This window comes from Protopterus annectens, chromosome 16.part0 (genome assembly GCF_019279795.1).
Source record: "Protopterus annectens isolate FY-2018-M chromosome 16.part0, PAN1.0, whole genome shotgun sequence".
NCBI classification, from domain to species: domain Eukaryota; kingdom Metazoa; phylum Chordata; order Ceratodontiformes; family Protopteridae; genus Protopterus; species Protopterus annectens.
The window spans coordinates 479438746-479510834 of record NC_056750.1 but is presented as its reverse complement, the minus strand read 5'-3'; positions in this window follow the sequence as shown (position 1 = coordinate 479510834).

Here is a 72089-nt window from a genome sequence, read left to right as displayed (position 1 = left end):
AAACAAGCTAAGATAAATTGCTTAAAGAATTAGTGCACAGGTTATGAACCACACATGATAGACTGGCATTCTGTTTAGTTTACAGGTAAAGCCTGCAAATGACTGAAGTCTCCAACAAATGTAATGAGCTTCTGAAAATACTGTAATCCAGTCCTTTATTACAAATATTGTCATATGAGATTTTTAACTGAAAACCCATGCCTAGTACTAATGTATTACCTGCTAGTTTAGTTTATGTTAGTGTTAGTTTCTGTAACTGAAATTGTTAGTTTTCTGTAATCTAAATTGTATTTTTCCTGTACTTTTTGTATTTTTTCTGTAATACTTGTATGTGGAGCTTTTCTCCCTGAGCCTCCACTGAAAATGGGCTCTCGTAGGCCCAGTGAACTTTCCCGGTAAACAAATGCAATAAATAAATAAATAAATAAACATGCATTTCAATACTTAAGGCTTATACGCTATCTAGTTATGTAAATATTCTCTGCATGGCAACAACAAAAAGGCCGTCAATGTTGGTAATTCTTTAACAGTATGCTTATTAAAGCTTACTTGTATCTTACAGTCTCAGACAAGGTTACCTGATGGTCATTAAAGCATCTTAAACACAGAGCAACAGGCACTGCAATGACATGCATTTTCTTAAGAAGCATAAATCAACAGTATAAAAATATGAGAGAAAACTAGAATATTCTGCAAAATCAAGGACAGATGAAAAGCCACTGTAGTACTTGTGTCTAGTTTGGATGGGGGATACTCTGCACACTTACACTGCATAACAGCTCCTTGCCTTGCTTGGACACATCCAGAGTCACTAAGTGGGGGAGTGGGGTGCAACAAGTATGTCAAAATTAAATGTCTCTGGCGGACGGTGATGGCCCTGATACATTTGTCATTTCTCTCAGCCTCGGAGCAAGAAATCTGGACAAAGCCATAAACAGAAGTGGTACAAAGGCCCAAAAATGATGACAATTTTTAAATACTGCTCTTATAAACTTAGGAAGATAATAGAATAGTAGGTCTTGCATTAGTATGAATTTTCTGAAGGGCATGAAATCTGAAACTCAAATGTCTGCCATTATTTTCTAACTTCAATCTTTAATGAGTTGCCACTAATTTACCAGAAAACGACAATTTTATGAAAAACTGACCAGAAATATGATGCAAAAATATGCACAATACAGCTGGGAACCTGTCAAAAAAGGGTCACTTTTTTAATATTAGTACTGTTAAGTTGAGCAGCTTACAAAATAAGAGAATCTATATGCATTTCTGAAATTAAAAGTAATCTATAACTGATCATTACAATTATTTATTAATTGTAAACCCTCCACGTTTTCTTCCAAATTTGCCATTTTGCAGAGGGATTATTAGGGGGAGAACAACATTTTGAGCCAAAATCAGGGACAATTGAGAGGTTTGGATGTACCTAATTCTATAAATTGATTTATTTCTGTGTACCTTGGCACAGGAAATTTGGACAAGGCCACATATATTGGGGGAACACATGAACAGTACTAAAAGTTGCTCCTGTATAAACATAGTCAGTTGACAGAACAACAGGTCTTGCTTTAGCATGCATTTTTCTGAAGAGTATGAATTCTGAAACTCAATGTTTGTCAATATTCAGTGACTTCATTCCTAAATGACTTGCCAAAAAAATCACAAATTTTATGAGGAACAAACCAAAAATAAGAAGCAAAAATCTATTCATTCTGCAAAAATCTGGACAGTTAAGAGGTATAGTTCAGGTGGGGCTGTTTGAGTTTGCCACCCTTCCCCTCCTCACAAAATCATAGTGGAATAGGGCCTCCCCCTTGCAGCTATTCCAATGTACCATGACTTGGCTATTTTACCCCATTTACCATAAACACTGTAATGTGCATACTGCTTTACTTCTACAATGATTTGGATTTCATTTAAAAGTTGTATTTTACATTTTACAGCACAAACACTAATAGAAATCTGCTAAACAAAGTAATGCAGTCTCACAATGAAAACAGACTTAGCATTAAAACTTCTCTGTCCTTGAAACTCGCATTCATTGAAACAGCATTGAAACCCACATTCAAAGAAAATATATCCGTCCAGTGGCAGATAAAGATTAACTTTGGGCTGTTTTCAAATCATAGGCCCCTCGCACAGGAAACATACATGTGTTCTTTGATACACCTTCCTGATTGTATTAAATTATATTCCTCGTATAATACAGTACAGCTGTTGGAGGGCATTTTAAATTTATTGTTTTGAACATTTTTCCAGTAAACAAGAAAACAAAATGCATGCACTAATAATGACAAAACTGACCAGTTCAGAACATTTCCATCATAAAACTTACATTTAAATTAAAATCAGGTTTCTTTTTTGGCAATCACGTTTATTTAAGTACTGTTTCATTGATCTATTTTGATCAAACTTTTCTTCAGTCTTTGGGGAATTTAGTGAATGATACATAAATGCCCATTTCAGATGTTAAATTTCTAGTTTTACTGTGTAGCAATACTGATCAGTTCTTGAATTTTTCCAGACTTTCTCTGCAATATGGTTATAGGTGCAATAACTTCCACTTCCTGTCACTGTGATGCCTTATTGACATCTCTCACTTTTGTTTCAAAATATCCTATTATCTTGTATAACTCTATTTTCTGTTAAATAATATCAGAACAATCCATGAATTTAAATCCTGGCCACAGTTCTTAGAATATTAAAATACACTCTTTAGCATTAAAAATTGTATATATTTTGCTAGCTAGTGCATCAATGACTGACAAATCTCTCAGGTGCTATGATTTAAGTATAGCACTATGATTTGCTACCTTAGATTTTGCCTCGCTTCTCCTAGATTTATCTACTTTCTTCAGATGTCATAAAGACAGACCTGTTCAGGGGTATGTACAGTATTAAATAACTAAAATAAGCCTATACAAAGATTCCTATCACTAAGTATATGTGATGTAGACTAGCTACTTTAACAGGCCATTTTAAGCCTAGCCAATTTCCCCTTCAAAAGTGAGAATCAAACCCTGTGCCTTGTGTCTGTGAGGTAAACACCTCAACTATTTTGCTATGATTTGTAAAGGACAGTATGATTTTTAATGATGAGGATGAGATGTACATTCACTTACTCCAATCTAATGCTGCATATGTCTTACTGTGGGTTAATTGGTGGCTGGATTGATCGGTCCTGTGGTACATCTGAAGAGAAAGGTAAATCTGTCTAAAATTAAAGTGCAATGTTTCCAGATCTCTTATTCTGACCACGGCACATGGCAATACAATATTTATTTACAGAATGAGTCTAACATCATCTATTGAGACACGGTGCAGATTTCATTTTTTACTACTGCGTTCAAGTACTGCAAAAAAAAATTACATTGATATCTGTTCTGTACAGAGAGGAGTCCGGCACCTACCTCAGTTTAATAACTTTTTTTACTTCACTTGTAGTGACTGTCCATCTTGAGCATCTTCTTTCTTTTCTCTCTCTCTCTCTCTCTCTCTCTCTCTGTGACTCTGAGCTGCTCATAAGCAAGCCAGCACAGCAAAGTCTTCGCACCCCATACCCCCCACTGTGGGGGGAGGTGCCCCCCACATCCCCCATAATTATATATTCTAACTCCAGGGTTGCACTAGAGTTGGGAAGGGGACATATTCCATTTACTTGCCTTACAGTGCTCTGGAGACTGCCAATAATACTTGTCGAAGTGTCAGTCAAATGAAATTTCTGTCATTTGGTCTCAGTCAATTGGAAGTTAGGGCAAATGAAGCAGACCTGACTGCGGACGTGGCAGTTCAAACCCCCTTCTACTTACTGTGCAGTTAAAAACCTCAGACATCTGGGCATCACCCTGATGCCTTCTCTCATATCCAGACCGCCTGTAAAGCAGTGTAGAGACTTACAGAAATGGTCGTTCTCTAAATAAAATAAATAAATGGAACTGGTCGAGCATGCACAGTTCGAGTTCTGGGACTTTGCAAGTCAGTCGGACTCAACAAACAAAATATTTTACGTGTTTTATTTTTTTTTTTTTCAAATACAAATGTGAATCTTTTTGCTGGGAGGGCTGCAGTCCGGCAGTCCAATGGCACGAGCTACCACTGGTCAAGGTGCATGAAGCCAAAGGACTGGTGTATGCCAACTTGACTAAAGAGGAAATTATTTCAGCCTCAGTTGCAGCTACAACACAGACCAGCAACCAGGAGGATAACCAGTCTGGTGATGTGAATTTGTAGCCCTCAGAAACAGGACAGTTCACCTTTTCCTCAGAGGGCTTAAAAATCCATCTGGAGTTAGAGAGACTTGAACTGGAGACCAAATGTATGGAATTAAAATCAGCAGAGAGACTGCACTGTTTGGAGGCTGAAAAAAATGACAAGCAGCATGAACATGAGAGGGAGATGCTGACTCTTCCGCAGTGTCATGGAGGTAATGGGGAAGGGAATAATTGAATCCCAAAAGCAATAAAGGCCAGTACATTTTTCCAGAATTTACAGCGGGTGATAATTTTGATAGTTTTATTCACATATTTGAAAGAGTATGTAAACAGTATAATGTTAACCAAGGGCTACAAGAATGGTTCCTGACCCCCTTACTCCATGGTAAGGCTGTAAGTGCAGTTTCTAAATTGTCTGATATTGATTAAACTATGAAAATGTCAATAAATATTTACTTGAATGTTGTAAATTAACACCTGAAGCTTACAGAAAAAGTTTAATGAGCATAGACGCAAGGCAGATTAATGTGTGAGATTATACTGCTGAGTTAAACACTTATTTCATAGGTGGTGAGTGTGTGTCAGGTCAACCCTTTTGAAGGGCTGGTAGACCTTTTGATTAGGGAACAAGCCCTTAGCACTTTCCCTGAAGACATGAGACTCTGGTTGGCAGACCAAGACTGTACCTCTGGAGATGAGCTGGGGAAGAAAGGGGATCTCAACTTAGCAAGCAGAACATCACTCCACAGGAAAGGGATACCTAGTGCTGTAAATGGATATAAGGGAACCCATGATGGGCAGCCTAAACCACCCCAAGAGAGTCCACCAGTAACAGGGGAAGACACTAGTTCAGGTACACAGCCAGGATCAAGGGTTAAATGTTTTAAATGCAACCAGTGTGGCCATGTAGCATATAGATGTGTAGAGAGGCATGGTGGGGAAGAAAAGGTGGGGGAGGTCAGCAAGTGGGAACAACAGTATGCCAGTGGTAAGCAGTCTGGAGACAACAAAGATACCAAACTATCACAAGAGGTTATATCCTATCTTAGTAGATGGAAAACAGGCCACTGCTAAGAGAGACATAGCCTCTGACATAACCATTGTGAAGCCTGCAGTGGCTAAAGAGGAACAGCACTTGCTTGGGCAGTCAGTCCACTCCGGTCAGAGCTTTAGGAGAGATGCCATTCCAAATGCCTTTGGCCAGGGGTCACCTTGACCGGGAGAGTGGAAAAGGAAGCAAGAAAATAGGTGTGTTTAAGGACATCCCTTGATAGGGAATGATTCTGATAATGCAGTACCTTGTGTGCATGCAGTTACAGGGAGACACATGTGGGTCTGCTAGCCTGAGGGAGACCCAGACAGACCTTATACCTGAAACCAGGGCTGGTGACGTGGCTATTTCAGGCAGGGAGCTACCCTGTAGCAGTGGTGGTAGGTACCAATGTTCCCTTGGACAGAGTGACTGCTAGGGCAGAGGAGAGTGGTAGTACTCAGGCTGATAGTGAGGCAACACTGTCAGATGACACTATACTTCCTATGGAAGAGGAGCTGGGAAGAGTCACAAAAGTAGACCTGAGATAGGCTCAGCTCTCAGAATCTACACTAAGAGGCTTGAGGGAGGTAGCTAGGGAGGCACTTGATTCTCAAAGAAAAGGAAACTCTGTATACTGGAATAAAGGTTTACTGTACGGACAATGGACCCCGAGGGAGGGCTAGAGGATGAGGTAATACAGCACTGGGTAATGTCTAGAGTCTACCATCTGGCACTTCTAGCCGTAGCCCCTGACATTCCTTTTGCAGGTCATATGGGCATAAAGCATACCAAGAGACATATTATGCAGAACTTTTATTGGCCTGGGATTGCAAGGAATGTAACAAGGTACAGCAGGACCTTTAAGCAGTGTCAAAAGTAGGCAAGACAGTTGACAGGGTCAAAAGCTCCTTTGATGCCTTTACCTGTGATTGAGGAGCCATTTCAGAAGGTAGCTATGGATATTGTGGGCCACTGGTTACCCGAAGCTCCACAGGGAAGATGTATGTCCTGGTGGTAGTAAATTATGCTATTAGATACCCTGAGGCAGTGACTCTGTCCTCAGTTGAGGCAGAGAAGGTGGAAAATGCTTTGTTAGAGATTTTCAGTGGGGTAGGTTTCCCAAAAGAAATACTGACTGACAGAGGTGCCAATTTCATGTCAGACCTGCTGGCCTGTCTATGGAAGCACTGTGGGCTGAAGCACCTAAAGACCACCCTACCATCCCCAGACTAATGGTCTGTGGAGAGGTTAAACTCTACACTAAAGACCATGCTATGGGCATTTGCAGACCAGTTTGAGAGTGGGACAAATATTTCCCCATCTGCTGTTTGCTTACAGAGAGGTACCCTAGGAATCCACATGCTTTTCACCCTTTGAGATGCTGTATGGGCATAGGGTGAGGGGACCTTTAGATTTAATTTTTGATGAGTGGGAGGCTGAGTGTGAATCTTACAATGTGTCTGTTGTGACATATGTCCTAAGCCTCAGGATAAGGCTTAGGGAGCTCATGGGCTTGGCTCAGGAGAACCTGGCAGGAGCCAAACAGCAGAAAAAATGTCTGGTATGAAAGGAATGCTTGAGCCATTGAGCATGTTGTGGGGCAGCAGGTGATAGTTCCCATCTCTGACAGACGCAATAAGCTGCAGGCAGCTTGGGAGGGACCCTTCAAAGTGGTAAGGAAGGTCAGTGATGTTAATGACATTGTAGAACTGCTAGAAAGGAGGCAGGAGCCCAAATTGTGCCATGTTAACACAATGAAACCTTACAAAGATAGGGAGGTACTGGTGCTAAGTATTTGCAGAGGAGGCAGGAGTTTGAGGGATATCAGTACCTAAAGGGAGCCAGCCAGCAAAATCCCAAGTTACTACGGTGCAGCCTAGGGTTGCAGGTATATGATATGACAGTGCATCACTGTAGTGGGGTTAGCTATGCCAAGACAGATGGAATCACAAGACAGGGTATGGGGTAATGTATTCCCAGATCGGCTCATTCTTCTCAAGCAATGTTTCACAAGGGTCATTTGAAAAACTAGCTTGAATCTTCAAAGGGGGAGAGATGTGACAATAGGAGGTACTGCCAGCCATGCCAAGAAAAGAAGGGCAGTGGATGTGCAACTTATACCAGCACAGCTAGCTGGAATTTTGTAAATAATTATGTCATTTGTATCTCAAACTTATTTGTTCAGATGCTTGTGCTGAAAATGTATTTGTGAGATTTGCTTGTATTAAAATGTATCAACAGTGTGCCCTTCTTCTTTCAGCTTTTCCCGGTTAGGGGTCGCCACAGCGGATCACCTGTCCTGCTGGAAGGAAAATAAATGTATATGCACTATTGCAACTGAATTCAATGTATACATTGCAACAGCATATACTGGAAGGGAAGAAGTTAATCCACCCGACTTTAAAATATATCTGAAAGTTCTGAAACTAAATTACTTTATGGGTTAAGCCATAAAAATGGTATCCCACAGTTTTGAATGGAGCCAGAGATGCACTGTCTGTACTAGACAATAGGTCATTACTCCTGTAGAACGAGTGGAATGGTTTTATGAATTCCAGCAGTTGCACCACATCTGAACAATGCTCTTTTTGTGTGTATGGTGACACATAGGTTGTAAACCCTGACAGCTTCTGGAAGTGGGAGTTGCTTGGCAAGCAGAAGTCAGATGACCAGATGTATGTGACGTCATTCTGTACAGAAATAATGTTTTAATATTAGGGGAGACTGAAGTCTCAGCAGCATTCAGTATTCTGTCTTGGATAAGATAACAAGGACCACCTACCCATCTTTCCTTGCTCTATTCAGCAAGTAGGAACAGTAATTTTTTTAGTCAATCAGGAATATGTAGTGAGACTAGCTAAATACTGTTTTTCTATAAATGTGTGAAACTTTCCATTGGTGTTAATTTTAATACTTCCTGTGACTGAAACTCTGGTATTTACTGTAAAATGATACTTAGCATTTTCACTTTTTTTATCATTATTAAACATATTAACTATTCATTGTGGCTGGTCCTTTTTAGAAAATATTTCCGTTTTGAGGGTATGTGCACATATTTATTTGGTGATAAATCTGGCCCCTCCTGAAAGCCTGGCTGTTTGGCCAACATTACCATGTTTCCCTCAGTATGATTGAATACACTTTTAAGAGACTTACAGTAACTGATTGGTGGCAGTGAAACTACTTATAGTCTGGACAGAAGGTGGCATAGCTATTAAATCTGTGCCATCCTTTCCAAGGTGTATGTATGTGTGTAAATTAAATCTCAAGGAGTGTATGTGTCAGCTACTTGGAGCAGAGACATGAAGCACTGGTTTCACAGAGAGAGTGCTGGAGGACTTGTCTTGGACACTTGGCTGAGGACTTAACCCTACAGTTGTGCCAGTGGGGAATCATACTGAGAACCTGTAGGGAGACAGATAGAGACAACCAGACCCCAGCCTGAGTGTGTTCCCCGTGTGCTCTTAAGGAAAATTGTGCATGATGCAGAGAGGTCTGCATCTGGAAATACTTAGAGTATCATTAGTATTCCAAGTGAACACCTCGCTCCAGTATCAGTCGTGAGGATTCATGCTCCTTGAATACTGGCACAGAATGGGGATGTCACAGGGTACAAGAGCATTTCTTAAGAAATGTAGGGTTTGTATAGGATCCATATCACTTAATCAAACTTACTTATCATCAAATACCTATTTGTTGATCCCTTTTTGTTGAAGTCACAAATCAGCAAATGAACTTTTAATCTAAGTTTTTCCTAGGGCAAACCAAAGGTAGGCCACCATCTGGAATTTGCTCTTTTCCCCACTGTAGTGTGATCTTGGAGTTGGTATATTTAAGGGTCTGGGGGATGCAGCCCCCCACATTGTGGGGTGTAGGTGGGTGAAGCCCCCCATCTGGGTAGGTTTTAAGTTTTATGATTTTTTTTTTTACTAGGGTGGTCTACTGTTGGTTTACATTAGGAAAAAGTTCAATTACAAGTCCTTTCGCTGATTTGTGACTTTGACAAAAAGGGGTTGATAGATTGACAGACGAGGTCAGACAGGTGTCACTGTGGACTATGATGTTTGCAGATGACATTGTGATCTGTAATGACAGTAGGGAACAGGTGGAGGAGACCCTGGAGAGAGAAGAGAAATGAAGGTCAGCAGGACTAAGACAGAATATATGTGTGTGAATGAGATGGAGGATAGAGGAATGGTGAGGATTCAAGGAGTAGAGGTGGTGAAGGTGGATGAGTTTAAATACTTGGTCTCAACAGTTCAGAGTAATGCTGAGTGTGGAAGAGAGTTGAAGGAGAGAGTACAGGCAGGATGGAGTGGGTGGAGAAGAGTGTCAGGAGTGATTTGTGACAGACTAGTACAAGTAAGAGTGAAAGGGAAGCTCTACAAGAGGGTATTGAGATCAGCTATGTTATATGGGTTGGAGACAGTGGCATTGACAAAAAGGCATGAGTCAAAGCTGGATGTGGCAGCGTTAAAGATGTTAAAATTTGCACTGGGTGTTATGAGGGTGGACAGGATTAGGAATAAGTATATTAGAGGGTCAGCACAGGTTGGAAGGTTTGGAGACAAAGGCGGAGAGGGAAGATTATGTTGGTTTGGACATGTTTCTGAGGAGGGATGCAGAGCATATTGGGAAAAAGATGCTACGGATGAAGCTGCCAGGTAAAGGGAAAAGAGGAAGACCTAAGATAAGGTTTATGGATGTGGTGAGAGAGGACATGCAGGTGGTTGGTGTGACAGAGCAAGATGCAGAGGTCAGGAAGAAATGGAAACAGATTATCCACTGTGGTGACCCCTAACGGGAGCAGCCAAAAGAAGGAGACAAAAAGCGGTTGATGAATAGGTATTCAATGATTGGTAAGTCTGATTAGGTGATATAGGCCATTTATATAACCTGACATATTTAGTAATTTGAGGTACAAGGTTTAAAACCAGATAAAAATGTATTTATGGAGTTTTGAGGTCTGGACTGTTCTCCAGATGTATAAACATTACTGTGGGTATGGAATGTGGTTAAGTCTTTTTTCAGTTGTGCATGTATGTATATTTCATGCTTGACAGTTATTTTTTTATTTTCACATAGTTTCAGCTTTCTGTCTAGTTCATTATGATCCTGACATTCATAGAATAAGAGAATTATTGCCTAGTGTATGGATTTTACACCTTTAACAAAATCATTTAAGAGCAATATCACTCAATCTATTGTATCTCTTGTTATATGTAAGCAGATCTGTCTTAATTGTAGGCAGTTCTAAGTGCTTCAGCTATTCTGTCCATGTTTTCTGCTAAGAAATAAATGTTTTACATTGAAAAAATAATACACATTTTTGTGCTATGAAGACATTTGTGTCTAATGAATAAATATACCTAACAGGTTAATAATTTATACCGATATCGTTAGCGATTCTTTGATTATGTTAAGAATATTAGGTATAATGCCTGTTTAAAGTACAGAATATGTTTTGGACATTGATGAATGTAAACATGACTGGATGCTTCATCAAGTGTTATGGATGAGCATGAGTTTATAATGTCAAACTGAATGATCCAGTTGTTTAGGATAATCACTAAATATGAAATGATGCAACCATATTGGACTGTTAAAAAAACAGGGTGAACAGGGACACTGAAAACTCTGGTTACCAGAATGCCATCTGGTGGCAATCTCATCCCTGTGATGCCTTTGGTATGATGGGCATGTGTTGCAATAATAAAGTGTCTTTTCACTCTCCACTTACCAGTAAAGTTCCTAGTGTAAAGATGAAAGATGTCCAGAAAAAGCCATCATCCAGACAGCCCAAGGGATCTGAGAGTCTTTGCTGACATACAGTGATGAGAGCAATTAAACGCTGCTGTTAAGTCCCAAATTCCACTTCTGGTGGCAACAGTTTCATCATTCATTCTGTTCCACCCTCTCCGTGTATGCAAGTGCTAAATAATATCATCTTTCTGGATATAACATAATACATTCATAGAAATTTAGAAGTCAATACATATTATCAAACTTTTATTTTGAATATTTTAAGAAACACTATTGCAAGATCTGCAAGGAAAAGTATACTTGTGGGTGATAAAAAGTTATCTGCAACAGTGGATAGAAAGATAGAAAGATGCTGAATTGATTTCAAAGGACTTGCAAGATAGAAGAAATGGTATAGGATTATGGTGTTTTAAATTAACCACAGTAAAAATAGTTTTCACAGGTAAGATAAGGCATGTGGACATTTTATATAGAGGAATTTCAGATCTTAAGATAGCAGTGATGAGGAGAAAAGCAAATGGAATAAAAGAGAAAGGGAAATATGGCAATTTTATGCAGGAGTTTACTGCTGTATACATACAAACCATCTAAGGCTACATTGCATATCTTAAGGGAATCCATAAACCATGTTGTGCACAACAAATTTGTATTTGTTTTTTTACTCAAAGCCATGCTTTCTGTTATATGTAACTAGCTTTTATTATTTCAACATCGCATTATTAATGAGCTTTTCTTACAAGCTTCATGAATAGTGAAATAGTACAAGCAGAAAATAATGAACTTCTGCCAAGCATCTCTGTCCCAATAATAAATACTCCCATGAAATAAATCAGTCTTTACACATGCACGAAATTCTATACACCGTGCTAAGTTTCTGACACGTCACATTACCTGAAATATGTGGAGTTTCCATTCATACTTTTGAAATAGCACATTGTATTTCTTAATCTTATATTTAGAATTAAGCAATTTCTGACTGGATTTGGATTATCAGGAGCAACCTTAACACATAGAAAGCATAGCTTTACTAATTTTCAAGTTGTATCAGTGTTGTGTCACAGTCTGTCCCAGTGTTTGGTTTAAATACCACTCTTTATTTATATTGAGCATCTCTGGTGAGACATGAGTGATCTGATCCCACTTTTGCAGATGGTGTGTGTCATTCCTGACCAAGTGAAAACTGCATGTTGCTCAACATATAGAAAGCCATTATCATGGGTCTGTCAGTTTGTGTCCCTTTTTGGTTCTAAATGTATTTCAGTTACTTGATACACTTTAGCAGATTGCTTTTGCAACAAAAATATATCATTTTTTCAGACATATAACCACAGCACTTGCAAACTATCAACAACCCATTTTTTATGACTCCCATGGGTCATTTGCAATACATTTTACTTCTTTTGTTCTGAAACTATATGCTCCTTTACACATTTCTATTTACTTGGATATCTTTTATCGTTAGGACAATGCATTTTTACTCAATATACAAACATCACGTGTCACCATACGCACAATGTGATATTTATCATATACCAGAATCTGCCTTACCTTTAAGCATTCTGTATAATCCACTGCATTGTTGTCTTAATACCTCATGTATCTACACCAAAACTCATGGGGCAGTATTGAGATGCATAGACACCAGATGTACTTATGCACACTGGTTTGAAGCAGCCTGAGGTGTTAGGCAAATTAAGGTATGGGATGCAACTTCCCATTACACCTATGTGCAACTGAGCTAGGATTCATAAACACCAGATGTACTCATGCGCATAGGTTTTGAGTAGCCTCACATCTTAGACAAATGGAGATCTAATGAGATGCAACTTCCCATTACACCCAAGTGCAACAAGTAGGACTCAGACACCAGCTGTGCTTATGTGCACAGGTTTTAAGTTGGCCGAGATCTTGGGCAAATGAAGATATAAATGAGTATGTGGGAAATCTGCAACTATTTTATGCTCATTAAGATATTTTCTTGACTTTATGTGACTCATAGTCACTTTTTTATGTACTTCTGCATCCGCACCTTATGTAGAAGGAATAGAAAAATGTAGCAATGCCTTTGCGATCTACAAGTTTGCTGCTAGCTTACCTGTTTCTTACACTTAACATTTAAGATGGCTGAGATACAGGCAACGCTTGTCACATCTGCAGGTTTCCAATATATCATCAATAGAAATTCTTCTTGCAAGAGTGCCATTGGTCAACATGTGTCAGTGTTGAGGGGAAAGTGACAAATGCTAGTTATTCTGGAAGGATTTCAATGCGGAGAAGCAGAAGGTGTATTTCCATTAAGACAACTGGTTTTGTTTTGTTTTTTTCTTTTTCCTTCTCTGGCATTCTCTGCTATGCTTTCTCCATGCTCCAGAAGGAATTGCTGTAGTAGCATTATTTGTGACTGACTGATTTGCAAGCAATCCCCTCCTCTTACTGATTTTGAAAGGTGCCATACTCAACCCCCTGTACTTTTCAGTGACATCAGTACTATCAGCCAGTAACTGATTCAAAGATTAAACTTTCTCTGCTTGTTTTGTTTCCCATTCCTGAGATGTTTCCCATATGTCATAACAACATCCAAAAGGATGTGATTCATGCCCCATGACTGAAGCTGTCTCTGATGTTCCATTATGCTATAAAGTTTAATCAAACATAGTGACAAACTGGCACCTGCCATTTTTCTATGGACAATGAATGGCTCTGTATTAGACATATATCTCTGACGTGCTTTTCCATGTTCTGATCCTACTGCCTGAGTCATACTAACATCTGCTGCAGTAGCTAGGCATGCATATGTTTGCTTTGAGTGTGTGATACTAAGTAGGGTAATGCATTTCATTCATTATTTGAACTCACCTGCTCCTTTACCCTTTCAGTTTTAAGCATAAAGCACCACATAACATTTACTCAGCAGTACAGTATTTTACTTCAGTTATGCAATTCATAACTAAGTCCAGAAAAAGTATTAAAATGCATGCCTTAAGCAGTAACAAAGATACTGCTCAACAGCTGGCAAAGAATTATCAGGATTCATGCCTTTTCTGACTTATTTCTCCTTGTCCTCATTATTGAAAACCAGTTTCACTTCTGTGCTGCTTTATATGGTCGATCAGCACCTAATACAGGTAAGAAGATCTCCGTATGGAGGGTTGAGGTCATGTGAGTTGGGCCTTTACAAAGTTCTTATGTAGATTAAGGCAGGTACACACTTGTGTCATAGTGTGATTCTTGAAGTGCGGTGGCTGAACCTACAGACACAAGTGCAGTGGGCACAACACACACAGATACAACTTCTGCCACATATGACTAAACTCACTGGAACCCAGCTTATGACAATTAGTCAGCTGGTCTGCTGTGGGCATTTCTGTTCAGTCACACACTACCATAATCAGCACTGATAGCATAGAAGCATAGCACCATCGTACATCATTTACCCTTGCACTTCTGTGAACACTGGGACTATATATACCACCTGTTGTCTTTAGATTTTTTTAAGTGGAATAAACATAAATAATTTCCAGAAAATCTTTTGCCTTGCTGAAAAATAAACGACACAAAGATTGATAATTGAGGCTTACAGTAGCTTTGATCACTGCAAGACTCCCGCCTCCTCCTCAAAATACAGCTGTATTATAAACTTTAAGTGCTTCTTCCCCTGCATCATGCAGAAACATGACAAAATTAAACTTCACATTCTCTGGATATTCCTTTGATAGCTAAAATAAACTGAATTTATGGCTCCATAGTCTCATTCTCAGAAAATCTCCCTGTAGAGAAAGACTTCCTAGTGGCTCCAACTATACAATTTCTCAAAAAATAACCTTGTACTGTTTCATTTCTTACATCATGTCACATTCAGTACTCAAAATATGAAAACATGATAACCATGACATTGTGAACTGCCGGCCCTGCCAGCTTTACACTGACTGCACAGTAGTGTACAGGAAGCCAGGCCATGTGATTCACAAACAGTACTGTGAACTAGGCCAAGACCACTTATTTATTAAAGAAACATACTAATGTTGCAAGTACTTAGATAAGTGAAGGAACACAACAACTTTCTGACCTTGTTAGGTTTAAAGGTGAGTACGTATCTGCTGAGTCACTTACACTGATTTAATTTATGGATCGGATCATACTAACATTGTTCAATACTCATGCAAGTTCAAGAACAGACAATAGCATGCTAATATGGAATTCATAGACATTTTATTACGGAAATCAAAAGGGTAAAACATGCAATAATCAAAAGTATAGTAGAGGATGGGTATAAATTAAAGGGTGAGAAAATTATCTGGTCTATATTCGTTCTGTAACAGCAGATCTGATGTAGTTTATGAAAACAATAAAATATGATCTATCACAGGCATAGTCTGTCTTTCATTCTATGACCCTATCTGTATATCTACAGGAATCAGCTATGTATTGAGAAGAAATAAACTTAAGAGCTCATGAATGGATAAATGGCATTCAAGTGCATTTCCTATACAGAATTTATTAAAAAAGAAAACTGGGAAAAGAAAAAAATTGAATAGATTTTTAATGTTGTTCTGCTGTTTTCCAAAACTTGCTGTGAGGCTACAAAAGATACATGCTTATTTGCAACTGTTTTCTACACTGCTGATTAACTGAACTAATATTTTCTGCATATCTGTTCAAACTGTGCAACTGTTTTTTAGGCTTAGTGAATTGAATTCTTACCTCTATTCTGATCTTTGTCTCCTTTTTGTTTCTCTGCTTGTCCTGTTCATTTTACTTTTTGCTGTACTTAAAAACTACTAGCATAGAGCTGAATCTAGTACTGTTTGTGACCTTTGGAGTTTGTAGTACAGTTTGGTCTGATCTAGCTAGAGTTACTGCTACAGGGATCTGTTTAGGTTTTTTGATTGGATAATTTGAACTTTGGCTGGTTCCTGTTTCTCTGCCTTAAATAGCCATTGATTAAACCAGTTTGTCCTTGTTTGCTCAAAGCTGCAGTGAGTTAGGCCTTCTGCCCTTGCTCGGCTGTTTTCCAAAAGCCTGATGTGAGACTACAAAAGAGAAGTGCTTATTTTCAACTGTTTTCTGCACTTCTGATAAACTAAAACAATATTTTCTGCATATCTGTTTAAACTGTGCAACTGTATTTTAGGCTTAGTGAATTGAATAATTTCCTCTATTCTGCTCTTGTATCCCCACGCACCTGCCAAACTGTTGTTGTCTTAATGCTTGGTGGCATTTGAGTTGCCCACCTCTACTATAAATTTGCTGTTGGACACTCCTCCCAGTCCCATTGCATCAGCTCATTCTACTGGAGTACAGTGACATCAGTTGTGAATACCCACCCATTGCATCAGCTCATTCTACTGAGTTTACTGTGATCACTTGTGAAGGCCTACCCCATTTAACTTCTTAACCTTAAAATATATTCTGTTTCCTCACTTTCTACTAAAAAAAAAACAAAAAAAATGTGTGCCTCTTCCTACTTCATTTTGCTTGTGCTTAGGTGTTCAACTGCATTTAGTTTGCCGAATTTATTACTGCTCATGAATGGCCTGATTAAATTGATGACAGTATTCTACTGAATTGCTGCTTTATTTGACCTGTTTTTACTGTTGTTATTGTGAGCTAATTTGTCACATTTGCACTGTTTTAAAGCAATTTCTGATTAAGTGCATTTCATTACTGTTTAACTGTATTTCATTGCTATTTATTGCAAATCATTACTGTTTATCTGCATTTTACTGCATTTTATTAATGTTTAACAGTATATTTTCATACAGTGAGTTCTTTTTTTGTCTGTAAGTGGTTAATATGTGCTTTTTGTGAGTTTTACAGGGTTCTTAACACTTAAATTGAGTAGCATAGTCTGGATACGGTTTGCTGCATCCAAGGCTGTTTTTTTTTTGCCTTTTGTGTTTCTGCCAGCCATCTTGTGCTTGCCTTCTATGTTTCTGGCAGCCATCTTGTGCTGGTAGGGCCCTATCTTCTTTGCTAGTGAGAGTAGCAGGGCTGCCTGGACCTTGTCTGGTACAGGCTGATTGGTAAAGAAAGCAGGGGCTAGTAGGATTGGCTAGATTTCTGTTTTACTAGAATCTTCTATTTTTTGTGGTATTTAAACCCCCAGTTTGGGCTCATTTCCCCATCACGCACCACAGCTGCACTGTTTTTAACCCATTGCAAGGTACTCCAGCTACAAATTTTCCCTTGGTAGCAGTTGTGTGATCACCTAGTAGTACTCCTCTTAGACGTTTCACCCTTTATCCCTTGGCTCTCTCTGGCCTCTCTCCCTCAGATTCTGACAAATATGACTGGACAATTTCCTATGGTTTCTCCTGCCAGTCTGGTTGACATGGGCATCCTGAGACAGTGCAGCAACTACCTCATGTACATGGACAACCCTCTACACTACTACCACCTAGGAACACAATTTGTGAGAGCCTATGCTCTCTCCCTCACAAGCCAGTATATCTGGCACTGAGAAGGTTGTGAACACAAACACCACACCTCAAACACCACAGACACCTACACAACACACACCCAAATATGTTGAGGTCCTCATCAAAAATATACCCAAACAAGAGAGACCTCCGAAGCAAACACAAAAACTCCACTGCCTACCACATCACACATAGTCCACACACTTGTGTCTCAGATCCACTAAGGCCTAAACATAAACCCAATATATCAGTCATAGGAGACTCCATTGTGAGATACACAGATGTGCACCTCACCAGGCTGGATAAGGAGAAAGTCATGGTTAGTCATTTGTCAGGTGCCAGAATCTGCCACATCACCCATGCACTCAAGTGTCTCAAGGGCAGGTACTGTTATGACTCTGTCATAGTCCATGTTGGCATGAATGACTTGAGACATACCCCCTGGACTATATGAAGACAGACATGACCAAGCTCGCTGAATGTGCATACCATCACCCAGAATGATGCCTCAATACAAACAGAAAATGATTGACTAACAATTGGATTAGTTTCTGATGTCATTCCAAGGGGATCCGGTACCGGACAGCCTGGGAAAACATGATCGACAAACCATGATGCTTTGCCAGTAATGGCTTGCATCTATCACCCTTGGGCCTCAGGCTTCTAGCAAAGGTTCTTGCCTCCCCATAGTGCCTTTTTTAGGCAATGTCATGAGATCAAAACTACCAACATGAAAATTTCATCAAAATGCAAATTAAAGGTCATGCTGCTAAATGCTAGAAGTCTAAACATGAAACTACACTTGTTGCAAACGCTCTTAACCCTGGAAGATGCTGACATTTGTGCAGTCACAGAAACCTGGTTCAAAGCTGCAGAGAGCACCCCAAGCATACCAGATTACTCATCCAATCATACATTCAGACTCCAAAATGTGGGTAGCAAAGCAAAAGGAGGTGGAGTTGCAATATACGTTAAAGACATACACACCACCAGGCTGGTCAAACAGTATGATGCACAGGAGACACTCCATGTGCAGTTAACTATTGAAACCACCCCTACTCAAATCATAGCTAGCTACAGGCCCCCAACTTTGACTCAAGATGCCCACTCCACCTATCTGGACCTCTTTGAATCTATGAAGATTCAACCCTTTACCCTGATCCTGGGGAACTTTAAGTATCCAGCCACAGGTGCTAAAACACACATGTCCAAAGATTCCTTGATTTTGTCAATGCAAATGCCTTGGACCAGCTAGTCGACACCCCCACAAGAGGTGATAATATCATGAACTTGGTAGTAACCAACATGGGTAACCACTGCGGCATTCCTACAGTGTCATCCTCCCTGGTAAGAGCCGACCACAAAGCGGTCACTTTGGAAGTCACCATCTCCCCCAACCCCCCCAGCTGGGGTCAAACAAAAAACTTCCCCAAAGCTGATTACAACCTCCTGAGGGAAGGTATAAACAGCTTCACAGCCCCCTCTCCTCCACAGGAACTGGCACACATGTCCAAACCTACACCGAATCACTATATGGGCATTTATATAGCTGCATGCAATCAGGGATACCCAAATGGACAAAATCATCCTCAAGGAAGAGTAAACCTGTCTGGTAGATATCTGCAATAAATAAACTCTATAATAAAAGGAATAAAAAATGTTGTCCAAGACCAAGAAGGAACAGGTGCCTAATTGGAAGCAGTCTCTCCTTAGCCTGAACAAGCAAATAAGATCAATAGTGCAATCCTCCAAAGCAAAATTTTAGCTCAAACTGGCCACATGTACTAAAGACAATCATAAGGCCTTCTTCACATATGTCCATAATGTCAAAGGAAGCACTTAGATCTGTTCAGAATTGGTGGTCAAGGGCACCACATACACAAATGCTGTAGATCTAGCCAACCTGCTGTCAGACAGGTTCAGTGAAAACTTCACCTTCTGTCACCCCAATCAGTAAATCAGGACATCCCCAGCACCTGCAACCCTTCCCCTTATTTCTAGGAAGCAAGTCATCACTGCTCTCTCAAAGGCAAAAAAATACAGCCTCCATGAGACCAGAAAACATCCCAGGCTGCAACCTACATAAACTCAGGCAGAAACTTAGAGAACCATTAGGCACCCTATTCAACCAAATCTTGAGTACTGGCTTTGTCCCAGCTGAGTGGAAGATGGCCACAGTCATCTGCTTGCACAAAGGTGGACCATCCACTGATCCAGGAAATTATAGAACAATCAGCTTAACTAGCCTGATCTGCAAGGCCATGGAACAGCTTTTCATGCACCTCATTAACAAGGACATTGGCAACCTCCAAACACTTGATCCCACACAATTTGGTTTCATCAAGTGGAGGTCATGCCTGTTAAATTTGGTCAACTTCATTGAGACTGTCACCAAAGCCATGGACGAGGGAAAGATTATGCACACCTCCTACCATGACCTGGCCAAAGCCTTCATTACTATTTTCCACTAGAGTATAAAAGATAAAATCTCTCAACTAGGCATCAATCCATATCCTACCAGATGGTAGGCAAACTGGCTCACTGATAGAACCCAGCTAGTCAAACTAGTGGAAGTCACCTCAAGAAGTAAATCTGTAATGAGCGATGTAGACCCATAATAAGTGGTGTACCCTAGGGATTGGTCTTGGGGCCTTTGTTGTCTGGGATATACTTTTCTGAGGTGCAGGCCCAAACCAATGGGCTATGGCTGGCCAAGTTTGCAGATGACTGCAAGCGCTGGGCACTGTCATCAATTCCCTTAGTGATGTGGACATTTTCCAAGAGGGTCTCCCCCAAACAAATGACAGAAACATGGCCTCAAACTGAATGCCAAAACATGCATCTCCTTTGGGGAGAGAGATGTCCCTACACATTATCACATTAATAGCAAGGTCCTAAGCACGCAATCAGTCATGAGGGACTTGTCACCCATGTTGACAGCAAACTGACTTTTGACCACCATGTTGCGTCCATTGTACAGAAAGCTTTCTACGTGGCACTCCTCATTAGTAAGGGTATCTCATCCAGGGAAAAGGAGGTTATAACATCCCTGTAATCTTCACTTATAAGACCCATTATTGAGTACAATGCCCCTTTTGGAATGTACCTCACAAAGCACATGCTTTGTCTGGCATATAAAACAATCTCTGACACCACCTTGACTGGACTGCTGCATATCCTCCAGTCAAGCTCCACTCAAGTAAGCCACATGCGTGACCTCAACCTAGTCTGTGACATCAATGAGATTTGTTAGCGGGACAGATTTGTATCCCAGAGACTTCCCCTTCTGTGGAATAGACTCCCTCTCCATGTCAAGCAGAGTACGTCACTAACACTTTTTAAGCACATTCCTGATAACTGCATGGGGAAGAGGAAATACACTCCTGGGATTCCATCAGTGTCCCTGCTGGACAGGGGCATTGGGTGCTGACTGGTGAGAACAGGGGTTACATTTTTGACTAGGCTTGTAAAGAACTCAGGACCAATAGCCTAGTAACTTTCTATGATCTATTGTGATTATCAATTTCTGTATTGCAAAGAGAAAGCATAATGTATTTTGTTAAATGGATAGTAGGTGCAAATTTGAGCAATGGCAGTATATTAAATATCACGTTGTGAGTTTATCATTACCTAATGGAAAAACAACTTTGCTGAAATAATGACCTCTGCTAATGCAGAAAAAGTGTAAATATTTTTTGTTCTCTGAAATGAGGCAGCGTGAAAGGGGTGAGCTGGCCTAATGTCAAGGAGATATGTTATTTGTTGTGCTGATTGCATGAGTCTGATTAATGGCTTTTGCAAATGGAGGGAGCAATGAGTTGCTGATGCACATTTCCTTTCCTGTTGGGGTGCTCTAAAAGATTTTAATTTTTTCTGGGGCTTATCTCTTAAGGTTGGCTTTCAACTATGAGCTACTTCAAGATGACCTATCAGGGTCATATGACAAGCATTATGCATGCTTACACCCTGCATTGTTGAACTGATATTAAATGCTTGCATCTGGTATTACAAGACAGGGCACAAAATAGCAGGGGTACAAGAGCATGGCCTTCATTTGGGGTACACTGATGGCTTAGCTCCAGTGGGAAAATGTAATGTGTGCTGTTAAATTTCATAATATGTACCCCATCAGGTAGATAGTAATCTCTCCTTTGACAATCATATTGCCACAGTAGTTAGGAAATCCTTCTATGTGGCCCATCTAATTACTAAAGGGTTCACATCTAGAAATAAAGAGGCTATAGTGCCCCTTTACTCATCACTCATCAGACCCATCATATTGTACAATGCCCCATTTGGGATGCACCTCACAAGACACTTCCAACAGCTGGAGAGACCACAAAAGTACCTCACCAAGAGGATTAATGGCCTCAAACATATGTCCTATGCAGCCTGACTGAAAAATCTCCAGCTGTACTCAGTGGCATATTGCTTACTCAGAGGTGATCTCTGCCTGACTTACAAAGCCATGTCCAGCTCAGAATTAATGGACATGCTCCACCTAAAGAAATCCAAGTCACTTCGAGCCACGCACTCTAGTGAGCTAAACCTCGCCACAATAATAAATAGAACATGCTGGAGGGATAGATTCCTGTCACAGAGACTCCCCATGCTTTGGAACAAAATTCCAAACCACATTAGGCAGAGCCCTTCGCTAACACTCTTCAAGAGAAACCTTGACAAGTGGATGAGTAACAGAAAATACACCCCCTGGGATCACTTCATTGACTCTGTTTGACAGAGGATCAGTTAATTAATCATTGGGGCGGCAAAAGCCGACACACTCTGGCTAGGCTTATAAATGCCCTCGAGCAGATAGCCTAGTACCTACCTATGAACCTCTCAAAAGTTTCAACAGTGTCAAAACATTTGACTATTGTTACCTTCACCAGTGCAACTAAATCCAGAAATAAAAAATAGATGTTTTTACTTATTCTTATATGCAGCTGTATTATATTATATAGAATTTAAATGCTCTCAAGTTGTATTTTATTTACTAAATTTTCTTTTTCAGCTTTGATGATTTTCAAATACATAGTCCCTTGCATGCTTTACAGCAATTGTTTCGGTCTACTACATGAAAGTAAAGCTCTAATGTAATAACTTCTCATTTTAAAAACTGCATTAATTTAAAAAAAAGTCTCAAAAAACTTGCTTTCAAGTGCCCAAAATAGAGCATCCTGATATGGTTTCAGTAACATTACTCATGGCATGCGATTATGACATGAGTGTGTTAAGGCATGCCAAAGAGACGCACACAAAATCACTAGAGCCACGCAAACCATCAAAGCTTCAAGCAGATCTAAATCTATTCTTGGACCTTTATTAAGTTTCATTATTTTATTGTTGAACACACATCATGTCTTTTGTTCCCTTTAAATCTACCACATGGTCAGCATTTGACAAATTCTTATTTTTAAATGAAAAATTATAAAACTTAACTGATGAAAATCTATCATGACCAGCAGTGGGGATAGCTCTTGCTATACAGAGCAGTTAAAGTCTATGAAATATTTGCCCCTAGGTATATTAAAAGTTGATTACTATTTTAAAATTAGCATTGTTTCCATACATGATTTAATATCAAGTACAGCAATTTTGTTTGTAATTAATTTACATCACAAGAGTGCTCTATATAATAGCTTCATCTAGGGAGATACAACTTAGACATTTTAAATAAATTAGTAAACCTGCTTTATAAGTGATGCATTTGTACTATCGCTTGTAATTAATGATGCTTATGCTATGTGTGTGTTTGATGTATTGCAGAGCCATTGAGGAAAGGGACAATAAACTAAAGCATTATGAAAGCCTGTCATTTTGCTCATATTAATTGAATTGTATCACCTCCTGAAGAATGGAATGTAAAGCTTTATTTTTTTTAATAAACTTGCGGCAGAAATCATATGAATGTAGGGTATTGTGCCAAAGTTTCCATGACCCACTCAAAAGCAGTTTTCTTACATGGAGTCATAACATTAAAGCTGGTTGATGGAACTTATATGCACGTACACAGAAGCAGTCACATTATTTTCTCACTATAAACTTGAGGCAATCACTTAAGTGATATCTCCACTTTCTACTGATTGATGATGTAATAAAATTATTTCTAGTTGTTTAGCTGATGTAAAGGTATGCAATCAGCAGAGATGTTAATCTATGATTTTGTTTAATGGAAACTTCATAAAATCTACGTGCACATTTATGAAGGCATTTATTTATGCATGCATTTATTAGGCAAGTGGACTGATCTACTGGACATCTTTTCAATTCTGACTTATACTGTAGGGATAGTTAAAAAATAAAAAATTTACAAAGTGACTCAAAGCAGATAGGGCAAAAAGAGCATAACACAAAATATAAAAAGGGTTCCTATTAGAACATCAAAAACTCAAAATAGAGAATAACCTAAAGGTCGGAAATGCCGAATCTCAGTGTGCCTTTTTGTGAGATCACAGTACAGTGAAGATTGGAATATTTGCCCTTTCCTCACTGTAGTGCAGTCTCGGAGTTGGTATATATATTTAGCAAGGGGTGTGGGTGGGAGAAGCCCCCCACAATTGTGAGTTTGAGGTCCTGCATTTTCGACATTTTGGAATTTCGTTGTTCGGATATAGACCCTATAAAAATGTGGGTCAGTGTGCAAACTGCAAGCTTTCAGGATAAACATATGAGGTATAAACAAACAAAGTCAGCCTACTTAGGTTATTTAACACAAATGTGAGATACAGAACAGAAAATAATGAGAAGATGTGATATGTTTATGAACAGGAGTGTTATGTAAATTCCATTTTTAGTAAATGTGCACAAGTAGCATGCTGTAGCCACTACAAACTCAGCAACAAAATGTTCCACAACTGATGAGGACAAGAGAGGAATAATGCAGGAAGAAGCACAGAGCAATAATCTAATTTAGTACTGTAGCACTCTGCAGCAGAGGATGAGGACGAAATACTCTTGGCAATGCTGGTAGTAAGTGAGATGTAGCAGGAGGACAGTTCATCCTGTAGCACAGGGTTACTGCAACTCAGAACGAGTCTTAACACTAGTCCTCTTGGTTCTCTCATTAACAGATGTCCCTATGCCTACTGGGTATTTCCTAGATAGTGAATGATTAACATGTAATGCAGAATGGTTGAAATGAACCAGAACAATAAAGATATGAAGGTATTAAAGCACTCCATTTTCTGATTTATTAAAGTCATTTGGGAGATTGATAAAAGATCCTTTTCTACCATGGCCTAGGCCAATACCCGAATTAAGATACACAACAGATAAGTGATGCAAGTACACACACACACACATTTTTATATTCATTTCTGGATACTATTTTCTCCATATTCTTTAGTAACTTGTTTTTATGCAGTAACACACAATGCATTATTAGCAGTTAATGTGATATCGGTTTTCAGCAGCATGTTTAGACTGTGCTAATATCAAAGCTTCATTTATTTTTCATTGTGCACAAGTTCACCACTTTGGTGCTTTTCCCCTGTAGTGCTTGGTTAGTGAACATTTGCTCTCATAAATGTGAGGCAGTGGGACAAATCTGACAGCATTTTTTAATCCTTCCTTGTTATGCAAAATACACAGAGGGTCTCCGGTTTCCTCAGCTCCCTCTCATTTGTTCATTGATTAGTGCTTGCATTTACTTTGTGTGTACATCTTAAGGATTCTTGCAACTATGAATGGTGTGGCATAATGTTTCTGGCTGAATCTTCCATTACAAAATGAGGAAATAGCTGTATAGGGTTTACCATGTGTGTGTGTTGCTTTATACCAAGGGATTTAACCTGAAGTTACCATAGTGGCTGTTTGAGAAACCTCATGGACCACAATCTCCAATACAAAAAGGATAACCATTGCAGCTAGGAATATAGTGCAGTAGCTTCCCCATCTAGAATTATGATATTTTGAGCACTGCTGAAATCCCAAAGCATACAAGTTTGAGAACCTTGCTTTACACAAAACCTAACAAAGCTATTAGGTTGTATAAAATGAGAGCAACAAGACCAAAGAAACTTAAACTCATTTATATCTCTCTCGGTATGAAGAAGAGAGCAGACAATCTCAACAGATGCTTGGACCCCAGTATTGCATTAGGCTAAAGCATTCAGACTTAATGCTTTTAAAATGGACTCAAGTTTAAGGGCAAGGCTGGCACAACAATTCTAATAGCCAATGTAATATAATATTCATAAACTGCAGTGCAAATGCTGTTTATGATTACAGGCTCAAATTATGAACAATTGTCCTGTTTTTGAGATGGCTTGAGCACATGCAATGTTCCGTGAAAGATCAAAGAATAATAATGAATGTGCTATAAAATAAATTCAGCATTTACAGTTTTACAGAAAAAGGTGAAGATACCAACCTCTTGTGAAATGACACGCCAATGCATGCATATAAATAATGCGTCCAATGCATGCATCTAAATAATGCGTCCAATGCATGCATCTAAATAATGCATCTAATCTGTACTTACAGGCTGTTGAATAAGAGAAAGGTGATACTATTAGAAAGAAACAGCATGAAAGATAGTGAAGTAGAATTGTAGCAGGATGGAAGCTGAAAAATAGAATAGTGAAACATTTAATATTTATTTACTTTTCTTTACTGCACAGTCCGATGGGGTAATATCCATTTTCAGCAGAAGCCCAGGGAGAAAAGCTCCATTTGTTTACATTGCATTATATTTACTTCCATTTACATTTATATACATATAGTAGTAAAATGTATACATTCAAAGATTTTACAGAGGTAGAAGCTACTAAAGAGAAAGCCCACATGCAACTTAGTGGATTGTACAGGCAACAGTTGTGTATAAAAATTATTTTGCCATTTCAGTGACAGGTTGTTGTTGTTTGTGTCTTTCAACCTTTCCCGGTTAGGGGTCACCACAGCGGAACTCCGGTCCGCTAATGATTGGCAGTAGATTTTTACGTGCAGAGTTGCCAGCTCTGATGCACAACCTTCAACAAAGGTACGCCCATTCACGCATGTCAACACACAGAAGACGCTCTAGCTGAGAATCGAACTGGACAACGTCTTACTGTGAGGGGGTTGAGAAAATTAAAATATATTTAAGGGGTAAGAAAATAATTTGGTTACTTATCACTGAAACTGTTGCAATGAGACAGTAAAGATTGTTGTGCAAGCTTGAGTAAATGTTTATTCATATAATCCTGAAGGAGATGATTCTAGGTTTCTAGTACAATTACAAAAATGTCTTTTTAATAGAGGATGGCCATATGGGCATCTAGGCTCCTTGCTCATGAGTTCTTCATGGGTAGTAAAGGGCTGTAGATTTACAATATGTCATCTTTCTATACCACAGAGAATAACTTACCACTTAAAATAATGCAGTGGGATTTTATTTGGGCTCTAGAAAAAAAATCCCTGTGAGCTACATCGCATTATTGTTATTTTTTTTTTTAACTACACTGTTTTGCAGCCAAAATAAGTGGTGATGGAGTGAGTACAATAAGCATGGGTCTGCAGGGGTGACAAAAAATATACACATATTAATTCAGTATAGTCTGGCTCTTACTTACAAAACTCTTTTCAGTCTTCCAGGCTGTGCTTCAGCAGCTCATATCTGATAGTGCACTGTTTCCTTTCAGCTAAGTCCTTTGTTCACAATTTACCATGCTGGGCTGTGTATCAGCAAAAGCAAAATTGAAGATTTATGAAGACTGAATAGCAGTAATTTTATTTAGAGCAGTAGCATTTGTACTTTTACAGTATATGTGCGATTACAGAAATACTCAGTAAGTTACATGCTGAACGAGTGCAGTTATAAATCAAAAACATATAAATGAGATCTAGACTTACATCTCCGTGATGGCCTGTCGATAGTCCAGCATTTGGGCTATAGGTAGGTGACACTTCATACTGAGCAGTTTAAAATGAGGCAAAAGGGAGAGTGGAATGAGCTGTTGTAGGCAGCTAATACCTTCTGCACAGTATTTGTTCGGTAGAGAGAGAGAGAGATGAAATGATTGATTTTAACTGTGGTCTGCATTAATCTTGGAGATGGAGCTGAAATAAGAGAATTCAGGACAGCATGCCCAAGTTTAGGCATAGGGAAGTGAGCACCTTTTGTATGCTAAAAAGCTCATATCTTTGTAATAGAACTAAGTATGCTTGTGAACTTCGTCAGCACTTTTCTCTATATAATGCTTGAAGGAGAAGGTAATAGCTATGTAGTGTGGAAGAACCCAGGGGGTGGTATGTGCGGAAGCATACATGTGTCACTAGCTGTAAGAGAGAGCAGAAGCTGCAAGGTTGGAGGTAGTTATATAAAAAAAGATGAATATAACCGTCTCATCATCTGATTCTTTCTTTTCAGGAGTACAAATGGATCTATAGTTTCTCACCCCTAGGAGGAATAAATGGATGATTTTGATAAAAGAAGAGAATCCCTAATAGTCATAGTGAAATATGGGACCCAAACATTTCTAGCAATTTAACAAGTTGAATAAATGGAAGCATAAATAAAAACACATTATTAAATACAAATCAGCATCTTACACAAGCAAAAATCTTCAACATGGTGAGCAATATAGACAAATAACAGACTGCCATGGGATGTCATTTGATCTTATGTCGCAAGCAGTGCAGAGGGCCTCCCAAGTATGGAAGGTCTGTTATTTCCCTGCAGTGTCTATGCTGGAGGGCACAACTGTAGTTAGAAAATAGACTATCAGTTGCAATTTGCATTTATCTAATTAGGTTTTATTTCTTATTTTGGATCTAAATACATCTCTGTCTAAAGTTTGAAAGTTGCTACAAGATACGTAATTGTTGTTGAAACTAGCTTACATCCAAAATATAAAACTTATGCAAGTATTTACCAGATAGTTTATAACATTTACTCAACCCTCTACATACACACACAGAGGAACCTCTCAACTATATCTCATTATAGGGCATGTTTCACATACTGAATTTTAACAATTCTATGTTGCATACTGTTCCACTTTGAAATAATCTGTTACATATTCATAATTAAGAATTAGTTAAAAAAATATCTATAGTAAATAATGTTGAACCACATTAGTTCTGCAAAAGAAATTTTGTAAATATAAAGATATAATAACCATATTGTAAGCTTCTTGGTTGAAGTTAATGCCTGTAATGCCATATTTTCCCTATTTGTTCTACATTATAAGAGAGACTCATGAATATTTTGTCAATAAAAGTTTGAGATCCATCGATACAAAGCCACACTCACTAACTCATACACATAGAAGGAAACCACAGACACATGAATACAGATATTCTATTTCTCATATTATCCTTGCAAAATTATCAGTTGTCTGCTTATTGTACACTGCACATGATTTTGATATCTTCCTTTTGCAAGTTTCATTAATATTCATGTTTCAAGATAAAAGTAAATATGTCTCCAAACATATTAACCAATAACCAAAAACAATAAAATAAAATAAATAATAATAACACTAGTAATAAACATAAGCTGGCTAATGTGAAAGAAGCTAGTTTATTTCAAAGGTTAATATCTTTAGCTAAAATGTTGCAAACTGTTTCCAACCTTCAGGTAATTTGTGACAAAAAGGTCCACCAACATGCAAAAGTCATATTAGTTACCAACTCAGGGCTGGAAACCGTAAAATGTAGCTAAAGGTATTAACATTTGGAATAAACTAGCTTATTTTGCACGGACCAGCATTATTATTATTATTTATTTTTTTTGGTTATTGGTCAATACATTGTTTGGAAATGTATGTATTTTTGCTTTGTTAATTTCTCTTTGCTTGAGTGTGACATTAGACAACTACATTATTGTATCCGTACTTCCAGTTATAGCAACTACTGGTCCTGGTCATTTATACATGTTGGTGGACCTTTTGACACAAACTAACTCAAGGTTTGAAACTCTTTGCAATGTTTTAGCTAACCATGTTAATCTTTGGAATAAACTAGTTTCTTTCACACAGACCAGCAATGTTATTATGTTTCCAGCTAACAGTACCGAGGTTGAATGTAATGATCTTGCCAAATCCTGTAAAAGGTCATCTTTCAGGTAGCTTAAAATTTACAAAAAATTGCTACCCATTGTCTTTTTAGAATATTAACAAGTGGTACTATACAATGGTATATCAACATGTCTGATGTTATTCACTTTAAGTTCTGGTTTTGCTTTTTTTTAAAGTGTACAGAGAGGGACAAAAAGAAGGATGGGAGCTTGACAAAAGGCTTTCCTTACAGGGAATGTACTTACTGCCACGAGGAAGCACTGTTGTTTTCTACTGAGCTCTGATTTCTCAGTACATTGGCTTTCAGTACACTTTATAGTCTCACATTTTATAAAGACTAGTCCAGAATAAGTAATGAATGAACAGATATATAACCAAATATCATTTAAAATTCACTTTAATAAACATTTCAGTTACTCAGTTTATGCCACTAGGTTGGTGTAGCCAATAACTCAAAAATAAGCTTTGCTTCCTTCATACAAAATTGTGCAAATCTGACATGAGTGACAAATCATGATATAAATGGTCTTGCAATTCTAAATACATTAGATAAAGTTTTAAATATTGTCCATCTCCACTGTGGTTCTAGAGTAAATATTAAGTCATGTCACTAATGTACAATTTATGTCCAATGCTCTACAAATAGATCACGTATTTTTTACTCTGACTCTAAGTGTGCTTTGTCCAAAGTAATTATTTAGAAAATTGCATTTGGTATAATAAACCTGCCATCTTGTTTGGCAATGATATTCAGTAACATTTAACAGTTTTGGGACATTGATATAATGCAAAATATCTCCATCCCTAACACAGCATACAAAATAACCCTAGCATGTATAAATACCCCATTCTTAACGTATATGGACCTGGGGACAGTAAGGCCACATGAACTAACATGTCCGCGATGTCCAAAAGCAAGGCTGTAGCTGATCCTATACTTTGCACTCTTCCAAGTACATTTTTTCTGAGTGGCATTTAAACAATGTGGCTTTATCTCATCATATTATGTCTATAATTGTCTAAATTAATAAAGGAAGCCAATCTGGTGGTCCCCTGCCATAAACAGACTCTACAACAGAATAAAGAAACTGCTGCAAAAAAGAGTAAAATCCCATGATTGGAGGAACTCCCTGGTCAGCCTTGGTAAGAAGCTGAGATCCCTCATAAAATACTCCAAAGCTAGTTACGAAAACAAAATTGCCACTGTTTCTAAAGAAAACCGCAAAGCATTCTATAGCTATGTCAAGAATCTCAATGGCAACACTCAGATCTGGTCTGAGTCACAGCACAATAGAATTAAATATACAGAACTAACTGATATTGCCAACATCCTGGCAGATAGGTTCAGTGCTAACTTTACCCCCCTCACCCCCTAAAGGGCCCATCTCTATACTGGAAGAATGCAAAGTTCCTGTAATCACAGCTGCACAGGTAAAAACCACACTCTCCAAAGTCAAGAAGACAGCATCCATGGGACCTGACAATATCCCAGGCTGCGTTCTACACGAACTACAGAACAAACTGGCACCCCACCTAAGTACCATGTTCAATCATAGCCTCACCTCAGGCTTTGTACCCACTGAATGCTGAACAGTGACAGTTATCCCACTCCACAAAGGGGGATCCACCATGGACCCCGGGAACTACAGCCCCATTAGCCTGACGAGCCTGGTCTGCAATGCCATGTAACGTATCATCATGGAACTTATAAACAAAGACATTGGTAATCTCCAAACTCTGGACAACACCCAGTTCGGGTTTGTAAAAGGCAGATCATGTCTCCTAAATCTTATAGACTTCTTTGAAGCAGTCACCAAAGCCGTAGATGAGGGTAAGGTGGTTCACACAGCCTATCTAGATCTCGCCAAGGCTTTCGGCACCATACCCCACTCTGGAATTTTAGATAAACTCACTAAACCAAGTATAAATCCATATGTCACAAGATGGGTTGCTAACTGGCTCACTGAGAAAACCCACACTGTGAAAGTAGCAGACTCCAAATCCGACTTCAGACCAGCGACAAGTGGAGTTCCACAGGGCTCAGTCCTGGGTCCACTCCTGTTTGGTATCTACTTCTCTGAAGTACAGGCTAACACAGAAGGCCTTTGGCTAATGATGTTTGCAGATGACTGCAAACTAAGAGCCATAATCGAAACTCCTAATGATGTGGACATCCTACAAAAGGGCCTCACTGAGACAGATGCCTGGTGTCAAAGCCATGGCCTCAAGCTCAATGCCAAAATGTACATTGTCATCCCTTTTGGGAAAAACTCTGTACCCATGAACTACCACATAGGTGGTAGTCTACTTAACACCAAAAGTGTGATAAGAGACCTTGGGACCCAGGTGGACAGTAGTCTCTCCTTTGATAATCACATTGCCACAGTAGTCAGGAAATCCTTCTACATGGCACATCTCATCACAAAAGATTTCTCATCCAGGAAAAAAGAGGTCATTGTTCCCCTGTACTCATCACTCATTAGACCCATTATAGAGTACAATGCCCTTTTTGGTATGTACCTCACAAGACATCTACAACAACTGAAAAGGCTGCAGAAATACCTCACAAAGAGGATTACCAGCCTCAAACAGATGCCCTATACAGACCGTCTCAAAAAACTCCAGCTTTACTCAGTCGCATATCACCTAATCAGAAGCAATTTCTGCCTAACATACAAAGCTATGTCAAACCCAGAGCTGTTGGACATGCTCCACTTAAAGAAATCCCAATCCCTCCGAGCTACATGCTCTAGGAACCTAAATCTTGTCACCACAATAAACAGAACATGCTGGAGGGATGGAACAAACTACCTATCTATATCAAACAAAGCTCCTCATTAGCACTCTTCAAGAAAAAATCTTGATGACTGGATGGGAAATAGGAAATTCACCCCAGGGATCACTTCTGTGACTCTGTTCAACAGGGGCACAGGAAAATAATTTTCTTGGTTGGCAAATGCCAGGGTACCTTTTTGGATAGACTTATATAGGCCCTAAGGCCAATAGCCTAGTACCTACCTATGAACAGGTATATAACTTGCCTAACAGACAATTTCTCATTTGAAAACTATCTTTAATAGTTTTAGGGGGAACAGCTGAAAATAATGCAAAACTGAAATCTGACTATACTCAGGTCTAGAAATAAATATTTTTGGAACCAAACACAGTGAAAAGAAGTACTGGGCACCAAACAAAAGCTAATTATAGTTTAAACAAAAACAGTTTTGATGGTACAGCTCTTGTCTGGTTAATGCATTATTGTAAATAGGTTTTAAAATATTACATAAAAATATGAACGGACTCTAATGTATGAATGATAAAATTTAGTTTAAGACATGGACTCCTGAAGATAGCAAAACTGAAGAGAGGATAATGTGAAGAACAACTTTGCTGTTTACAATTTCTGAGAAGGATGTATAGTCACAGACATGTTAACCCCTCTACCATTGCCCATTTTAAAGATGGCTGTGCTCTGAGAATTGATTGGTGGATATGCTTGTTTTTTGGCATAAAGATCTCTCTTTTCAACTGCTTTGCTTATTCTAATGAAAATATTAGACAAGGAAAATTCCCTGTACATTATTCTTATTTCTGTGCTCATAGATTCAAATTGAAAGGAAAGCTGCACCTTAAATTTTAATAACAAAGTATTATGTATTTTATGCCACTTCATTTGAAGTGTGAAAATCTTATATACACAAATACATGGCAAATTTAGCTCTGGTGTTGTACAATATTTATTACTACTTAATGAGAAAATGTACTATCGCATACAGAAAAAAATCAAAAGCTCATTTAAACACCCAATATACAATCTTATAATGATGATCAATTTTCATGACATTATTCTGGAGGGAGTTAATTAATTCAGTACTCTAAAGTATAAATATTTACATACAGATGTATCTAATTTAGTTAATTTGCACAAGATAATAAATACACTATCTTCATTTTTTTAAAAGAGGAGTCATTTTGTCCCGATTGCCTATCATCTCTAACTGAGCTCATTTGACTTGCCAAATCTAAATTATTCCCCAATGGCAGTTCAAGGGTATCACCAAATAATTTTGGTTTACTTAATTCTTAATGGAAGCTTCTTCTGCATTATGGCCCTAATGCATTCTATCTCTGGGTCTGCTGAGGTTCCACTTCTCTTAAGAGCACCTTTTGCCATTATAATTAACAGTTACAGCTAGCACATCTCTTCTACTGATATATGCAGAGATACAAACCACCTTGAACAGTCTGAACGTTCCCCTTGCTTAGTTTTTCATGAAGTATTCAATCTCCATGTTTATCTAATGCTTCCTTAAAATTTTATGTGTTACATTCTCAGAAGCTAAGTGGCAATTTACTGCACTACTCTTTATGAGAACCATATTGTGATTTTGTCATCCTATCAACTGAATATATTAATTTAGTATTTGGTATACCCATGAAAACTGAACAGAACAAGTATACAAGTCCACAAAACAGCTAGGTCTACTACAATGTATGGAATATAATTAAATATTAAATATCTGATTTTAAGACCTCTGCTAGTTATGTCAGTTCCTGTTGCCAATTCAAAAGACCTTTACTTTTAGTCTAAGAGATCAAGTCCCTTTCCAGCACCAAATTTTATCTATTTTCTCCTAGAGGCAAAAGCGAGGCTCATTCATTCCCTGAATGTGATAGATCTTGCACTCCAAAACAAAGGGAAATTCAAATCACATAATTTCATCACTTTCAAACTGTGAGTCAGATGTGAGAAGTGAGCTGTCATATTGAAAGAACACCAAAATCCCTAAGCCTAACCTTTTTCCATAGAGGTCATTGACTTCTGCAGTGACTGCTTCTAGGGAGAGGTGTGCACGTGTTCACATTTACCAATTCTTTCTGCTTCCCCTGCAGCATGAGCACACTCATCATGTCCCACATAGATGTATGCCATATCCCTCACACTCTTGTAGTGGTCAGCAGTGTAGAAGTTCAGACAAACTCCCTCTCCATCATGGGTGGAGCTAAGGTGGGCTACTCCCTACCTGCATTATCAAACTCTTCCAATTCCCCTAATTATACAGTTGTCACATTGAACATAGTACTTTTTTCTGTATGATACAGATCTGAATATGTTTGTGTGTCATTTGCAATTACTTGGAAGCCAGCTGTTACTGCATGATTCAGAGTTTGTTTTTCTCATTTATGAACCAAAGATTTTATTGCAATCATTTCAAAAATGTTCTCAGTTGTTAAAAATCAGTCTATCAAAAAGACAATAGTAGACAACCAAACCTTTCCTGATGATAACATGCGCAGAATGTCCTAGAATGGTCTTTAAAAACTGACCTAGTCTGATTATATTCCAGAAATGTGCAGCCAGAGTTGCATCTTCAAGAGACTGCATGTAGGCCAAGGAATATCCAATGCAAGTTACACAGAAAATAAAAATATTTGCAAAACACATTTATTGAAACAGCCTAAATCTGCCAGATTAACATATCATGGGAGCAGACAAAGATGCATCCACTTATCTTTATCAAATTAAAGTTGCAGATCTCCTTCTTGAAGTACAATCAGCACCTCCAATACCTTTATGTTTGAGAGTTTTAACTTCCTTATACAGTATTTCAACTAACTGAAGACTTGAGAGTGGCTTTAGTCTCGTTCCAGTCACAAAAGAAAACAATTATATGCACGCCAGAGTAGGAACATGCACTCATCTGTGCTATCTTCAAACTTTCAAACAGCTGACATTGATCAAACCATTCAACTACTCAAGTCTTACCCTACACCTTTCAAGCCAAAATACTTTGTCCAGCCATTAATTTGTCATTAGGACTCAATAAGGGAATCCTCTTCAAACTTCATTCTACAATAATGCACTATTAAACATTTGTGTCCAATTCAGACACTCCTACTTACCCATTTCCTATTCAGCATCTGTCTTCATACTTTTTAGTATCAAGGGACCTGTATCTTTTATTTCTACTAACTGCAGAAATTCACATATACCACCATTAGGTACAGAGGATCTCATAAAAGCAATGTCTCCTTTTACTTGTAGTCAAGTATCAATTTGATAGAGAGAAAAGAACCACAATTGATACATCTGATAGATATGCTCTATGTCAGGAATACCCAGTCCTCCAATTTCTACATGTAATGTTACTTTACCCCAAGCCACATGTGCTTTCCCACAATAAACTATAAATTCAAGTACTGCACTTTTTATAGCAATGAAGTATTCTGCAGGGAAAGTTAACGGGAATATCCTGACATGCTTAAAGTGTCAAAGTAACAATAAATCTTTAACTGGAATGCATTAAGGATGGTTCAGAAGCAGCATATTCTACTTTTAACAGATTACTTTTATACCTTCAGAGAACACCAACATGTAATTGCTATTATTCTAAGAACAGAAGAGAAAGTTTTAAGCAGATTTCTAAGTACTTTAAAATAATCAGATTGTATTGGATAAGGGTAGCACTGCTGTACCTGTGGAGAAGGGACAATGTATTCAGGTCCCAAGTTGTTTGTCTGACTGATTTGATATCTTGACAAGTTCCTAAAAACTTTGAAACAGACAATGTAAGAAACACCAAATGATTGTTTTCAGAAAATGTGAAACTTATGTCCCTGCCTGCCTCTCAAATATCAGGTAATCATAGGCTTACAAAAGATAGAAGGCAAAAATAGAAGCAGGTACCCTTCTTTGTCCTACTAGTTAATTCCAGTGAATTAGATGACCCACTCAACCATTTCACCCCAAATGATAAACCCTTGCAAATATTCTCCAATTCATTCCTACCAAATCTCCTTGGAAAATCAAATGCTTCTTGTGTATTTGTTTATTTGTATTTGTTAATAATGATATAACACTGATCCACATGGACCTTTTTCAGATGTAGCCTGGGAGTACAGTCTGTATAAGTGACTTGTTCAATTTCACACAGTGAAGCAAATGTAGAACAAGGGAATCATAAGCCTGGACCACTGGAGGCATCTTGTTAGTAGTTCATAACCCTGATCTGCTAAATTTCAAACTATCAGGGTGAAAACAAAGGAAGAACCAGTCCACCCTAGTCTAACTCTGATGACAACCAAAGCTTTACAATAAGTCTATCCATCTTAAATCAAATTAGTGTTTTTGGCACTAATTAGTTCTGCGGTGACTTCAAACCAGATTTGGATCAATCCCCTTTGGTAATAAAGGGATATGTACTGTCAGATTATAATGGCATATGATTTGAAATCATCATTCAGGTGGAAACAGATCTATAAGGAAAGAAAGAGTTGAACCACAAAAAACAATTCCAAAAGCAACAAGAGACCAGCAATACCACATCATATAAAAACTATTTAGCACTTTTGTCCAAACTCCGAATTGGACTTCAGCACCCTTCCATTTTTTTTTAGAATTTGTGTACTACAATTCTCATTCAGCACAACACTGAAGACCATGGTCTTATCAAAATGTAGTTGACCTGTATTGATCTTAAAATAAGAGGCTATAAGAATTGGTTGGAACTTGATAATTCTTTTATTCAATACTTCTACAGGAATTTCTTCCAACAGAGAATCAAGACAGCCTCTATTCTGAAACATGTTACAGTTTGTCATTTTCCCATGTGTAATTAAATACAAATGTTTTGTTGTAACAAATGCTTTATCCAGCATAGGCCAAGATTTAATTTGTGTGGAAAAGCAATTAAATACTTGTTATAGGAGAGGGCTAGTGAAAGCAAAGCCTCAGCTACATACATTATTCTGTAATACTTTCTCCATGGTCTTAAATTCATGAGTGGTGTCCAATTTCAACTGTCAAAACAGCTCTCAATGTTTTAGATGTTCACAATGCCTTACATTTTAATCAAATACTAGTCTATTATTAGACAATAGCGTTTCAGCCAAGATCTTGTTTTGTAAGGGGACATCCAATTCCAAATGGGTGGTATATTTAGCCAAATGTGACATATGTCCAGATTTTTATGCAGGGAAAACTGATAGGCCCTTAGAAAAAGGATTTATGAGGATTTACGAGCACTTGTACAATTTAGAACAGCTAATTTGAAGAATGCTTTACACAAAGACTCATTACAGTGCACACATTTCAAAATGTTTTCTTTTAGCATTCTGGATATGGTTGAAATAACCCCAAGAGGAGGCTCATGGGAAGCCTGCTTAGAATACAGAAAGGTGTTTTGGCAGTTAAAACTGGATGGCATTCATGCCCCCGGCATTAATGATAACACTTCAATACATCCAGTGCTCAAGTTAAGAGCAGCTTTGCTTTAATTAAGCTTTAACAACTTTGGTTCCCGTTATTTATTTTAGTGTTTCTTTTAACTATAATAAGTATGCAGTTAATATGGATTTTAGGTATATTTAAGCTGCAATACATTTTGATCACACATACATTATGCATTTTTCACTTTGTATTTTTCACTTCTAATTTCTTATATATATTACTGATTATATTTTATATTTGATGATATACATTTGTTTTAGTTATCAATTTACAAGTTTGATTACTGTTGACAGATTCTTTTTGTTCTAATGACTTCTTTGGCACTGCTGTTTCTTTGAGATATGATATATTTAATGCGATGAAGGGTATTTATACTGGATTATTCTAATTTGCATTTAGTTCTGATGAAGTCCCTTTCAAACTGACTGAGAACGAAAGTGCTTAACTTATTTTCTTGTTATTTGGTCTGCAGGTTACATTAACCCTTGTTTTTAATAATTTGGACCACTTGGTTTATTTTATTTTAAAAGTGAAGCTTTGTTTTATTTGTGACAGTTGTTCATTCCCCATGTGGAATTTGATATTTCCCACAAGTGGAGCAATTTCCTACTGACCTGCCCAAACTATGCAGCTTGTTGGATAAAGGAATAAAGCCCTGACAAAAGTTTGGATGGCAGCTTGGGAGGTTCATGGTTTATGCAGAGAGGATGGGTGCAGCCATCCTGTGAGGGTTGGAAGGTGCATATACCTGTGTCACATATGTGTGGTTTAATTTCCCTGTTACAGATTGGAAAAAAAACTGTGTGGTGCTACCCGAGGGTGGGCTGGACATACTGCTGACATCAACCCCTTGGGGAAGTGAGGTCATGTGCAGTCTAGTTTTGATGTCCATTGCACACCCTGTCCTTGGATATTACTGGGTGGTACAATGGGTGGGAAATAAAAGGTATAAATACTCCCCAACAGGCATTTTGATGTTGCCCTGGGAAGCCTTGATGTCCTTGCCAGCCGTGAACATTGTTGGATTAATTCCAAGGGAGGTGAATATGTTTTCAGGCCCAATGATTGTGGAATTGCACCAGGAGGCTGGCAGTCAGCTGTGAAGGAGCTATACTAGTATAGAAAAAATGTCTGTCAAACCACACATTTTACGCAAAATTACAACCCAACATGGAAGAAGTATGTACATACATATTATGACAACAAATAAAATCAACCACACCATCTAATACCATCAAAGTAATGAATGCATGTCTGAAGTCTCTGACAAATTTACACGTGAAAGCTTTTCAAAAAGCCTGTATTAACCTCAGTAGACAGTTGTGTAGCAATGCTTTACAAAATCCTTAATGAATGCTTGACAATTTCAAATTTATCTCATCTGTTAGGTTTGTACCACTACCATATTTCTCAAGAATAATTCAGATTCATAGAAACAGTGCAGGCAACATATAAAACAACAGCTCACCTATTATTCAAATTCATAATACCCATCTGTGTTCACCACATCAGTGTGAATAGAACATGTTTAATATACATCACATTAAACAACTTGTAGGCACCCTAAACCCCCCTAGCAAGCTTGCACAGTTTAATATGAATATTTCTATGTTAAATGCTGCTGTGGGTGGAATACTAACATTGTACAGTTCACACTTTGCAGCATACTAGTCTGGTTGTCTTTGCCAGTTTTGCTGCTGCTACTCAGAAGCATTACATCTTTTACAAAGTAGTAAATTCTTATATTAACACTTCTCCCCTTCCACTATGTCCCGTGTCTTGCACTTTATAGATTGATAGGAGATTACTAGGCTAACGGCTTATAGGCCCTTACAAGCCTAGTCAATTATAACCTGATTTTACTCAATATATGGATATATGAATTATAACCTGATTTTACTCAATATATGGATATGTGGCCCCTAAGAGCAAGATGATGACATGGAGTTTTGCCTGTGCATTGAGTATCTTACAGATTGCCCCTGTCCATAAGGGACACAGGTAATACCCCAGGTATGTATTTGCGATTCCCTACTCATTGATATAAATTGCATTTAAAAAGGGCCAGGGAAGGGCTCTGCTTAATGAGAATAGGAAGTCTGCTCCATAGAAGGAACAATCTCTGAGACACATCTGTCTCTAAAGCATGTTTTGTTCGAGTCCCTGACTAAGTTAACAACTCTAGATCAGGTGACCCTCATGCTGTTTGACTTATTGATGTGTAGCAGTTTCATCAGGGCTGGATTTGTGAGTGCCCTGTAGGCCAGGCATAGGTCACCCCTTAATACTCGGTAGGAGACAGAGGAAAGGGATAAGGCTTGTAGTCTATCCACATAGCACACGTTGTTTACACCTTATATTTTCTTTGCAAGAAACCTCTGAGATCACTCCATCTGCTTTAAGTGCCTAGTCAGGTACATACTAAATGGTGCCTTGTACCTGATTACTGGTCTAATGAGGGCCGAGGACAGTGGAACTATAATTTCCTTGGATAAGGATGCCATACTTTTACTTATCAGTTGTGCGACAAAAAGATTTCCTCACCACTATGGACACATGGAGGTCAAAGTTCAGGCTACTGTATCTGCAAACTTAGATCTCTCACCTGTGAGTCCACTCTAAAGGGTGTGCTGTTGATGTTGTAATTTGACTTGCAAAGGGTATGATAATGCATTTTTTTGCATTTAGTTTTAGGCCATGGTTCTGACACCAATTATTTATCTGATCTTGACCCTCCTGAAGGATATCTACATTGTTAGGGGATTCTGTAATTGCCCCCGACTTGGAGGCATTGGCAAAAGTTGTCATCCAGGGGACTTCCACATTTGCCTTGAATTCAGAGAAGTATATTCCGAACAGGACTTGTCCCAGTATTGAGCCCTGTGGCACACCACTAGTAAATGGCTTCTTACTGGATCTGGATTCACCCATCACAGTGGCAACCTGTTCTTTGGTGATAACTGGCGGTGCAGTGGTGGAGGGTATTTTCTGGGGTAGAACTGGGGTGATGGGGGGTGAAATGTGAACTGAATTTGTCGGCCAGCAGATTTGCTACTTCTTCTGGCTGAGGTCGGGTGCTGTCCTTAAGCTTGTTGATATAACTGAAAAATGCCTTATTGTTATCCATAGCGTTGGAGGATTTTTTTTTTTTTTTTTACCTCAAAGTCTGTTTTCAGAAACTTGATTAGTACCCTGATTCACTTGTGGCACAAGTGTCCTGTCCATAAGCCAATTGGCTATCCATCAGTGACACAGGGATTTATGTCTGGTTTTGTAAGTTTATTTATAATACCCGAGTGGGAAATTGTGTCAAATGCCTTGTCCAGGACACGGTCCCCTCATCCATGGCCATAGTGACTTTCTCAAAGAAATCCACCAGATTTAGTAAGAATGATCTGCCCCTGACAAAGCCATATCGGGCTGGGTCTAGTGTTTGGAGATCTCCTTTGTCATTATTTATCAGGTGCATGATTATTCTTTCCATGGCCTTGTATACAAGACTGTCAAATTTATGGGTCTGTAATTTCCAGGGTCAGTAGATAGTCCTCCTTTATGTAGAAAGATGATTGTTGCTGTACTCCACTCTTATGGGACAAAGCCAGTCTGGAGGCTTTGGTTAAGTACAGATCCTAATGGGCCCGATATGTCCTGCTTTAAGTTGTTTAAGATGCAACCTGGTATACTGTCAGGCCCCATTGAAGCCATGTTTTTAACTGGAGAGAACAGTGGCAACCTGTTCTTTGGTGATAATTGGTGGTGCAGTGGTGGAGGGTATTTTCTGGGGGAGAACTGGGGTGATGGGGGGGGTGAAATGTGAACTGAATTTGTCGGCCAGCAGATTTGCTATGTCTTCTGGCTGAGGTCGGGTGCTGCCCTTAAGCTTGCGGATATAATTGAAAAATGCCTTATTGTTATCCATAGCATTGGAAGTTTTTTTTTTTTTTTATCTCAAAGTCTGTTTTCAGAGACTTGATAAGTACCCTGATTCACTTATGTAGACTAAAGATGGACTTAATTCTCTGTTGGGCACATTCCATCTTACATCTTGACAGGATTTTCTTTATTTTGTTGTACAACTTAATCCAAGGGGTCCACCAGGGGGCTTGTTTTTGTAGTTTGACCAGGGTTTATTTTGGTTTGGTACTGCCGTTTTTATGCAGCTGTTTGTATGGTCATACAGGGCTTGTGTGTATGCCTCTGAATAGTTTTCTGTGTTTTCTGGATTTGGGGGATCTTGGAAATTAGCTATGACCCTCCCTTAACAGGGGGTAAGTTACCTCAGAAAAGTTCTTAAAGTTTTTGGGGTTAGGTGGGGGGACTAGTTTTACCTTTTTTTCCAAGGGAGACCACTTTGTGATCTGATCTTGCCAGTGAGAACTTGACACTATGGGAGCGGGGTGCAGCACTGTCAGATATTTGTGAGCACCAGATCTTGGATATTTGTTCCCTTAGTGGTGATGCAGACCAGCTGCTCCAGGGTATTTGAATTTACAAAGTCAAGAAATCTTTGGGCCTGCATATTAGTGGTTGTGTATGCCTCTCTATTAATGGGGGGTAGTTAAAATCACCTATGGGAATGGTATTGGGAAGGGTGGCAAGTGATTCTAATAACTTCAGGAATGATGTATGGGTTTCCCTGTTCAAAGTCAGGGATCTGAAGCTAGCAAGGATATAGTAATAGATTTTTTTCTATGGTTATTTTGCCATGAAGTAGCTCAAGCATGTCATACTGTTGGACAAGCCTTGAAGTGTGCTTATCCTTTATGTATGTAGATAGATACACCTCCACCTTTAGCTCTTTCATGTTCAGTCAGTGGTCAGGATATATGAAAGGCTTTATAGCCATACATGGCTGGAATGCTTTCCATGGCTTTGAACCATGTTTCAGTAACTGCACAGACTTCAGCATTCTCCAGCGTGAGGACAGCTTCCTTCCAGGGAGTGCATTTACATTTTGAGGCTACTCCCATTGACCAATAACATATTTAGCTTGTCCTGAGTACTTTTTGTTATGTTGGAAAGTTTGCATGTGTCATTGCCTAAAAAAGGCACTAATTGGTGGATAATATTATGGCCAATATCCAAAATCCTACAGGTGCCATCTCTGGCAAAACAGAGTAGAGCTTATCAACCATGTCCTCCCAGGCCAACAGGTATTGGACCCCTTTGGAATGACATGAATAGCTAAGCCAGTTGTCAGTTGATCATTTTCTGCTGGTTGTGGCATTATCCTTGGAGACAGTAGAATGCTGCTCATTTCTAGGCTCATACCTGCCTGTGACACATTTTGAGAGCTTAATTATGACTCTCTTCATATAGTCCAAGGAGGCATGTCTCAGGTCATTCATGCTCACATGGACTATGACTGAGTCATGCTGATACTTAGGGATAAGTGGCCTGATTGCTTGTGTGATCTGGTGAATTCTGGCCCCTGACAGCAACTACCTGTAACCTTTCCCTTATCCAGCCTGGTAAAAGGGACATCAGCGTGTCTCACAATGGAGTCTCCCATGATCAGAATATTATGTCATGGAGTGTTTTGCGTTATGGGCACTGAGGCACAATGAGATGTGGCTTTGTGTGTTGTGATAGGAATTCTCCTGTTTGTGTACATGAGGTGTTTCTTAGGATTGCGCCTAAGAGACTTTTGAGGTGTGAGTAAGTTACATGTGATCACATCCACATATGTGGGCTTATGTTTGCGGTCCTTTTTACGTGTAGTGAGTGATGTGTATGAATCGCTGACAACCTGTTTGTTGCTTTTTGTGTCTGTATATGAGAGTCTAGCCTCCAATGTCAATATGTAACTGCATCCCTCACATACTGTATTTGTCTGTTCGAGAATTAAGTGGTTGTCAGTGTACATAAGGCAATTGTTACGTTATTGCAGGATACCCATGTCCACCAAGCTGGATGCAGAGATAGTAAGGAAGTGCCCATCCATGGTTGCAGGTCCTAATGTGTACTTGAAAGGATTAGGATTGGAGGGTGCTTGTAAACAAAAGAGGGAAGTGTGCTTACATGGTGTAATCTGCAGCTAACCTAACCAGTGATGCTGTCTAGCACCAAATCAGGTGATCTCTGAGCAGCAATAGTCCTGGGTGCTACAATATAACTAGCACAGTAAACTTTCACAGTATAATGCAAATAAGCAAAATTTCCAAATGTTTGCATCTGTACAGGTCACTGACACAGTGAACAGCTCCATGGAAATGGGCCAAATTTATACCAGCATTAGAAATACAGAAAACTGACTGAGCCCTCTGGCCAATATGACTACACTTAGAGCCCTTTTGTGTGCTTCCCAGCTCAGACAGACCAGGTTAACACCTACTCTTAATGAAAAAGCACAGTCAAGGAGTGTCTGGAGTGAAATGCTATCACAAACAAACTTAAAAGATATGAAATGCTACTGTAAACAAACTTAAAGATATGCATACAGCGGTGTACTTTAAACAGCTTATAAAACTGTGATTATTCAACAGAAGTACAGTAGATATAAAAAGTGCACACACCCAGCCAGGTTTTTGTGATATAAAAAAAATGAGACCACAATAAATCATTTCAAAACTTTTCGTGTCTATATTAGAACACCGAACATTCAAAATGTCGAGTGTTCTAATATAGAACCCTACCAATAAAAAAAAAATGTCTAACATTCGGAACAGCAAATCTTTTCCTAGGGAAAAAATTCACTGTTCCAAAACACACACACACAACACAAGCACACCAAACAAACAGCAATCCACACACATACACCTAAACTAACACCTAACCCTATACTAAACTATACAAACATCACTAACTATCCACTTACCTTAACCCAAACAATAACCCTAAGGTCCGTCACTATTGCACAGTTACCTCACCCGCACCCTAACCCTAACTCACCTAATCTGCCCTAATCCACATGTCCACACAATCACACACTTACCTGACCCGCGCCCTAACCCACCTAACCCACCCTAACCCACATGTCCACACAATCGCACACTTACCTGAACCCGACCCATAACTTTCCACCAGAGCGCTGAAAATACTGAAACAACAAAAAAAGACAACCAAATTCTTTCCCTAGGAAAGAATTCGGTTTCCTGTTACTTCAATATTTTCAGCGTTCGCTGAAAACGGGTCGATATTAGAACACCTAACATTTCAAATGTTCAGTGTTCTAATATAGACCCAACTTTTCCCACCTTTAATGTGACCTATAACCTGTACAATTCAACTGAAAAACAAACAAATCTGTTAGGGGAAAATATAAAAAATAAAAAACTTACAATAAGCTGGTTGCATAAGTCTGCACACGCTTAAACTAATACTTTGTTGAAGCACCTTGTGATTTAATTACAGCATTCAATCTTCTTGGGTACACACCTGCCATCAATTAAAGAGACTCTAATTAACCCCAAATAAAGTTCAGCTGTCCTAGTAGGATTTTCCTGACATTTACTCAGTTGCCTGCTACAGCAAAAGCTATGGTCCGTAGAGAGCTTACAAAGCATCAAAGGGATCTCATTGTTGAAAGGTATCAGTCAGGAGAAGGGTACAAAAAAATTTCCACAGCATTAGATACACCATGGAATACAGTGAAGAAGTCATCAAAAAGTGGAGAAATTATGGGGCAACAGTAATGTTGCAAAGATCTGGATGTCCCTCCAAAAATGATGAAAAGACAAGAGGAAAACTGGTCAGTGAGGCTGCCAAGAGACATACAGCAACATTGAAGGAGCTGCAGGAATTTCTGGCAAGTACTGGTTGTGTACTACATGTGACAACAATCTCCCATATGTGTAGGGCATGGGGTAAGGCTGCAATGTGGAAGCCTTTTCCTACATGGAAAAAGATTAAGGCCCAGCCAAAATTTGCAAAACAATACATCAAGTCTCCCAAAAGCATGTGGGAAAATGTGTTATGGTCTGATGAGACCAAGGTTGAACTTTTTGGCCGCAATTCCAAAAGGTATGTTTGGAGCAAAAACAACACTTCACATCACCAAAAGAGCACCATCTTCATGGTGAAGCATGATGGTGGCAATATCATGCTTTGGGGTTGCTTTTCTTCATCTGGAACTTGGACTTCAATCAAGGTGGAGGGGAATTATGAACAGTTCCAAATACCGGTCACCTTTGGCCCAAAACCTTCAGGCATATCCTAGAAAGCTGAACATGAAGAGAAATTTCACCTTTCAACACAACAATGACCCCCAAGTATGCATCCAAATCAACAAAAGAATGGCTTCGCCAGAAGAAAATTAAAGTTTTGGAATAGCCCAGCCAAAGCCCAGGCCTAAATCCAACAGAAAATCTGTGGGGTGACCTGAAGAAGGCTGTGCACAAGAGATGCCCTTGCAATCTGACATCTTTGGAGCACTTTTACAAGGAAGAGTGGGCAAATATTGCCAAGTCATGATGTGCCATGCTGATAGACTCCTATCCAAGAAGACTGAATGGTGTAAGTAAATCAAAAGGTGCTTCTACAAAGTATTAGTTTAAGGGTGTGCACACCTATGCAACTAGCTTATTGTATGTTTTTTATTTTTTATATTTTTTCCCCTAACATATTTGTTTGTTTTTCAATTGAATTGTACAGGTTATAGGTCACATTAAAGGTGGGAAAAGTTTTTAAATGATTTATTGTGGTCTAATTATTTTATATCACAAAAACCTGGCATTTTAACAGGGGTGTGTAAACTTTTTATATCCATTGTGCTTTACTTTGTAGAAATGAGCCAAGAACCTCCCAATTGTACAGAATTAATAAAGGCACTAAAAACAAGATACGTTGATTAATAAGCCCTCCAGCCAATAAAATTACATGCAAAAATCTCAAGTGTTTCCACAACCTATACAGACCAGGCTACCACCAAGTGCACTAGATGGAAAATCTACTGACTTTTTTTCCCCAAACATCTTTATTAAATTTACACGTATGACAAAGGGATTTCTTACATTTATATAAATGAAAACATGCAAAATTATATCACTTTAGTTACAAACAGTTTACATCACAGACACCATTGAAACAACTGTAGTTGTAAACATCATAGATCACTTATAAACCATCCAGTCATTGTCAGTTAAGCATCACATAGCTCATTCAAATCCTGCATCTCAAACCTCATTCCTGCCCTACATGCACTATTCTTACAATTGTAAAAATACAGAAAAGTACTTGCTAGAGTGTAAAAATACATTACTTTATGCATCATCCAAGTAGATAATGAATTCAGAGCAAGTAAATCAGTAGAACAGACACTGAAAGGTAAAATGCACTTTTTCTTTCAAAATAAACACAAGGAAAGGCAAATACATAATTCAAGATATCAACAGCAGTGTATTAAGGGAGGAGCTTATTAAGCTCAATTTCCAGTAAGGGTGGGCAGCTTAAAATAACCAGGTTTAAAAAGCAGATCAACAAAGGGGATGGTGAGTGGGAAAGATAACTAGCAGGGAATCAGCGCAGTGCTTGTAGGGTATGCAGCTTGGAGTCTTATCAGGAATGACAAAGACCCAGAAATTCACTGTGTATTTGAGTATCATTCAAGAAATGGTTTAACCAATAAAAAATGTGAAATCTGCAGCCTAGATAATTTAAGTGTCTATGTCTCACATAGAACAAAAACACCAGGCCAAGCAGATTAATTAAAACAGAAAACAAAATGGTGCAGGTAAAACACTGGGAATGCCGACAGCACAACCCAAATAATATCCAGGGCAAATACATGTTTAACTTTTGTGAAAATGTACCTTTAAGAATTCATCATTTTGATGTGCTAGTATTTAATGAGCCACACTGAAGCAGCTTTGCATCAATGCATGATGATCATAAGGTGCGAAACACTCAATAGTCTAAGGAGTTTGAGTCTTACTTTCTGCAAGTAGTTAACCTCAATGTTATTGTACTAGGGTTGGTCAAGGTAGCCAATACTTTCACTTTGCTCATGAATCTTAAGCATTCAAAAGAACTCAAGCTACTCAAATATGGTTAGCATTTGATTATGTTATCAGTCTCATTTTCTTTCTGTACAGCTGTAGGTTGTAGGACTGATTTTTCCATGGCATGGTCCCATGTATAAAATTGCTTACCCTTGCAATGTAGACTGTATAGGAGGAGGGAACAATTCTAAGGATGACATATCCATCTATTCTGTGAAGGGAACAGGTAATTTGGACAATGGTATGAGAAACAGTACACGTGTACAACAGAATCAGAGAAAATAGAAATGGTTGATGCTGACAGGAAACTTCTCATTGCCTAAAAATCAAAAAGAAGGAGAAGTGAATTCTGTTAGACATGTTACACATTTAGAAGTCTAATGGTAGTATAAATGCTGAATCACTGGATCTCAATCTCTTCTGCAACATAAACATAACAAGTTGATATGCATCCCAGAGAATTCTGCCCCTAAGAAACCTGGTTTCTCTCCACATAAAGCAAAGTACTTATTTTACTCTATTCAAATGAAATTTGGACAAGTAGATAAACAACCATGAGTTCACATCCAGGTAATCACCAATGTCTCTTATGAAAAGGGGCCAAGTAAGTATCTCAGCATATTTTTGTTCTTCCATCTATGGCTTATTCATACACAAAATATAAGGGCTAAATAATTACCATGGGAATGTAAAACTAGGCTTGTAAAGAAACTCACAGATCAATAGCCTAGTAAGTAGCTAAGGAGTGTATATGTTGAAAAAGGACCATGATACGAGTAGGAACAAGATTGTTGAAAAAAGTTGAGGTGAGAGGGGCATGGGAAGGAGCAATGCTCAGGTGAGTAGAGTTAGGTTATTACATCAGGGCTGGCTGAGGGCTTCTGCTGTGACCAAAGGTATCTGGGCTACTGATAATAAAATGTGGACTGACTGCTTTCATGCACATTGGACATATAAAGACTAATACTTGAACAATGTGGGGGAAGCATTAAATGAAAATGGAGGAAAATGTCCAAGTATTACAAAAACTGTGTATTCTGAAATGTCAACTGTGGAAGTGTATTAAAGAGAAAAAATGCACAAAGACGGTCTTTGAATCTATGAGGAGGAGAACATAGTTAATAGAAATTAGAAAAGGAGAAATATGGCAATCAATGTGAATAAACTGGGAATTTACACAATGGATATTTAAAGTAGTGATGTATGGACACTGGGTGGAATATCAAATTAAATAAAACTGATAACACTAAGGATTTGAATGCTGTCTGTTGAAAAGTACTAAACTGCAAATTATACGAGGACTGCCTGAGTGTTAAAGGGGGAATAGTGTTACTTGATAAGGGGAATAGATGAGTATACTAATTGTTGGGGCTAACGAACTAAATATATGAAGAGAATTGGATAAAATATATGAAATGGAATCTGAAGGCATGCAATGAAGCTACAAAGGTGCTCTAAAAATGGTGATGAGATTGCTGAAAAAAAGAACTTTATCCCAGAAGCAATGTTGAATAAAGGAGGACCTTGTTCAAAATTATATACAGAGTTCTGCATATAACAAAAATGTTTTATTTATTGCACATTTGTTTACCAAGAAAGTCCGACCAGAACAGAGCCCATTTTCAGCAGGGGCCCTGGGAAAAATGATCCAGATGCACATCTTTGGAATATGGGAGGAAACCGGAGCACCCAGAGGAAACCCATGCAAATACAGGGAGGACATGCAGACTCTGCACAGAAGGCACCCCAGCCAAGAATCGAACCAGAGAAGCTCTTGCTGTGAGGCAGTAATGCTAACCTCCGCACCACTGTGCCACCCATAAATGCTATATTAATGCTCAGTGAAGTAGCATTATCTACATATAATTATAGCTAATAACTTGAAAAGAGTGAAAAGATGACAGAAGCAGAACTCTCCAATAGTTCAGGCAATCAACAAATCATGATACGAGTAGGAGCAAGATTGTTGAAAGAGGTTGAGGTGAGAGAGGCGTGGGAAGGGGCAATGCTCAGGTGAGTAGAGTTAGGTTATTACATCAGGGCTGGGCAGTGTTTCCAGCTATGAAGGCGTATTTGGAAGCACATTTTCTTTATCGAAGGCTCCAGTAAACCCACCCTTGATACAGTGGTGGGAAAGTTGGGGGGTAGGGGAGGCTGAGGATAGCCATTGAAACATGAGATGGGGGAGGGGGCTGAGGGTAACCACTGGAACACTGGTGGGGTAGGAAATCAGAAAAAGAGAGCAATAATATTGAGACTGGTTAAGGAAGGATAAGATATATCAACACATCTGGCATAAATGTTAAACAGAGACAAAATAAGGATGGAGAGAAGAGATTACATATGGCTAGAAAACAGTGTTTATAGACAGGTAGAAAGAAGAGATAATGTTTACTGGTATGAGGAGGACAGATGGGGAAAGAAAATAAAGAAGGATCTGTTAGGAAGGTACATGATGGGGAGATAGGGAAGGGAAATATGTTTATGTTTTATGGGCCAAATGATAAGAGAGGAGTGATACTTAAGTGGGAAGAAGCAGTACAGTGCTTGAGAAAGGAAGGGGATATAATTTTGTTAAAGGGAGATTTTGGTTTAGCAGATGAACCAAAATAAGGCAGATTGGTTCGAAAGGTAAACGTTTTATAGGGATTTGGCAGAAGGTATTAAGGAAAGGAACAGAAAAATAAGAGGTGAAGGATGCAGAACTTTAAGGAGAACAACCACTACCACCATACAGAATATTATATTCGTAAAGCAGCAGAAAGTATTGCAAGAATTAAGCCAACACAAAAATGTAGAAAGGAGATTCTGACAATAGGGGTGACTGCAATCAGGGTACACACAATAAAGCAAGAGGGGGCTGAAATTTACTTGAGAATACTGGCAAAGGAACCAAAGTATTGGGAGCAAATAATTACACAGAGAGAGAAAGGTAATAGAATAGGAAGAGGCCAAGAATTCATTTGAACAGCAGGTTAGTGATTTCCTTCATCAGAGTATAGGCACAAAGAAAGGAATAATGTGATCTTAAGTGAAAGGCCAGCACTGGTAGAGTTTTAGTGGAATTTAGAACAGAAACTGCAGTTAAAAAAGGTGCAACTGGTAGGGCATATAAAATATCACATTATAACAATAGGAATCAATTAGAGGAGGTTAGAAAGGATTGGAGAGAGAGAGACTGGATTAGCATTTTACAAAGAAACAGAGGGTACAGGCATAGCTCCCAAATATGAAACGTCTAATAAGATTTAAGATCTTTGCTTGGAAATGTCTGCATAGGTATTTTATACCCCATGCTAACTTTATTTTTTTTTCTCCGGTAGATTGCAAATGATGCATGTTTGATGGGGAAGAAGTAGGTAATTGGGAACATATTTCTTGGGAGTGTAATGAGTTGGTAGGCTTTAAAATTTCCCTGCAGACTACTCTATCAGAAATACGGGGTGAGCAAATTGGTGTAAATAAGTAAATGTTTTCCGAGCTGTGGTACAAAATCAGAATTACCTAGACATAACAACACATTGCTGAGTTTAATTCTGGTGGCTGCCAAAATAGTAATTACTAGAAAATGGAAATCAAAGTCAAAACCAACAGTACTCAAAGTAGTGTATATAGTAACAGAGATAAAAAAACTGGAAGTGGATCTTTACAAAAGGGTACAAGCAAATTATGTAGAAAATATTGGAACCGTGGTAACAATATGTGCAGAATAATGTTTTGGAGGACGAATGAGGTTTAAGGGAAGGCAAAAACTGAATAAGCTATGGAATGTCTGACTGACAATGACTGAATAGAAGATATGTGATGTATAATGCTTGCAACGGAAAATATGTCAATATGGTTTATTTTCACTCATATAAATGCGTGACTGCCTATGTCATAAGTGGTATTTCAATAAAGATGCTTCTTGTTTAAAAAAGATCTAAATATTGAAATAAATAGTGAACAGAAAAACTGATGGATCCAAGAATGTGGCATCATGAAAGGAGAAAAAGGCTAAATGAAAAGAAGAAGAAGGAAGAGACTAATAATGCACCAAGCATGTGTGATGGATGTGTATCTCAGGGAGCACTGAGGTGCCAGATCTAAGTGTACCAAGCATGTGTGATGGATGTGTATCTCAGGGAGCACTGAGGTGCCAGATCTAAGTGTACCAAGCATGTGTGAGGGATGTGCATCTCAGGGAGCACTGAGGTACCAGATCTAAGTGTACCAAGCATGTGTGATGGATGTGTATCTCAGGGAGCACTGAGGTGCCAGATCTAAGTGTACCAAGCATGTGTGATGGATGTGTATCTCAGGGAGCACTGAGGTGCCAGATCTAAGTGTACCAAGCATGTGTGATGGATGTGTATCTCAGGGAGCATTGAGGTGCCAGATCTAAGTGTACCAAGCATGTGTGATGGATGTGTATCTCAGGGAGCATTGAGGTGCCAGATCTAAGTGTACCAAGCATGTGTGATGGATGTGTATCTCAGGGAGCACTGAGGTGCCAGATCTAAGTGTACCAAGCATGTGTGATGGATGTGTATCTCAGGGAGCATTGAGGTGCCAGATCTAAGTGTACCAAGCATGTGTGATGGATGTGTATCTCAGGGAGCATTGAGGTGCCAGATCTAAGTGTACCAAGCATGTGTGATGGATGTGTATCTCAGGGAGCATTGAGGTGCCAGATCTAAGTGTACCAAGCATGTGTGATGGATGTGTATCTCAGGGAGCATTGAGGTGCCAGATCTAAGTGTACCAAGCATGTGTGATGGATGTGTATCTCAGGGAGCATTGAGGTGCCAGATCTAAGTGTACCAAGCATGTGTGATGGATGTGTATCTCAGGGAGCATTGAGGTGCCAGATCTAAGTGTACCAAGCATGTGTGATGGATGTGTATCTCAGGGAGCATTGAGGTGCCAGATCTAAGTGTACCAAGCATCTGTGATGGATGTGTATCTCAGGGAGCACTGAGGTGCCAGATCTAAGTGTACCAAGCATGTGTGATGGATGTGTATCTCAGGGAGCACTGAGGTGCCAGATCTAAGTGTACCAAGCATGTGTGATGGATGTGTATCTCAGGGAGCATTGAGGTGCCAGATCTAAGTGTACCAAGCATGTGTGATGGATGTGTATCTCAGGGAGCATTGAGGTGCCAGATCTAAGTGTACCAAGCATGTGTGATGGATGTGTATCTCAGGGAGCATTGAGGTGCCAGATCTAAGTGTACCAAGCATGTGTGATGGATGTGTATCTCAGGGAGCATTGAGGTGCCAGATCTAAGTGTACCAAGCATGTGTGATGGATGTGTATCTCAGGGAGCACTGAGGTGCCAGATCTAAGTGTACCAAGCATGTGTGATGGATGTGTATCTCAGGGAGCATTGAGGTGCCAGATCTAAGTGTACCAAGCATGTGTGATGGATGTGTATCTCAGGGAGCACTGAGGTGCCAGATCTAAGTGTACCAAGCATGTGTGATGGATGTGTATCTCAGGGAGCACTGAGGTGCCAGATCTAAGTGTACCAAGCATGTGTGATGGATGTGTATCTCAGGGAGCACTGAGGTGCCAGATCTAAGTGTACCAAGCATGTGTGATGGATGTGTATCTCAGGGAGCATTGAGGTGCCAGATCTAAGTGTACCAAGCATGTGTGATGGATGTGTATCTCAGGGAGCATTGAGGTGCCAGATCTAAGTGTACCAAGCATGTGTGATGGATGTTTATCTCAGGGAGCATTGAGGTGCCAGATCTAAGTGTACCAAGCATGTGTGATGGATGTGTATCTCAGGGAGCACTGAGGTACCAGATCTAAGTGTACCAAGCATGTGTGATGGATGTGTATCTCAGGGAGCATTGAGGTGCCAGATCTAAGTGTACCAAGCATGTGTGATGGATGTGTATCTCAGGGAGCACTGAGGTGCCAGATCTAAGTGTACCAAGCATGTGTGATGGATGTGTATCTCAGGGAGCACTGAGGTGCCAGATCTAAGTGTACCAAGCATGTGTGATGGATGTGTATCTCAGGGAGCACTGAGGTGCCAGATCTAAGTGTACCAAGCATGTGTGATGGATGTGTATCTCAGGGAGCACTGAGGTGCCAGATCTAAGTGTACCAAGCATGTGTGATGGATGTGTATCTCAGGGAGCACTGAGGTGCCAGATCTAAGTGTACCAAGCATGTGTGATGGATGTGTATCTCAGGGAGCATTGAGGTGCCAGATCTAAGTGTACCAAGCATGTGTGATGGATGTGTATCTCAGGGAGCATTGAGGTGCCAGATCTAAGTGTACCAAGCATGTGTGATGGATGTGTATCTCAGGGAGCATTGAGGTGCCAGATCTAAGTGTACCAAGCATGTGTGATGGATGTGTATCTCAGGGAGCACTGAGGTGCCAGATCTAAGTGTACCAAGCATGTGTGATGGATGTGTATCTCAGGGAGCACTGAGGTGCCAGATCTAAGTGTACCAAGCATGTGTGATGGATGTGTATCTCAGGGAGCACTGAGGTGCCAGATCTAAGTGTACCAAGCATGTGTGATGGATGTGTATCTCAGGGAGCACTGAGGTGCCAGATCTAAGTGTACCAAGCATGTGTGATGGATGTGTATCTCAGGAAGCACTGAGGTGCCAGATCTAAGTGTACCAAGCATGTGTGATGGATGTGTATCTCAGGGAGCACTGAGGTGCCAGATCTAAGTGTACCAAGCAAGTGTGATGGATGTGTATCTCAGGGAGCACTGAGGTACCAGATCTAAGTGTACCAAGCATGTGTGATGGATGTGTATCTCAGGGAGCATTGAGGTGCCAGATCTAAGTGTGCCAAGCATGTGTGATGGATGTGTATCTCAGGGAGCACTGAGGTGCCAGATCTAAGTGTACCAAGCAAGTGTGATGGATGTGTATCTCAGGGAGCACTGAGGTGCCAGATCTAAGTGTACCAAGCATGTGTGATGGATGTGTATCTCAGGGAGCATTGAGGTACCAGATCTAAGTGTACCAAGCATGTGTGATGGATGTGTATCTCAGGGAGCATTGAGGTGCCAGATCTAAGTGTGCCAAGCATGTGTGATGGATGTGTATCTCAGGGAGATTTGAGGTGCCAGATCTAAGTGTACCAAGCATGTGTGATGGATGTGTATCTCAGGGAGCACTGAGGTGCCAGATCTAAGTGTACCAAGCATGTGTGATGGATGTGTATCTCAGGGAGCATTGAGGTGCCAGATCTAAGTGTACCAAGCATGTGTGATGGATGTGTATCTCAGGGAGCACTGAGGTGCCAGATCTAAGTGTACCAAGCATGTGTGATGGATGTGTATCTCAGGGAGCACTGAGGTGCCAGATCTAAGTGTACCAAGCATGTGTGATGGATGTGTATCTCAGGAGCACTGAGGTGCCAGATCTAAGTGTACCAAGCATGTGTGATGGATGTGTATCTCAGGGAGCATTGAGGTGCCAGATCTAAGTGTACCAAGCATGTGTGATGGATGTGTATCTCAGGGAGCATTGAGGTGCCAGATCTAAGTGTACCAAGCATGTGTGATGGATGTTTATCTCAGGGAGCATTGAGGTGCCAGATCTAAGTGTACCAAGCATGTGTGATGGATGTGTATCTCAGGGAGCACTGAGGTACCAGATCTAAGTGTACCAAGCATGTGTGATGGATGTGTATCTCAGGGAGCATTGAGGTGCCAGATCTAAGTGTACCAAGCATGTGTGATGGATGTGTATCTCAGGGAGCACTGAGGTACCAGATCTAAGTGTACCAAGCATGTGTGATGGATGTGTATCTCAGGGAGCACTGAGGTACCAGATCTAAGTGTACCAAGCATGTGTGATGGATGTGTATCTCAGGAAGCACTGAGGTGCCAGATCTAAGTGTACCAAGCATGTGTGATGGATGTGTATCTCAGGGAGCACTGAGGTGCCAGATCTAAGTGTACCAAGCAAGTGTGATGGATGTGTATCTCAGGGAGCACTGAGGTGCCAGATCTAAGTGTACCAAGCATGTGTGATGGATGTGTATCTCAGGGAGCATTGAGGTACCAGATCTAAGTGTACCAAGCATGTGTGATGGATGTGTATCTCAGGGAGGATTGAGGTGCCAGATCTAAGTGTGCCAAGCATGTGTGATGGATGTGTATCTCAGGGAGATTTGAGGTGCCAGATCTAAGTGTACCAAGCATGTGTGACGGACGTGCATCTCAGGGAGCACTGAGGTACCAGATCTAAGTGTACCAAGCATGTGTGATGGATGTGTATCTCAGGGAGCACTGATGTACCAGATCTAAGTGTAGCAAGCATGTGTGATGGATGTTATCTCAGGGAGCACTGAGGTACCAGATCTAAGTGTACCAAGCATGTATGATGGATGTGTATCTCAGGTAGCACTGAGGTGCCAGATCTAAGTGTACCAAGCATGTGTGATGGATGTGTATCTCAGGGAGCATTAAGGTACCAGATCTAAGTGTACCAAGCATGTGTGATGGATGTGTATCTCAGGGAGCATTGAGGTACCAGATCTAAGTGTACCAAGCATGTGTGATGGATGTGTATCTCAGGGAGCACTGAGGTGCCAGATCTAAGTGTACCAAGCATGTGTGATGGATGTGTATCTCAGGGAGCATTGAGGTGTCAGATCTAAGTGTACCAAGCATGTGTGATGGATGTGTATTTCAGGGAGCATTGAGGTGCCAGATCTAAGTGTACCAAGCAAGTGTGATAGATGTCTATCTCGGGGAGCTTTAAGGTGCCAGATCTAAATGTACCAAGCATGTGTGATGGATGTGTATCGCAGGGAGCACTGAGGTGCCAGATCTAAATGTACCAAGCATGTGTGATGGATGTGTATCTCAGGGAGCTTTGAGGTGCCAGATCTAAATGTACCAAGCATGTGTGATGGATGTGTATCTCAGGGAGCATTGAGGTAAGTGTACCAAGCATGTGTGTTGGATGTATATCTCAGGGAGCATTGAGGTGCCAGATCTAAATGCACCAAGCATGTGTGATGGATGTCTATCTCAAAGCTTTGAGGTGCCAGATCTAAATGCACCAAGCATGTGTGATGGATGTGTATCTCAGGGAGCATTGAGGTGCCAGATCTAAATGTACCAAGCATGTGTGATGGATGTGTATCTCAGGGAGCATTGAGGTGCCAGATCTAAGTGTACCACGCATGTGTGACGGATGTGTATCTCAGGGAGCTTTGAGGTGCCAGATCTAAGTGTACCAAGCATGTGGGATGGATGTCTATCTCAGGGAGGTTTGACGTGCCAGATCTAAATGTACCAAGCATGTGTGATGGATGTGTATCTCAGGGAGCATTGAGGTGCCAGATCTAAGTGTACCAAGCATGTGTGATGGACTTGTATCTCAGGGAGCATTGAGGTGCCAGATCTAAGTGTACCAAGCATGTGTGATGGATGTGTATCTCAGGGAGCACTGAGGTGTCAGATCTAAGTGTACCAAGCATATGTGATGGATGTGTATCTCAGGGAGCATTGAGGTGCCAGATCTAAGTGTACCAAGCATGTGTGATGGATGTGTATCTCAGGGAGCATTGAGGAGTCAGATCTAAGTGTACCAAGCATGTGTGATGGATGTGTATCTCAGGGAGCACTGAGGTGCCAGATCTAAGGGTACCAAGCATGTGTGATGGATGTGTATCTCAGGAAGCATTGAGGTGCCAGATCTAAGTGTACCAAGCATGTGTGATGGATGTGTATCTCAGGGAGCATTGAGGTGTCAGATCTAAGTGTACCAAGCATGTGTGATCGATGTGTATCTCAGGGAGCATTGAGGTGCCAGATCTAAGTGTACCAAGCAAGTGTGATGGATGTGTATCTCATGGAGCTTTGAGGTGCCAGATCTAAATGTACCAAGCATGTGTGATGGATGTGTATCTCAGCAAGCATTGAGGTGCCAGATCTAAGTGTACCAAGCATGTGTGATGTATGTATATCTCAGGGAGCATTGAGGTTCCAGATTTAAATACACCAAGCATGTGTGATGGATGTCTATCTCAAAGCTTTGAGGTACCAGATCTAAATGTACCAAGCATGTGTGATGGATGTGTATCTCAGGGAGCATTGAGGTGCCAGATCTATATGTACCAAGCATGTGTGATGGATGTGTATCTCAAGGAGCATTGAGGTGCCAGATATAAGTGTACCAAGCATGTGTGATGGATGTGTATCTCACGGAGCTTTGAAGTGCCAGATCTAAGTGTACCAAGCATGTGAGATGGATGTGTATCTCAGGGACCATTTATGTGCCAGATATAAGTGTACCAAGCATGTGTGATGCATGTATATCTCAGGGAGCATTGAGGTGCCAGATCTAAATGCACCAAGCATGTGTGATGGATGTCTATCTCACGAGCTTTGAGGTGGCAGATCTAAATGTACCAAACATGTGTGATGGATGTGTATCTCTGGGAGGTTTGAGGTGCCAGACCTAAGTGTACCAAGCATGTGTGATGAATGTGTATCTCAGTGAGCTTTGCGGTGCCAGATCTAAATGTACCAAGCATGTGTGATGGATGTGTATCTCTGGGAGCTTTTAGGTGCCAGATCTAAGTGTACCAAGCATGTGTGATGGATGTGTATCTCAGGGAGCACTTAGGTGCCAGATCTAAGTGTACCAAGCATGTGTGAAGGATGTGTATCTCAGGGAGCTTTTAGGTGCCAGATCTAAGTGTACCAAGCATGTGCAATGGATGTGTATCTCAGGGAGCATTGAGGTGCCAGATCTAAGTGTACCAAGCATGTGTGATGGATGTCTATCTCAGGGAGCATTGAGGTGTCAGATCTAAGTGTACCAACCATGCGTGATGGATGTGTATCTCAGGGAGCTTTGAGGTGCCAGATCTAAGTGTACCAAGCATGAGTGATGGATGTCTATCTCAGGGAGCTTTGAGGTGCCAGATCTAAGTGTACCAAGCATGTGTGATGGATGTCTATGTCAGGGAGTATTGAGCTGCCAGATCTAAGTGTACCAAGCATGTGTGATAGATGTTTATCTCAGGGAGCTTTGAGGTGCCAGATCTAAGTGTACCAAGCATGTGTGATGGATGTGTATCTCAGGGAGCACTGAGGTGCCAGATCTAAGTGTACCAAGCATGTGTGATGGATGTGTATCTCTGGGAGCTTTGAGGTACAAGACCTAAGTGTACCAAGCATGTGAGATGGAGGTGTATCTCAGGGAGCTTTGAGGTGCCAGATCTAAATTTACGAAGCATGTGTGATAGATATGTATCGCAGGGAGCTTTGAGGTGCCAGATCTAAATGTACCAAGCATGTGTGATGGCTGTGTATCTAAGAGAGCTTTAAGGTGCCAGATCTAAGTGTACCAAGCATGTGGGATGGATGTGTATTTCAGGGAGCATTGAGGTGCCAGATCTAAGTGTACCAAGCATGTGTGATGGATGTGTATCTCAGCGAACATTGAGGTGCCAGATCTAAATGTACCAAGCATGTGTGATGGATGTGTATCTCCATGGAGCATTGAGGTGCCAGATCTAAGTGTACCAAGCATGTGTGATGGATGTGTATCTCAGGGAGCTTTAAGGTGCCAGATCTAAGTGTACCAAGCATGTGTGATGGATGTCTATCTCAGGGAGTTTTAAGGTGCCAGATCTAAGTGTACCAAGCATGTGTGATGGATGTATATCTCAGGGAGCATTGAGGTGCCAGATCTAAATGCACCAAGCATGTGTGATGGATGTCTATCTCACGAACGTTGAGGTGCCAGATCTAAATGTACCAAGCATTTGTGATGGATGTGTATCTCAGGGAGCATTGAGGTGCCAGATCGAAATGTACCAAGCATGTGTGATGGATGTTTATCTCAGGGAGCAATGAGCTGCCAGATCTAAGTGTACCAAGCATGTGTGATGGATGTCTATCTCACGAGCTTTGAGGTGCCAGATCTAAATGTACCAAGCATGTGTGATGGATGTGTATCTCAGGGAGCATTGAGGTGCCAGATCTAAGTGTACCAAGCATGTGTGATGGATGTCTATCTCAGGGAGCATTGAGGTGCCAGATCTAAGTGTACCAAGCATGTGTGATGGATGTGTATCTCAGGGAGCTTTGAGGTGCCAGATCTAAGTGTACCAAGCATGCGTGATGGATGTCTATCTCAGGGAGCTTTGTGGTTCCAGATCTAAGTGTACCAAGCATGTGTGATGGATGTCTATGTCAGGGAGTATTGAGCTGCCAGATCTAAGTGTACCAAGCATGTGTGATGGATGTTTATCTCAGGGAGCTTTGAGGTGCCAGATCTAACTGTACCAAGCATGTGTGATGGATGTGTATCTCAGGGAGCACTGAGATGCCAGATCTAAGTGTACCAAGCATGTGTGATGGATGTGTATCTCTGGGAGCTTTGAGGTGCCAGACCTAAATTTACGAAGCATGTGTGATAGATATGTATTGCAGGGAGCTTTGAGGTGCCAGATTTAAATGTACCAAGCATGTGTGATGGCTGTGTATCTAAGAGAGCTTTAAGGTGCCAGATCTAAGTGTACCAAGCATGTGGGATGGATGTGTATCTCAGGGAGCTTTAAGGTGCCACCTTTAAATGTACCAAGCATGTGTGATGGATGTGTATCGCAGGGAGCTTTGAGGTGCCAGATCTAAATGTACCATGCATGTGTGATGGATGTGTATCTCAGGGAGCACTGAGGTGCCAGATCTAAGTGTACCAAGCATGTGTGATGGGTGTGTATCTCAGGGAGCACTGAGGTGCCAGATCTAAGTGTACCAAGCATGTGTGATGGATGTGTATCTCAAGAAGCACTGAGGTGCCAGATCTAAATGTACCAAGCATGTGTGATGGATTTGTATCTCAGGGAGCATTGAGGTGCCAGATCTAAGTTTACCAAGCATGTGTGATGGATGTGTATCTCAGGGAGCATTGAGGTGCCAGAGCTAAGTATACCAAGCATGTGTGATGGATGTGTATCTCGGAGAGCTTTGAGGTGCCAGATCTAAATGTACCAAGCATGTGTGATGGATGTGTATCTCAGGGAGCTTTGAGGTGCCATATCTAAATGTACTAAGCATGTGTGATGGATGTGTATCGCAGGGAGTTTTAAGGTGCCAGATCTAAATGTACCAAGCATGTGTGATGGATGTGTATCTCAGGGAGCTTTGAGGTGCCAGCTCTAAATGTACCAAGCATGTATGATGGATGTATATCTCAGGGAGTTTTGAGCTGCCATATCTAAATGTACCAAGCATGTATGATGGATGTGTATCTCAGGGAGCATTGAGGTGCCAGATCTAAATCTACCAAGCATGTCTGATGGATGTGTATCGCAGGGGGCTTTGAGGTGCCAGATCTAAATGTACCAACCATGTGTGATGGATGTGTATCACAGGGAGCATTGAGGTGCCAGATCTAAATATACCAAGCATGTGTGAATGATGTGCATCTCAGGGAGCATTGAGGTGCCACATCTAAATGTACCAAGCATGTGTGATGGATGTGTATCTCAGGGAGCTTTGAGGTGCCAGATCTAAGTGTACCAAGCATGTGTGATGGATGTGTATCTCAGGGAGCATTGCGGTGCTAGATCTAAATGTACCAAGCATGTGTGATGGATGTCTATCTCATGGAGCTTTGAGGTGCCAGATCTAAATGCACCAAGCATTTGTGATGGATGTGTATCTCAGGGAGCTTTGAGGTGCCAGATCTAAATGTACCAAGCATGTGTGATGGATGTGTATCTCAGGGAGCTTTGAGGTGCCAGATCTAAATGCACCAAGCATGTGTGATGGATGTGTATCTCAGGGAGCTTTGAGGTGCCAGATCTAAGTGTACCAAGCATGTGTGATGGATGTGTATCTCAGGGAGCATTGAGATGCTAGATCTAAATGTACCAAGCATGTGTGATGGATGTCTATCTCATGGAGCTTTGAGGTGCAAGATCTAAATGCACCAAGCATGTGTGATGGATGTGTATCTTAGGGAGCTTTGAGGTGCCAGATCTACTGTATGTGTGGAGAATGGAAGATGACTAGTCAGGGTAGAAAGGGTGAAGTGAAAGGAAGGTGGCACCTAGAGCTTCATAGACAGCAAGGTCAAGAAATCAGGAAGGGAGCAAAGAAAATAAGGGGAAAAGATGGTCAGGAAATAGTTCAAATGAGTGTAGCACAGGGTAAAATGAAGGGAAAATGGGAAAGAAACTATGAAGAAAAAGGTAAAAGTGGAAGTCCAGGTGCAGACTGCAATGACAGGTAATGAAGGGGAGGCACAGTCAGAGCTGGCCATTCTGAAGTCAAGTCCACAAGAGAAGTAGACAACTGGGCAGATTAAAAGCTCTTGGTCAGAAGGGAGAAACAGAGGCGAAAAAAAAGTTTAAAACACTTTTATGTACTTGAGAGATTAGTAATGGAACATTTGCTAGTGGTAAAAGTAGTCAACAAAGTGAAGAGGTTTGAGAAAGGTGAAACTAGAGGGAAAATTGTCAGAAATAGAAGATGCAGAGGCATACAGCAGGATGTGAAGGATGACTAAGCCAGAATAAGGACAAAATAGAGCATTCTGGTAATTGGAGACTCACTCATCGGTAGCATTAATACTCTTGTAAGGGAAGCAGAGAAAATCATACAACACTGAAACTCCAGTAAGAGTTGATACTTTTTAAGACATGGCAGAAGGTGACCAAGAGAGTTACAAGCTGTATGCAAGGAAGTGTCAGAAAAGAAAGCTCAGGTGACAGAAAGCAGTGTCAGGGAGGTGAGAATGTAAGACGTGGCCGAAACAGAATTTTCAGCAGTATTATCTCTGCCAGCACATAAGCACAGTTAGTAGCAAAAGGACTGCAGAGTTCAAGCACTGGCTATACTGTAGAAAAATGAAGGGACTGAATGTGGAAAGAGTTGGGGCACAACTGGCAAAGAGGGCATTGCTATGACTGTGGATGGCTCTATATTAAGCATGAAGGGACAGCAGTGTTTAGATCAGGGTTGGGAAGACCCATCTCAATGTCCTTAACTTTAAAATAAGATAGAGCAGATGTGGTGTGTCCAGAAGCAGAAAAATAGTAGATGACTTAAGCAAAAGACCCCAAAATGGAGAATGATAAGAACAATATGTCTACAGTCTATGGAAAAGGAGGCCAGTGATTTGGGCAAAGAGAGTGAATACATCAGGCAGAAATATAGAAGAGTGAGGGGATGAGCTGGAAAAGGCAAAGTTTTGGAGGGGAGGCAGAAAGCCAGAAAAGAAGGCAAGATCAGTAATGGTGAAAATTGATAGGGAATTGAAAGAGTAGGACAAAATGGGAGGAAAAAGATATTTTTGGTTATATAGTTAAAAGAAGCAAAGTCTCGACAGAGCTATCCATTCAGACCAAAGATGAAACGATGATTACTGAAGACTGTTAAAAGCAAATGCAGTGTCTACTGAGAGCTGATAGGCCGATACAAAATATATGGTGGTATGCTTTAATATGCAGGGTACTCCCAGTCAATTCTCAGAACTCGGTGCCTGTTTCAGAAGACTCATAGTGCATTTTTAACCAGATTTCAATTGGAGGATGAAAGAAATTGTAATCATGTGCACATATTCAAGCCCTCTTCCATTTCTCTGACAGCATAGCTTAGCTTATAACTCAGACAACACAGAATACCATCAATGAGGTAATATTACTGACTGACCTGAAGAGAAACTTTGTTATGTTGCCAGATTCACCAAAATATTCAGCAATAACAGTATCTATGGGGACATAAGAATTTAGGTCTATGAACTGTGATGGATTATATCATGGCAGGTCAATATATGTGAAGAGATAGACTAAAAGGATAATACAAAAATTGAGAAGTTCGACACTGTTGATTATGGATATAGGGAACAAGATACATGGAGTGAAAATGTTTCTAGTTCCTTTAGTTTTAGATACAGGTCAGGAGTATTTTTTTATCAACCAGAAGAGATGATGTCAATCATAATTAGAGTAGATACAATTTATTTGTAAGGAGATGAGGACAAGAATTAAGTGGGAAAACATTTTAAGGTACATACACATACACAAGTAGAAAATTACAAATCAGAGTGGAAAGGCATGATGATGAAATCTGTGTGGGAGCGTCAAGAAATATGGAGAGTATTATTTTGGAGGCCTGCACTTAAGGAGAAGCACCACACAGAATACTATACTTCCAAAGTAGCAAAAATTATTTTAAGAACGTAGCCAACGCGGGAACGAAGAAAGCAAATTTTGGCAGTAGAGCTATCTGAAAGTAATGGCATAAAATAGGCAAGAGGGTGCTGGAAATTATTGCATAAAACCAGTAAAGGAACCAAAGTATTGGAAGCAAATAACTATGGAGGGAAAGGTAGTAGAATAGAATGAGGCCAAATGGAAGTTTGGACTGCGGGTGAGAGACTGCCTTCCCTATTAGGGATTGAATACAGTGTACAGGCAAAGAGAAAGGGAAATAAATAAAAGACCAGCTCTGGTTGAGTTTCTAGTCGAGTCTAGAAAAGAAACTCGTTAAAAAGGGATAATTACTAGTGCATAAAAATATTGTAAGATACTTGCAGTAACAAGCATACCTATAGGTCGGTTAAACAATATGACACACTGGAGTTCTTCCTCATCCAGATTACCATAGAGAAGTCCAAAACCATATCCTAGCAAGCTACAAATTACCCTCTATGTCTCATGAAACCCATAAATCATAATTACACCTATAGGAGACACTCACCATTCAACCATATACTGTACTCATGGGGACTTTAATTATATCTCTATAAACTGGGAATCCTATACTCATGGGGACTTTAATTATATCTCTATAAACTGGGAATCCTACATGACCTGAAATTTGCAGATGCAGAGACTCACTGACTTTGTAAATAAAAACACCCTAGACCAGTTAGTGCATATGACTACCAGAGGTCCAAACATATTGGACCTGGTACTTAAATATGTAAAAACACTTCTCCCTGCCTCCAGTGTTGTGGCCTCTCTGGTTAAGGTCAGACCATTCATTTGAAACAAGAATTAATTCCATAGCCCCAGCAAACACTATAAACAGTTAGAAACTACTCTAAGGTAAACAAACTTAAGTTATAACCTCTTAAAATTTCAAGCCCCTCCAAACCAGATAACGCAACAACCTAGGCAGAATTATCCATATAAGCTCTGTATAACCAAGTCAATGATTCCACAGAGGCTGTTGTGCCTACAAGAAGTAAGCCCTAAGCTAAAAAACAAACCACCCTGGTGGAATCCAGTAGTACAGCAAAAAAAAAAGTCATAGCTAAAATTAAAAGGCGTAACAACTAAAAAAATAAAAACTCAGTCATCTTAGTTGTCTATTTAGTTTGATGGAAAAGTCCAACAAAGCAAATTTTGAGATAAAGATAGCATCCCAGGTCAAGAACAACCATAAGACCTTCATTAGCAATGTCTGAAACTGCAGGAGCAGCATACAACAGTGTGCTGAATGGTTGGTAAATGGAGCCACATTCACAGAAATGGTAGATATAGTAAATCATCTGGCTGACAAATTCACTTCCAGCTATAGCACTCTCTCACCACCAGCATCCCCCTGAGAAAATACAATCAAACATAATCTGTCCTACTGTCAGTAGAGATAAGGTCGTAGATGCATTCTCTAAGGCCAAGAGTGCAGCTTCAATGGGTCTTGATAATATCCCAGAATGCCTCAAATAGTCTGAAACATGACCTATCAAGGCTACTGGTGTCATTATTCAACCATGGCCTCCACACAGGCTTCATGGCTCATGAATGGAAGACTGCAAGGTCATCCCTCTGTTCAGGGGTAGAGGACCAACAGATCCCAGTAACTACAGACCCATTAGTCTGACTACTCTCATATGCAAAGCCATGGAAATGATTGGCAATGACACAGGCAACCTTCAGAAGCTGGACCTAACCCAGACTGTTTTTTTTTTCAAAGGCAGGTCATGCCTACTGAACCTGGCGGACATCTGTGAGGTCACTAAGACAGTGGTTGTGGACAAAACAGTGCATACTGTCTACTCTGACCTAGCTAAGATATTTGATACAATACCCCAGACATTGTAAACAAACTCATGGAATTAGGCATAAAACCCTATGTAACTTGCTGGATAGCCAAATTACTCACAGACAGGACCCAGAATGTGAGGACTGGAAATGACCACCTCCACACAGAGGCCAATCACCAGTGGAGACCTCCAGGACTCTGTTCTTAGTCCACTCCTGTTTGACCTCTGTTTCTTGGAATAGAAGGCCAATGTTAAGGACATCTGACTTACCAAGTTTGCAGATAATTGCAAGCAATGAGCAATCATAGAAATCCCCAAGATACTAACATCTTACAGGAAGGTCTAACATGGACATATGACTGGCACCAAAGCCACGGCTTACACCTTAATGCCTAAAAGTGCATAATAGTACCTTTTGGAAAGTCAGCCACCAAGGAAATTATTTCATTGATAAAACACCCCTAGAGTACACATATTAGTCAGGGATTTAGCGGCTTTTGGCTTTCAAACATGTCAAAATTTAAGGGCATAGCACCCAAGTCCAGGGAAGTCATCATGCCACTGTACACAACCATAATTAGACACATCAATGAATGTAACACCCACTTTTGGTATGTATCTTACCAGACATATGCAAAAACTGGAATATCCATAGAGGTTCCTCACAAAAAGAATACAGGGTATGAACAGTGTCCTCTACAGATTTCATAAAAGCTCTATTCTATACCCTATTTCCTACAGATTGCTAAGAGGTGATTTATGGCTGGACCGTTTAAATATCTACCAACTGAACAGCATCAGAATAACTACATCTAAGGAGTTAAACTTTGCTTGCAACTTAAATCAGACCGGTATGTATCACCAAGAATTCCCATTCTCTAGAATAGGTTTCCCATCCAAGTGAAACATACCCCTTCATTAACCCTATTAAAGGGCAACCTGGACGAATAGATGGGCAATTGAAAATTCACCCCCTAGTCTGACACTTGTCTCTGTTGGACAGAGGTAGTCATTAACTCATTCCTTAACATACACCTGTAAAAATAACCTTTCCACACTATAACTCATGGGATACATTTGGGTTGCATGGCTAGGCTTATAAAGACCCCAGTGGTTGCTAACCTAGCATAGCATCTATGAGCTTTAAGATTCTATCAGAAGAGGTTAGAAAAGATTGGGAAGAAAAAACTAGAAAGGAAATAAACAATAGACATCTGTACGTCTCAAATGTATGTAACAAAGTCCAAAACATTTAGGATTTTTGCATGGAAGTGTTTGCACAGGATTTGTGTACCCAAGCAGACTTTAACATTTTTCTACTTGGGTTTATAGCAATTGCTGCACTTGCACTGTTAGAAAGAGCAGTAACAGACATGTTTTTTGAAAATGCAATAAGTAGACAGATTTTAAAAGTTCCCTACAGCGCACCTTGTCAGAAGTGTTTGGGGAACAAATGAATGTAACTAAGGAAATGATTCTTTTGAGCTTGGTTATAGGATCTGATTTACTTAGATATTATAAGGCCTTATTAAGTTTTATGCTACTGGCTGCCAAAAGAAGCAATCTCTATGTATTTATTTATTTATGTATTTATTTATTTCCAGTTTGATGACCAGGGAGGTCCAATGGACTCAGGGAGCCCGTTTTCAGTGGAGGCCCAGGGAGAAAAGCTAGAAAATTAAAGTAAAATTTAAAGCAAACATAACTAAATATTATAAAGGAGATAAAATAACTGGAGGTGGGATCTTCAGAGAAGGAAATTAGAAAATTGTATAGAAATTAATGGAATTCGTAGGAGCAATACATGCAGAATAAGGTTCCCATGGAAAAGTGAAATTTAAGGGAAGGAAAAACTTGAAAAATTATGTGACACTGGAGTAAATAACTGTTACCAAAAAACATGTTTATAATACAGGAAACTAAAGAAAAGGTTTACATTTATTTTTATAACTGTATCGGTATGTATGTCAATATTAAAACTGCATGAATTTAATATATGTGTTTAAAAAGTCACTCAAGTAATTCAATATTATGTACTTAAGCAGAAAAGCTAATAAACTGTGAATAAACCCATATGTCATCTGCTAGACTGCCATCTGGTTCACAGATAGGATGCAAGAAATCAAAATAGTGGAAGTTACCTTCACAAGGAGGCCAGTCCAAAGGGGAGCCCACCAGAATTCTGTGCTGGACCTCTCCTGTTTGGCATCTACTTTTCTAAAGTAAAGGTCTGGTTTACTAATTTTGCAGATGACTACAAGTTAAGAACAGTCACTGAATCCCTAAACAACTTAGCCATCCTACAGGAAGGTTATTCCCAAATAAATAAAAGGTGACAAAATCATGGACTGAAACTAAATGCCAAAAAAATACATGGTTGTATCCTTTGCGATGTTATCTACCCCATGAAAATACCACATTGTCAATACAAACCTAAGAGTTGACCCAGTTGTTCTGGATTTGGGAATGTATGTGGACAGTCAACTAACTTTTGACAAACGTGTCCATTGTTGTAAAAGCCCTTCTATGTGGCACAGATTATAAAAAAGGATTGTGTGTAGACCTAGGGATGTCACTGTTCCCCTTTACTCAGCCCTCATTAGGTCAAGCAGCGAGTCTGCTGCCATTTTAGTATGCATCTGTCCAGGCACATGCAACAACTGAAATGCCCAAAGACATACCTTACTGAAAGGCTACAAGGCCTAAACATGTCCTACATGGACCACCTTGAATCCCTGTCACTATCATCTGTATCCTACACAGCGCTAATAGGTGACCTGTGTCTGGTATAAAAGACATCCTCCAAACCATTACTGATATACTTACTGAACATTAGTAAATCAAATGCATCAGAAATAATCTAGGTATCTAAACCCTTTCTGTAACATCAACAGAATGATATGGAGGGACAGGTATATTTCAAAAAGGATACTGCTGCTCTGGAACAGACTCCCCAGCCATATACAGCAAAGTTCATCCCTGTCCATACTCAAGTGCAACTTGGATCTATGGATGGGAAACAGAAGATTTATCCCATGACTGCACCCTGTACTACTAATGGGCATAGGCAGTTCCTAAATCCTTTATCCCATTTATTCTCATTAGGGGTAATATATGAACATCAACCATGGGATGGGTAAGGCCAATCTCTAAACAAATGGAACAGGTTAGTTTGAGCACAAAGGAAAGTGGCTAGGCTAATGATCCACCAGGGTGGATAGCTTAGTACTTACTTATGAACAACAGGACCTTCAGCAATGCATTACTTTGTCAACAAGAAGTACCCAGACTACAAGTTGATCTAACATACCACCCTGGGTGGTAGCAAAATACTTATCTGACCTCATCAGCAATCACAACCCAGTTTGGTGTATTTGGAGAGTCAAGCAACAGGACATCCACCTTGCCTGATTTTGTATACAGTAAGTCAACAACAGACACCTCCAGGAATTATTGCATGTATTTTAAGTGCTGAGCAGACACCTGCAGGTAATGACCCTGACACTGAATGGCACATACCTAATTTTACAGGTGCTATATTTAAAAATGAAATAAATATGCCCCTGAGTGAAAGTTAAGAATGGAAGAGAACTTGCCTGCTTGGGCCTCCCTTGAACTCAGTCCTATGACACTGAAAACAGACAAAGCCTATAGTCCACTGCAGCAAAGGAAAAGCTGCCAATAAATGCAACTACCTCCAAAAATATCTATTTCCAAAAGTAATAATTCACCAGGAACATTTAAAATAGAATAAATAAACAGCTTATCCAGAACCTAGTTCTATTACTAGCTGAAGAGATGCATCAAATGTCTATCAAACTTTACCCAAATCAAAAAAAAAAGTTGCACAATTTCCACTGGCAAAAATGGAGTCTGCCAAGGTATGCAGTCATCCTGTTCAAAAATAAAGTGCATCTCTAAATGCATCTGATTTCTATCTCTTCGAATAGTTCAAAACAATCCTTCTAGTTTGGTTGAAAATGTTGATAATACTTTCCATGATTTCTTAACTGGGAGGGGGGGGGGGGGGGGGGTAGTCAGCCAGGCAAATGGCCCAAGTAAAGTCATTTATTTTTTGACCTGAAGACACAAATTATTTGGGAAGCCAGATTAGTTAGTTTCAACAACATTTACTGCATTCCAATTGAAAAGTGAAAACTAACGGTATTTAGCATTTTCTTTCTGTAAGTGATGCATTCTAAATACTGCATAATTCACAAAGTATAGTCTTACGAACAAAGAAAAAATACATTTGACTTGGATTATCACATGAAAGTACCTGGAGCAGTTAGAGCAAATGGTCTCTTCCCAGATTACAGAAAGTGACTGTACACCAAAGCTGTATACCAACTGCCAAGACACTCCTTAATTTAAATCACTATATCACATCTGCGGAAAACTGCTCATTTCACTCCTGTTTCCCAGACATGACAGATCAGATGGATCTGGTCAGCAACTGCCAACTCATCTAACTAGTTATTCCACTTGCAGCACTGCTTATGAAGGGTGTGTTTCTAGAACTTACATCATTCCTCTACATTAATATTCATTGAAATGAATATTATTTAAATGATTCCTAACAGGGATTTAGGCTTAAACATGGAATAGAGAATGTACTGATCCATTATCAAACAATGTTTTGACTACTATTAACAAAGGTCAGTACACAGTCATCCATTTCCTTAGCTTTAAGTAAGGTATTTGATATTGTTTCTCAAATCTTGTAATTTAATTAATCCAGTTTGGAGTACTGGCCCATGCAATCAGTTCAACAGCTATTCAGTCAGAGAAATATTTTAAAGTTATCTTATTATTTTTCCTCTGAGAGAGAAGTGAAATCTGGTGTATTCCTACAATCTACATTGGGCTCCCTCCTGTTTTCCTCTTTGCAAATGAGGGCTGACAACACTGCAATGGAGTTCCCATAGTTCGACATGCAGGTGACAGTACTTATGATGCACTGGTCACTCTGCCACTTCAATGGCAGCTGTACTGAACTCTTCATGTCACACAATGGAAAGGTGGGTCACAGAGTGTTCTCCACTCCTCAGCACCTCAAAAAACAAAAGTTATTCTAAGAGGCAGCAAAGCATTTAATAGCCCAGATATGCCTCCACTGGTTAGCAAGTTGTCACCTTGCAATCCTCCTTTAAAATACCTTGACTTTTGACCATGAGTTAATGCAGAGTCATAGCTAGAGTAGTAAGGCAAAGGGAGAAAGCTGTTAGGGTTGCAATTATCAGGTGCCACTGTTGCTGGAATGCAGTACTGCCGTTGCTTGGCAAAGCCACATGAATATCATGGCTACATAAATTAATGCCAGTATTACAATTTCTGGTCCTCAGTAAAGTGCTCAGTGTATGGTAATTTAACTGTAGCCAGCCGCTTGTTACATTCGTTGAAAGCACCTTGCCGCATTTTCAGGGTGAAGAGCTTTTTCAGTCTTCAGCCTTGAGACCACTTTGTTTTTTTTTTTGCTCCTCAACTTTGAGTTGAGGGCACTGTCTGTCTGGGAACAGCAAAGAGCACGAGATAACACGTTTACTGTTCTGAGGTAATGTCATTCTTGGAGAAGATTTTTGTGAGAAAGAATTATTCAAAGTTGGGACTGGTGTATCATCTCAAAAATTACCTCACCCCTACTTCTGAAAATCCATCTGCTAATGAAATCCTTCTCCACTTGTTCCTGTAGGGCAGCTGATTCCTGCTGAATCTCAGACAGACAGACATTGATAAAATTAGCATTGTATATAATAGAATTGTAATCTTTTTTCAGGAGATTAGCAGGACTAAGACAGAATATATGTGTGTGAATGTGAGGCAGGACAGAGGAATGGTGAGGATGCAGGGAGTAGAGGTGGCGAAGGTGAATGAGTTTAAGTACTTGGGATCAACAGTTCAGAGTAATGGTGAGTGTGGAAGAGAGGTGAAGAAGAGAGTACAGGCAGGATGGAGTGGGTGGAGAAGAGTGTCAGGAGTGATTTGTGATAGACGAGTACCAGTAAGAGTGAAAGGGAAGGTCCACAAGAGGGTAGTGTGACCAGCTATGTTATATGGGTTGGAGACAGTGGCATTGACAAAAAGGCAGGAGGCAGAGCTTGACGTGGCAGAGTTGAAGATGTTAAGATTTGCACTGGGTGTGACAAGGATGGACAGGATTAGGAATAAGTATATTAGAGGGTCAGCCCAGGTTGGAAGGTTTGGAGACAAAGCCAGAGAGGCAAGATTACGTTGGTTTGGACATGTGCTGAGGAGGGATGCAGAGTATATTCGGAAAAAGATGTTAAGGATGAAGCTGCTAGGTAACAGGAAAAGAGGAAGGCCTAAGATAAGGTTTATGGATGTGGTGAGAGAGGACATGCAGGTGGTTGGTGTGACAGAGCAAGATGCAGAGGACAGGAAGAAATGGAACCAGTTGATCTGCTGTGGTGACCCCTAATGGGAGCAGCTGAAGGAAGAAGAAGAAGCCTTGATACCCATCACTGCTTGATTCTGTGG